The sequence below is a fragment of the Ictalurus furcatus genome, chromosome 25, assembly GCF_023375685.1.
Source record: "Ictalurus furcatus strain D&B chromosome 25, Billie_1.0, whole genome shotgun sequence".
NCBI classification, from domain to species: domain Eukaryota; kingdom Metazoa; phylum Chordata; class Actinopteri; order Siluriformes; family Ictaluridae; genus Ictalurus; species Ictalurus furcatus.
Genome location: NC_071279.1, coordinates 18,536,697 through 18,608,785, shown reverse-complemented (window position 1 = coordinate 18,608,785; position 72,089 = coordinate 18,536,697). Strand labels below are relative to the sequence as shown.

Sequence of the window (72,089 nt, the reverse complement as noted above, 5' to 3'; positions counted from 1 at the left end):
CTGTGGTTTTAATTACCTTTCCCATCACGGGAATTTAATATCAGCACTACAGCACTTCGATGTGACCTTAATATCGTTAATGAGTGTGTGTGTGGTGTCGGAGTGGGGGGGGGGGGGGTACAGTATGTCTCTGTGTGTGTGACTTTGGATTCTTGTCTTACTTTTACTTAAATGTTACCGCGTCCTTGACAATACGCCGAAAATGAACTCTGTCGTAGTAATTAAAAAGGCAACAGAGCCCAATCTCACGCATGTCTTTATATCAGACGGTGCACGTCAGACCACTTCATCAAGTCTTTGATGGTACACTGGTTGAATATGATGTAAATTCCGGATTAAAATCTGGAGATGCTTTATCACTGGGTGATCTAGCGGATGGTGTGACGCGGTATAACCCACCCTGAGTGTTTTCACTACATAACTAAACAGACAGGATTGAAAATACAGGCTGTTTAGACGGACACGTTACTTCCTGGTTTACTGCAAGGTTTGACGGAACGCACTGCACTGAGGTGTCTCACAAGGTCCTGCTCAAGGCAGTGTGTAGTTATTGATTTGTGTGCAGCCTTATGGACAGCTTCAAGTTTTCGGAACACTCTAAAGCTCTGTGTTATCCTATCGTGTCCATACGCCTTGCAGAATCCGCAAAATGTTAAATGCATTTGGTTTTGTTTATTTAGTCCCGCCCCGAACAAGCTCTTTCACATCACCACAAGACGCGATGATAACTGAATTGACACAAATGAACCGGTTCAAAAGTTTACACACCCTTGATTGTTAATCCCGTGTGTCGTGACCTGGATGATCACCGGCATGATGTTTTTATGTTTTGTGAGAGTTCGTCACGAGTCCCTTGTTCGTCCTGAGCAGTTAAACTGCCCGCTGTTCTTCAGAAAAATCCTCCAGGTCCTGCACGTTCTTCACTTTTCCAGCATCTTCTGCATATTTCGCCCATTTCCATCAGCGACTATATGATGTCGAGATCCATCTTTTCACACCGAGGACGACTGAGGGGACTCGTCCATATGAAGTCATATGAGAAAAATAGATTTGAAGTGTATTCCCATTGATATTACAAATTTTTTTAGTACACCTGGGTGACTAGAAACAGAAAATTGTTTAACCATGACTTCCTGTTTCACAGGGGTATAAATATGAGGTAACACACAGGTCAAATTCCCTTAGTCATTCATAACAATGGGTAAGAGCGAGGAATAGAGCCGTGAAGTGTGGGAAAAAGGTTGTTGAGCTTCACGCAATGGGGCGTGGCTGTAAGAAAACAGCACAAGCATTGAAAATGCCAATGATCTTTTCTATATAAAAAGAAGAATGAAAAAGTGCTATATAAAGTTCAGATTTATTACTCGTGCACCTTCAGGACACTTCTGTGCAATCACAGGTAACGTTTCTTCACCTCAGTCTTCACCAAACTCTAGGAATGACTGTTATTTAACCCCCCCCCACCACCACCCGTTGGTTCCTATGACAACCTGAACTCCAATGGCTACAGTTTGGATAAGTGGTGCCGTGTTACCCTGCCGCCCATCTGTCTGCACATGCTGAAATTTGTTTTGTCACCCCAAGAGATAGAAAACGCTTTGGCAGTGCACCAGACCGATCCTCTGCCTGTTCCTCTAAATTATGCATGTCTTTGATGCATCGTTCATGGCCTCTGAAATGCTGGAGAATAAAGGAATATTGTTTTCATGTCTGTGTAAGCAGGATGGTTATTCGGCAAGGGACATCACAGTGACCTGGAGTGTATACCATCTTCAACAACAGACTCTGGCTGCTGAACAGCACCCGGCTCATTCCGTGTCTAAACACGGAGACCTGCTGCTTGTCCTGAGAGGCTTGGCACAATGAATGTGAACAAATGGCATTGAGCAGGGGGTGAGATTTATCCATGGCAGTACTGTATCTCCCATGAACACACACACATGCTCGGTCACACGCTCACTAATGAAGGGGGAAAGTCCTGAGATCTTTTTTTTCTTTTTTGGGGGGGTTTGTTTGTTTTTAACAGCTGGTACACAGTGCGCAGCTCAGAAACTCCGACACGGTTAACGATCCGCCGATGTCTAGATTTCCGCGTCCGTTTAGAACCAAACATTCCTCAAATATATTTGATCAGATGAATCTCTACAATCCACTGTACAGAACATTTCAAACAGAGGAGGAATATTTTAACTAGAGAGCACATCTCTATCTGCATCGGGCTGATCCCAGCAAAACAATGGACAAGTTTGGAAATGGTGATGTGTGAAGGTTGGAAGAAGGTAGAAGAACTGGAGTGTCCTGCACGGAGCCCTGACCTCAACCCCACTGAACACCTCTGGGATGAACTGGAACTGGAGCCTCCTCACCATCACAACATCAGTACCCGACCTCAACCTCAGTAATGCTCTTGTAGCTGAATGAACACACATTCCCCACAGCCATGCCCCAAAAGCTAGATGGAAAGCCTTCCCAGAGGAGTGGAGCGCATTATAACAGGAATGGAGGAATAAATCTGGAACACCCACTTCTCGATTCTAGAACCTTATCTAGACTTCTAGATAGGGTCGGACTGGAAGAACTCGAGTGCCGTGCACAGAGCTCTGACCTCAACCCCACTGAACACCTTTGGGATGAACTGGAACTCCGACTGCACCCCAGACCTCCTCAGCCAACATCCAATCTCGTTAATGCTCTTGTAGCTGAATGGGCACAAATCACAAATGAGTTTGGGGTGACGAGAGAATGATGACATATTGCACACGATCTCACAAAGCCTACTGGAGATACATTACAGTGTAAAAGATGTATGCAGTACGAGGTCCCCCAAGGTTCTCTTTTAGGCCCCTTATAGTTCTTGGACAAGATTTAAAAAAAATGTCTTTCATTTGCCAGCCCTAAACTTTAGGAACATTAGGAGCGCTCTACAGCTCTAGAGGTGTTATGAAATCTAGATGAGCGACATAATTGTTTATCTCATATCATTGAGAGAATTTAAAACCATGAGTCCAGTGCCTGGATACGACCCTGGTTATCATAATGAGCATGTGTGATTGTGGACAGCAGTCTGTGGGACCTGGTGTTGGATTTGTACATGAGTGAATCTTATTCATTCTTTTTTTTTTAAGTTAACTAGATATGTGATGGGAAATAACGATTTGAGAGAAATGTCTAAAGCCTGGGTTTATGATCAGTCAGAAGTGCTTGAGAGAACAGCACAGAATATAATTATGAAATTCTGAACAGTAGGAGCTTCTTCGTTATTTGCAGACGCTCAGTCAAACAAGGTGGGTGGTAAGAGATTCGACTCAGACCATAACATGGTTCAAAGATATATTTTTCATTTGCATAGTATGTGAAGAGGGCGTTAGGCAGAAAAGCAACCGAGAGGACGAGGACAATTCTGAACAAGCGTTTCTGTTACCAAGTTCACTAAGTTTTATCCAATTACGTTTACATTTAATGTTGTGGAACCTCCACGAAACAATTTAGTTCCTGTTCTCACTCAAATAACAAACAGCTACAGTACAAAGCGTCGTTCCCTCGCCAAGCCTCTCTTTTTTTCCTCAGAATGCTGCTTGTCATGTCAGAGAGAAACCACAAAGAATAAACTTATCCATCCCTTTGGTTGTTCAGGCTGACCTAGAAGTGGTCTAGAAATGTCACTGCGCATCCAAAGTGCCTTTCTGATCTTCTGATCTTCCAAAAGCTTCCTAAACCTCAACCAGGCTATTTTTCCTGCACTGAAAAGAGTGAACCAAGCTTGTACAATGTTTAAAGTCTCCCAACATGAAAAACCACCAATTATCCTCAGGTCAGTCGAGGTGGGAGATTTGTTCAGGAGTCTCATACATCTGCTTCCTCTAATACGGTACATGAAGGCTCACCTTCATCCGCAATTCATCACCAGCTGCGCTCTGGAGTCACCACCTCACCTCACCTCACCTCACCTCACCATATCCAGAACGATATATAACATACATTTGAGTGTTTAAAGAGAAGAAGAAGCGACCATACAGACCCGGTGTCTGGCGCATACGAATGATCTACTTCAGCCTCATGAAGGAGTGGTAATGACCCACCATCTTAAAACCACACTCAGGCACTGGGATACTGACTCCATTACCCTGCTTTCACACTCGCAGGAGACAAGCTTCCCGTCCAGATTCTGCATTTCCCAGCTTCGGTGCTCAGATCAGTAACCAAAATGTACACCAATAAAATAACGCATTAATCAGTGTGAACATTTTTTGCTTGATTCACTCTACTAGTTACGTACACTCACCAGAGGCACCGACGATCTCTGCTACATCCTTCCAAGCTCTAGTTTTCTTTCTAAAGCCTCTATAAGATAAGATGAAATGATGGTTAGTTTTTACAGCTAGTCGCTTCTACTATTCCTCGTTTTACCAATTGATCTTAAAAATCCATTAAATTCCAGGAACAATGTTAAGAAGACATTTAAGTGGTAAGGCGAGTATTTAATATACATTATTTAACTTTTTGCTAGCTGCGGTAGTTAGCTAAAATGGTTTGTAAAATATTCACAGGTTTTAATTGTTGCCGGTATGCGAGATGTGAACCTGTGGTGAATATCGAATATACAATCATATTAAAGGCTGTAATAAGTCATTTTTCATAAACATTCCCACAATTTATGTTCTTATCATTTTGAGAAACTTTAATAAAAAGAGGATGTTTGGTGTCGGAGGGTGTAAACGGCCTTCTGCAAATTTAATACCTGCCCTTCAGCCGTATTAAATTATACACAAAATCTGTAATTACACCGTTTATATTCTATTTGCATTGACTCTGCCCTCAATTTGACACATTTAGTCTGAATCGCTGCCAAAATGCACGTTCATTAGAGCAAACGACAAACCGGGCATGATATTCTGCTTATGTAAAAGACACAATTAAGAATGATGGATCGCACTGTATGCGAGTTGGAAGAGGTTTTTTTATTTATTTATTTGAACAATGACTATATGGACTCTCTGTAGTGTTGCCCTTATTTATTTGCCTTTGAAATATTTTTGATGTGAATTAATCTGCTTAATAATTTAATTCGAGGAATTGTGTCTAATCCACTTCCGAATAAAATATGAGTTAATCTAAAAGAGAAATGTTTCGGACCAGCTGTGGAGAAAACGAGCTCAGTAAGGCAGACATGATGTTCCTGTGATTTCATTTTATTCCAATTACACAAATGTCATCCGAAGTGGGAAGCGTATAAAATAGGTGTATTTTCAGGTCGCATGGGGAACTGCAGATGATTGCAGGTGCAGGTTTGACAAATGGGTTTTGTGCGAGAGCTGTAATAATCAAAAGTGCACGCTGTGTTTTGCATGGGAGAAAGTTAGGGTGAAACGTGAAAAAAAAAACTTTGGCATTTCGACTATCGTGTTTCCGCTCAAGGCTGAGGCGTTTATCGCCAGGGAAAAACTCATTTGCATTTAATGTCAGAAATCGAGAAAATTAACATGACAACTGGATTCAGGTGAAATTTCAATATTACGGCGGCCAAGTTTAGAAGCAGGGGTTGTTCAGAGGGCCTGCCCTTGTGTCTGTAAGCTCCACGTGCACCCCCCCCCCCCTCATGCCTGCCAAGAATAAAGGTTAACTTTCAGTACTTACTACTGAACAATACGGAAAAACAGTAACCATGTGTCATACGACTGACATAACTATGTGGTAAATGTGTCATGGAAGATGTTCTCTGCTGCCATGATGACATACGACAGTTAATATTTAGTGCTAAAGTATTATGTTACCATTATGTTACATTGTTACAACAACTGGCATAATGTTTGATGTCATTACTGATTATGGCACATGTTCGCATTATAATTTCCCAGAAAATTCCAAACTAGCTTCAGTCTCTTATGTCCAGACTGTTTATTTAATCCCACATGGTGCATGTGCTGAACATGATGAGGCTTAGTGAGTAACGGGTAATGTAATGAAGGAGGTATGTTACGTATAACAGGCTATAAATTATCATTCCAGTTTAAATGCATTTTTTTAGCCTACAATTTTAAAGTAAATGAAAGTCAGTGTAATAAATGTGTGAAATGTTACATCTGTGTATTATATTAAAACACTTAAACATGGAGTACGTAACTCATGTGGGTGGGTGTGGGCAGTCAGATCTGAAGCTTGCGGGACAAAGAAAGTCCAAGTTTTGCAGCGGCAGTGGGTAAGATTAATCAGAGTTCCTTAGGGATTGGGTGGAATTGGTCAAAGGTCCTTCGGGAGCAGAGAGAATTGGTTCGAATTCCTTTGTGAGCAGGTAGCATTGGTTGGGATTCCTTTGGGAGTGGACAGAATTGGTTAGGATTCTTTTGGGAGCAGGTGGGATTGGTCAGAATTCCTCCAGGAGCAGGGAGATTTGACAATTTTATCAGGAGCGTGTGGGATTGGTTAGGATTCCTTCGGGAGCAGGTAGGATTGGTCAGAACTCCTTCGGGAGTGGGTAGGACTGGTCAGAATTCCTTTGGTTGCAAGCATGATCGGTCAAAATTCAAAAGAGAAGAAGAAAAAAATTCTTCATTTATTTGTCACATATACGTTAAAGTAAAGTGAAATTTGTTTCTTCACATGTACCAGCTTGTTAGGAAGTTGGGGTTAGAGTGCAAGGTTAGGCATGATACAGTACCCTAGAGTAAAAAGGGTTGAGGCTTTGCCTTGCAAGGGGTAGTTTGGGGGTGCTAGGGCTTGAACTCCCGACATTATGATCAGGAGCCTGAACCTTAACCACAGACCCATTCTGCCCTTTTGGAGTGGTGGGATTGGTCGTAAAACTGATCTGTATTGGCGACTGTATCTACAACTAGGTTAATAATTGTTTCACTTTTAATAACAAATTCAATGTGTGAAACAGAACAGAGCTTCAAGACAGTCACACAGTTAATACTGAGAAGTGTGAATATTCTGGATTTCACTTGGGTGCCATTATTTATAAAGCCTATTCGTGGCTTTTAAGTCAGATAACAAATGGTGATCTCTTGATCTGGCCTGGCCTCCCGCCCACTGGGTCACCCCTGACATCTCTGTTTGCGGTTTGTGCACAGATAATTGCCTCCTGTGCTGAGACGGCATGTAGTCGCCAACAGAACACCTGCTTCAGGGACCTGCTCGTCCTCGTCACTCGTCCCACTGGTACTACGGACAACTCTGTCACAACAAACGGACGACATGTTGGGGTGTAATGAGACGAAAATGAACGGCAGAGGTGGGGCTAATGTTTTCGCATGAGAAGTTTTTCGAGGTTGGCGTCATCGGGGACTTTTGGAAAGGACTAATGAGGAGGGATTTATTATTTTTTTTGGAGTGGGCTCGTGTTAGCTGGCGAGAAATCCATCATGTCCCGGGATCTAATTATGCATGTATAATTGCATTGTGCTCGCCACTTTATTCGGTTTAATGAGAGAAAATGGATGCACTTAAAGTGGTGCAAAGTACACAGAGGTTTTGGGTTGGAGAGCCAGCTCCTGTAGAAACAAGATCATTACCAGCACAGGGGGGTGTTCAGACAATCAGGATTGACAGTACAACGACTCTTTCTCATCTAACACCAATCATCAGGAAGACCTTATAGGAGCTACACAAATTAAACAATTAAAAGAAGGCCTTTAATGTTGTCCCATCCTGAACCTACTAAATGTTCCTCCACTTGAAAACAAATCACTTATCCACTTGTATACCTGCAGCCATCTTTGAGATACACGTTAGAGAAGAAAAAATATATATCTTTAAAACGTTGTGATGCTGAAACACTACAGATTATTGTGCTGACCCTGGACACGAGCATTGATCTGTATTCACCAGGTACAGTTCACGCTGAAACAATAATTCTATTTATTTCACCTTGTGTGCTGGGTTGGAAAACACTTTTCCCTTTGCAGTCCTCTAAGTTCTGGGTATTAGACGAGTAAGCACGAGGTGCAAAAATATTATTTCATTATTTTAGATGAAAAAAAAAAAATAGTAAGCATCATTCAATTTGAACTACAGTACACTGTATACTTGAGAAGTGATAAGTATTAGGAGAGTATTAAATAAAAAGCAAAACATTTCACTGTAATAGCACAAGTTTAAGCAGGAAGGTAATTCAGAGCACTGACTTACTCAGCCCAAAATGAGGACAAAGCCACTTTAATCTTCAGTACATTTATGATACAACTGACCTAAAACTACATAACCAGCTGTAAATGTTTATTGCGACATGCGTCCACTGTAACAAAGACTGCTTTGTCAGGTTTGATGTCAAGCTGATGTGACTTGGGCTCAGGTGGTAGAGAGGGTTGTCCACTAATCGTAGGGTTGGCAGTTCAATTCCAGGCCCACATGACTCCACGTAACTCCACATGACTCCATATGACTCCACATGACTCCATATGACTCCATATGACTCCACATGACTCCACATGCCGAAGTGTCCTTGGGCAAGACACTGAACCCCAAGGTGCTCCCAATGGCAAGTTAGTGCCTTGCGTGGCAGCTCTGCTACCATTGGTGTCTGTGTGTGTGTGTGTGTGTGTGTGTGTGTGTGAATGGGTGAATGAGAATCAGTGTAAAGAACCGCTTTGTAGAACCGCTAAGGTAAAAAAAAGTGCTATATAAGTGGAGACCATTTCCTTTTGGACCACACAACAGGTTTTCCCTAGCCTTTTGTACGATGGAGTAAGCCATTTGGGATAAATTATTAAAGTGAATAAACAGATGTAAACTCTGTATGTGTACTTTAATAATTTATCCCAATTGGCTTATATAGATAGTACTACGAACACTTCATTAAATAAAGTTGCTTTAAAAAATTAGATTTAGTCTTTATTTACTCGGTAACGTATGCATTTTACAAAAATGGCACTACGTTTGAAATTTGACCGACATTGACGGTAATTGTTGTTCTAAAGTTTTATATAGAGTTATATATCAAACTTTACACATACATATACATATACATATACATATACTTTACATACATACATATACATGTCATAATGCATTCAAACGGAAATATACAAGATCGTTATAGTTATGTATGAAAAGTCACTGCAGTTTATAATGCATTCAGAAACGGTTTAAAGAACGCATTAGGCATAAGTAGTGCTTATAACACATTATAACGCGTTGTATCTTCTAATATAGCACTATGAAAAGTTGGTCTTGTATGCCGATGTAACGTGTTTCATCATGCATGATGAAGAGATCTATAAAGTGTAATGCATACTTATACACAATTACAACAATGTGTATAATGCCTTATGGATGCATTATAATATAATATTAATATTAATATAAACGTGCTCATGGTTTATTATAGATTCGTCCTTCATGGAAAGTGTTACCTACACATTTGGAATGGTGACATGGATCTCATAGCGCTAAAGCTAAATCTGAGTTGTCATAGCAACTCAGTGTATTTATAGGTGCAACACTATGTTCCAATATGGCTGCAAAATATGCAAACATGTAGAGAATGTTCAAGCTTTCCCACAGCCAGTAAACCCTTTCTTCTGATGGTAGTTATAACAAGGAAATACATAATGAATTATCACACACAGCCCTTCACAAAGCCACTGACAGGTATGCAAAAGCGTTTTAGCACCCAATTAAACCCAAAAGCCTGGTAAATATGAGCTTGACTCCAAAAACTGGGTTGCGTTCAGCATTTTAATTATGAACCCCTCGCTGCAGAGCTGCACTGGCCTATATTTTCTAGCGCTTTCTGAGGGATGAAATAGCGGCGCGTTTGGGCTGTAGCTCGAGGCGGTGCTGTGTGAGTGAGGCCATGCTGTGTTGAAGAGGACACTCGTACCAGCACGGATATTACCATCATAATGGAATTCCACGCTGTCAGCAAGAGGCGTTTAACAAACTGGCAATCCAAAAGCTTCGCCTGACCTATTTGCTTTCACACTACATTTCTCTCGCCGTCGCGTTGTTCCTTCGCAGTTTGGTGATTCCTCTGACGAGTGTGTCAGGGCTCGCTGAAGGCGCCCAGAGGTACTGTAGAGTTTCAAAAAGCGGCTTGTTTATTTATTTTTCTCCCTAATATGACAGTCGACTTTCTTAAAGCTCTGAGAAAAGTTCTTCATGTCTCACTGCTGCTGTGTGCTTCATACAAACTTTCCTTAAAGCGGTTATAAAGCGACACAGAACCTACGTAAGCACTTCCTTACAACTGCAAAGAATATATATAATAGCTTGTTCCGATACTTACGAAAAGAAATGCTTATTTGATGTTTGACATCCCAGCACCATTATGTCAGTCTGACACAGCAGATGTGCATGAGCTACAAAATCAGTTGTTATGACGCTTTAACGAACGTGTCCTGACACGATTTATAAATAGTCGTGTTGGTATTTGTCAGGTGTCACATACGTAGAGCTTACATCACTTAATTTAAGTGCTATATCAACAGAAAGCAGTCTTTATTACAGCCGGTGCCTGTTGGAATAAGCCTTAATAAACACTTATCTATGTTCTTGTCTGGTGTCACATACGTAGAGCTTATGTCACTTGACTTAGGCGCTACGTCAAATTGGAATCAAACCTGATGAAAGTGGACTTTCTTACAGCAAATGCTTATTGGATGTGAACGTAAGTTTACTTCAGTTATCATAACAGGCTTGTGTCAACCTGACATTAACATGGACACGGTCTTTATAACAGTTAACACTGATTAGAACCAGCTTTATGCCTGAGCGTACAAGGAATTTGTTGCGGGTTTACGTGATGGACATAAAGAGTAATACAAAAAACCAAATGACAGCTACTGTACCACATGACAAACACAATCTTAATGACCACTCATGCAGAACAGTTAACACGGTAAAGTGATATTACAGTTTGTTAGAAAAATATATAAAGGTAAATCAATTTATTGTACATGAGTATGATATTGCGCAATAAAAGGGGTGCTGTAAATGTTCAAAATGAGGAATTGAGGTTTATGGGGGGTGTTTATAATCGTTGTAGCTGCCGGGGAAAAGCTATTCTAGTGCCTGGAAGTTCTTGTACAGATTAATCTGTGGCGCTTGGCAGAGAGTAGGAGTCTGAACAGGCTGTGTGTGGTGTGTGAGCAGTCTCCCGAATGATTCTCCCAGCTCGTTTCCTGACACAGGACGTGTACACGTCCTGGAGGGAGGCCAGGTTGATCCCAATGATGCGCTCGGCCGACCTTACCACCCTTTGAAGTCTTCGCTTGTCCAGTTGGGTGGCGGAGCCGAACCAGACGGTAACGGATGAGCGCAGTATGGACTCAATGGAATCCCTGTAGAAAATTCACAGGAGCTCCTCGGGCGAGTTGCTCTTCCTCGGCGTAATCCTTTAAATACTGTGTGTGCACTTGTCAGATGTCATAAACAGCTAATACCTTTTAGACTGAGCCTTTATAAATGTTATGTGCATTTCTGCCAGTTGGCATGAAGGGCTTCGGTCAACCTGACATCAAAATGGACTTTTTTAGTCTTTATGACAGCTAATGCATGCTGAAATATGCCTTTATAACTGTTCATGCAAGTTTATATCACTTGACACAGGTGCAATTGAAATAAAATAAAAACAAAGTCTTTATAAGAGTTAGAATACAGCTTTATAAATGTATAAATTTGTGTCATGAAGCGCTTAAGTAAACTCTTACGGTATGGATGTCACCTTTATGACTGCTTATGCATGCGTAGATAATATACATAGTCTTACTCTTAAGGTATGTTTATATCCCGTGACATAGTTTAACATGACATCAAAATTGTTCAAATAAGACTTTATAACAGCTAACACCTTTTAGAATAAGCCTTTATAAACCTTTATGTCAGATGTCGTAAAGGATTTATGTCAACCTGACATTAAAATTGACCCCCCCCCCAAAAAAATCACCAGTTAGCACCTATTAGAATAAGCGGTTGTATCTGTTTATGTAAGTTTAGACCAGTTTTCAAGGGCTTGTGTGCGTTGTAGCCCTGTGAAGCGCCCTTACGTAAAGCTTTACCAGTTTTTCCTTCTCACTAAGGGGGCGGGGGGCATCTTTCCCCTCCTTTCGCGAAACTTCAATTAGAGAATTCATGTAGGTTTAATTATGCATCACAGCAGCCTTTATTATCCTCTGACAGCAGAGCGAGACAAACCATCTGCAGAGAAAGTAGTGTCCTACCGAGGCATCATAAACTCTTCTGTTCCCACCTGCCAAGTGTGTATTTATAGCTGTGTTTTTCCCCCTGCATGGCCGTCTGCGGTGTAACGGGTGATGCTCTCTCTCTCTCTCTCTCTCTCTATCTCTCTCTCTCTATATATATATCTCTCTCTCTCTCTCTATCTCTCTGCAGTGTGTTGTGTGTCTGAGCACGCCTCATCACCGAGAGAGTGACAGGATGTAATTAAAAAGCCCTCAGAGAGCCACTCAGGAAGAACACTTGAGCGAGCTCATCCTGTCATCTGCCATGCAAACGAGAGCATTCCTCTCGGAACGCGCAGGTGGATCTGACCCTGGAATTGTGTTCGCTTTGACACGGAACAGTGGCTCACTGATGCCAAGCAACAGGACCAGCCATGTTTATACTCCACCATTTTGGATCTGATCGCTTCAGTTTCTGTTCAACTACAAATGAGGGTTTTTTTTCCAGCTGTTTATTTGTTTCGCTTGTTTGTTTGTTTGTTTGTTTGGTAACACTTTCTAAGAAGGTGATATGTATAACGACCTATGAATGCGTTCATTACTTGTTAAAATCCATTAATAAGGCATAATTCACATTGAACTAATTATTCATGAGAAGGCCCTACAGCTTATACCAATGTTTAGAATGCATTCATAAATTGTTATCATGAAGGCTTTATAAGCAGTGTTTATAACACATCACATTAATGCCGTATGTAATACAGTATATAATGAGCACGATTTATAATCCAGAATAGAACAGAAGAATAGACCAGGGTTAACTTTTTCGAAAGTGTCTGTGTTGTTGTATTTAATTTTATGGTGTAGTGTTTTTTTGTTTAATTAAAAAGTATATAATAAATGATAATTTATTCATTTGTTTCTATTCGGTAACTGCTTTATCCCGGTCGTGGTTGTCGTGGATCCGGATCCTATGCTAGGAACACTGGGCGTGAGGCGGAAGTACAGCGTGGATGGGACGCTGCGCACCATGCACATGCACATCGGCACACTTTTATTATTATTTTTATTGTTATTTTATTTAGTCTATTTTTAGCGTTTATATTTGTGTTTGATGTTTATATAAGTACGTAAGTTTTGTTTTAAATTTAGTGGGATTTACCACACATATTTGCATAATTAATGGTATATGTATAATTTAGTTTTCTCAGTGTAAGAGACTGATCTAGAAATGACAGTTGTTACACGTAATGATGACACGTAAATACATCACCAGTGTCACTGTAGTGCTTTATAAATCCTCAGAAGTTAATCTACTGGGTGGGGGTAGGGCCACTTTTCTATGTGCACTTCTCAGGAGTAAGCCCTACATATATATATATATATATATATATATATATATATATATATATATATATATATAGCAGGTTTGGTCCTCCATACTCCATAAGTAACAGTTATTGGCTGCTTTTTGAAGTGACCATGTTAAAAAAAAGTATTTTGGAAAAAAAAATGCCACACCTTTATGGGTTAAAGTAACGTTGTGCCAAACCGAGAGTCAGCGGCACATCGGAGCTTTGTGTCTAATCTCTCTGACGACGTTGTTTAGATTAGCTCAGTGTTTGTCAAGGCTTTTCAACAAGCTTTTTAAGCGTCAGAAAATCTTATCTCTCCGCCGTCGCTACATTAACATATAGATTAAATGTTTTGCTTCGCATTAAATATCGCAGCTTACAGAAGTCTGACACACATCAAATATTGTTGATGTTTTGCACGGCCTTGGTACAGGATCGCATGAACATATGCAGTCTTTCACAAAGTCAAAAAGGACCTGGAGCAGTCTGAGAGAAAGCGCTTCTCAAAAAAGAAAAAAAAAAGTTTTCATTGTCAAAAATGTAAATCACCAAAATCGAAATGGCATAAAGATGTACTGCAGTTGCCATGGAAACAAGTCATCGTCTTGGCTTGGAGCGACTGTGGCAAAAACGTGCAAAGACACTGAGCGTTGCTGTGCAATGAAACTAAATCACGTCGCTCCGTGATCCACGTTTATTTCCCCTCTGAAAGCACGCTAGGCTTGTTAGTCTCGCTTAGCGGATAGCAATAATAAGGATACAGTAAAGCACAGAATCTAATTAGCGGAGGAATCATACGTCTGATTTTTCACTCGTTATAGTAGTGAGAACAGATGAAGGCTTAACGTGACATCTGAAGTCCATCTGTCATCAACAAACAGCTTGATAATTATAGCTAAACTCTTAACTTAGCTATCATTCAAACTAGAAGCTCTCTGCCCTCTTTTCTCTTTTATCTAGGGAATGTTCTGCCATACGGATCCGTCATTCCAAATTCGTATATTTCCACGCCTAGAGTTTCCAGAAACACTTGGACATTATGTCATAAGACATAATGCGTCATGTGTCATAGGCTTGTCATGAACTTTTCATGGAAGCTAGCAGGAATTAGATATGACCGTTCATGTTCAGTTGAGCACTTTCTAGCTAACAGCTTCTTAAATTTGTTCTCATGAGTAAACCCTGCATCATAAGGCTGACGTAAGCTTGTCAGAAATGATCACAGAAGATGTCATAATCTGAACTTAGTCGTTATGAGAGTTCTGTTATATACATAGCAATTTTTACTGAACAGCTTGCTAAGAGTCTTCTATTAATCATATGTTGACAAAAGCTTATCATAAACATCTCATAGCAGATGTCAGTTTATTCCTTACAGTTTCCCCTTACGGTAATGACACATACTGCATTAAAACTGTCATAACACTTGACGCCATTTAACGTCCATCTTTCAGTAATTTACAGTGGGAAACACAAAGCACTGTGGATTTCTTCACTGATCCCCTTAATTCAGACGCGATGTGTTATAAACACCTCTTTATCCAACTATAATATCTTCAAATATCCATGAACATCTCCATAAGTATGATACTTAATACCCATACATAATTTCTGGACGCCTAGACTTGCGGGTAATACTTTACTTTAATACCGGACCCTGCGTCATAAGATCGACATAACCACATTATAAACATGTCGTGACTGTTCACGTTCAAGACAGTTATCTTGTTGTAACGCTCACTGGTATAAATGATCTTTGATCGCCATGGTATTTGATTCTGCAATAGCGCATATGAGCTGTGCATCATAATACTGACTTCATCTTCAATTAGCTGTTATGACGGTTCGTGTTCAAACCAGTTATGAACAATTTTTTTCTTTTATCCAGCTGTGATGTGTTATAAACACGTCTAATCCGTGATTATCTGTGTAGTGTTGATACTTACTGCCCAAACGGTATTGTAAAAGATTTTACTTGAACCTCGCGTCATAAGACTGACATAACCACGTCAGGAACTTCCATGGATGATGTCATAAGCTGCGATTCATTGTTATGGCAGGTTACGCTGAGTGGTATGGCACTGTCGAGTTACAATCATGATGTTTGATTATACAATGTTTGATGCCGCAATAACTCACACGAACGATGCATCATAAGCTTGTCATAAACATCTCATATCTGATGTCGGTGCAGTTTATTTCCAGTGATATGGTGCAAAAATGTGCATTAGCCATCACTGAAACGTTATCAAAATGGGTCACCTGGTAGCCGTAAATCTAAGTTGTCATAGCAACTCATTACAGCATATGACCATGCTATGACGCGTTTATAACATGGTTAGGTCAGTCTTGCGATGAAGGGTCGCCTAAAGAACTGGAGTGTGCAGGTTCAGCTTTCCAAACGCAGACAAACACTATCGACTAAATCCCTTGGAATAATTTCCTCTGCCTCATGTCTTCGGAACCGCGAAGTCTTCCCAAGCTCACTCCTTTAAAGGCGTGAAATTGAAACACCCGGGTAGAAAAAAAAAAACAAAAAACGGAAGAGCGAGCCTCAAACCTCCACCGTTTTATCATGAAGTGCTGAAAATGCAAAATCTTGACCTTCAAAGTGAGCTTAATGTTTCTCCTCTTTACAATCTCCTTTATTTTCCTTCCCTCTTTATATTCTTCTGCTCGGTGATTGACGGTGTCATCGGCTTCTCCGAGCAGATTATGGATCCGCCGTTTCCCTCAGTCGGACCGAAACGGTTCCTTTTAGCATTGTGTGGAGAAAGAAGGGCTCGTTTAAATGGAAAACGCGGCACATAAAAACGCACGGCCCTTTGTATTTGTACAGCTCAGGGTTTGGCTGTTTAAAGACGAGCTATTACACGGACCCAGTGGATGAAATACAGCTAATCAATGAAGCACAATGCGCTGGGTGTAAATTACTAACAGTAACGGCTGGAAAGTAAAACGAAAAGTATTATATGCCGTACGACGATATTACGGCTAGAGGGTTAGTTTTGGGGGGGGGGGTTTAGATGCGCTGAGGATATTTCTCGTTAAAGCATTGATAAAACGAAAGCTGTTAAGGCTCTGAAAAGACTTATACACCACCGCCGTGCTACATACCCGAGAATACGGCTGACCCGCCTGGAGTCACCTCCGGGGCCTGTGGAGTCCACCTCCAAAACAAGCTCAACGGCATAATCGATAAACCCGAATCGCTAATACGTCACATCCAGCAACGGATTAATTAACATGAAAATCATCATCAATTATACATTCATTAACGCTATATTGACATGAGCCTGGTTAAATTGAATCTGTAATGCCTTACCAGGTACTTTTAATACAGTAGAACACTTCACTGGAACCCTGCATCGCAACAGTGACATAAACGTGTCGTAATCGTGGAAAACGTCAAGATGTTATACGCTATCGTGGACATGTTTGTGACCAGTGTTTGTAACCGTGAGTATCGGAAACGCTTATGTGTAACGATCAGTGACGACGTTCATAGCATGTTATAATGTATTCCTAAGGCATTATATATGTACATCGCTATCATTTTGTCTCAGAAAAGGCATTACGGTTTATAGCGACGTCTATAACACATTTAGAAATTGTTAACGATGCGTTATAACCAGTGCTTATAATGCAGATTTTTATAATGCTGGTTTTATTCTAATTAGCATAATTAGATGATTCCTTATGAATTCCTTATGAATGCATCGCATCATTAATTTGGCACTGGAGATATAATGTGTTATGAACACTACGTACAATGTGTTAGAATGTGGGTTAAAAAAAAACATTTATAGCGCCTAACAAACACTAGTATAATGTGTGATATAGTTTTGTAAATAATTGTAATACTGTAATACTGATTCCTTTTGAATTCCTTATGAATGCATTATATCTTTTTACTTATATCACTACTTACATCACACGGTAAGTAGTAGTATTGTCCTATTTATAATGCATTATATGATGTTGAAGATTTATAATGCTTAAACGCTGCTATAATGTTTCATAACACCTTTTGTATAAAACGTTTATAACACCTTAGCGTGAATAATTATACGTGCGTTTATACGTCACTATCTGCTTCTCGGTGAAAGCGTTCATTTCTTCGTGTTTGACAATATGTCAGGTTATAAATTCTAGTCATAAGGCATTCTGTTATGTTAACACTTCATAAGCATTGTTATAATGCACTGTGTATTTTCATAAACGTTATGTGTATTGTGAATGTGTTCATAGCGCCTTAAATACCGTTTATACAGCATGGCCTTTATAGAAAGTGTTCATTTCTTTGACTTTGGCAACATATTGGGTTATAAACACTAGTTATAATGCATTATGCAAGCAGTTGATAATAAAGCAGTTCTGAGTAAGCGTTGTTATAAAGCATCATGTGCTTTCACGTGTATGGATGAATTATGAATGTGTTCATAGCTCATTGTAGATATCGAAAGTGTTACAGCATTCCTAATGATGTGTATTAATACGTACCTGGATGTTTGTTGTGTGGAAATGTAGATTTGACATTTCTGCAGATGTGACGTTGCGTCAGATGTCTTCAGCGCTTTATCAGATGAAGATATGAAGGCTTGGTCCTGTATTGACCGAGGCAGAACCTTACTGATACCCATTATTCCACAGAGTCCTCGCTCCTGTGCCGCTTCATGTGAAATGAGCGGCGCAGCACAAGGGCTAAGATGATTAAAGTAAACCAACAGGAACATGAACAGGAACATGGATCTGAGCCTGCAGGTCCTCTAATGGAGCTGAGGGATCTAAAGGGCAGGCGGTCGTGAAACCATGGCCCGGTTGCTCGCGTGGCCACTTTACACAATTTCCTCTCTCGTAGACGTGATATTAAATCAGTGTGTGACAGGTTTCGCTGATCACTGTGTTTAACTGTAGTGGGGGTTCACCTGAACAGCTGGAACCGTCCTTAACCGCGAGTGAACGCACTTCAAAGGAATTTTCAATTTCCAGCCATTTCTGTGACGACTGTGAAACACATTCATCCACAGGGATGTGTTTAATCTCCAGGTTCAACCAGAGACATGACGGATACCTGCCATGAGTTCTGAACAGATACAAATACGGATGTTTGTTGTTGTTTTTGTTTGTTTTGTCACATATGAAGCATGCGGGACAAACGTTGATTGGTTATCGTTGATTACGCGGACAGTCCTGCCGTTTCTACCTGGCTTTCGCAGTGGTAGACTTCATATATCATTAAAAAGCCTGACGACGCTACAGCCATCCACTGGCTGTGAGACGAGACAGCGAACTCGGCCGTGCTCTCTGGATGGGAGGGGCGTTCTCTCTCTCCACTGTCAATCACAGTGACACTAGCCAATCGTAGGCGTACTGTATGCGAGCTCATGTGGAAGAGGGCAGATAGCATGTTCCTGGGAGTGTGTTACGCTGATATATGATGCAGCAGTTTGAAAAGATGTGGTTGGTTGGCTTCTCGTGTCTTAGAGAAAGCACGTGCTAGTCTTCACCCTCACCGCATGATAGACGAGGGTGTGTTCTGGCCAAGACTAAATTAGGGAGAAAATCAGAAGGGGGAATAATAACAACAACAACAACAACAACAACAACAATTATTTCACTTGACACTTTATTCCAACGAGCGTATCTATCCAGAAACAAAATCTGCTTGGTTTAGGCCACACCCACTTCAGGTTGAAATTCAAATACAGGTACAGATGTGGATATTTAGAGCGTCATTGCCTTACACTCCTAACAGCATATTCTGTATGTATATATTTTGTTTTTACCCATCCATAATATTTATTTGGTACTATTTCCCAAAATACAAACAAACTAGCCACCTAGCTACTAAGAATGAATGAATGAATGAATGAATGAACAGCATAAATGCATGTCGCAGCATGTTACTGTTAACGAACGTGGTTTTGTTTGTCCCGTGAGCTTCATATCTCTCTCACACCTGCGTTAAAGTGAAAACCTTTATTACACTTTACCCATTATTGGTAATTAAACAAGGGGGGGTGAGATGAAACAAGGGTTCCATCAAATCCCTAAATCTATAATGTCAAGCACTGAAGAATCATCCACTCTCAGATACTAATGCACTTAAATACATATATATGTATATATATAAACCCATTTCTGTTAGGACCATGAAGAATGTTCATCCTCAGTGATGAGTTTAATCTGCTGCTCAACCTGAGACTCTGTAAAAAAAAATAAAAAAATATTGTTTTATTTATTTATTTATTTTTTTTTAAATGAAGTGTGGCTTAAAATCCCACATGCACTCACTAATCCTGTGGAATATGAGCACCTTTTTATGCAGGGTGAGTAGGAGGGAATCTGGCAGATGAGCCATAAAGTTGAGCTGTGGGCTGACAATGAGCGCCAGCCTGCTGACTTTCAAAGCCATGTGAAAGGATTTTCGTCTGTTAGAGACTGATACACACCATAAGGTGTTTTCCGACATGCTCAGAAACATCACATTTCCTCTAATGTTTACACGAACAACGCGTACGCTGGTGCGGTAATCACGTGTGCGTCATGTTAATTCAGATATTTACATTATTTATGCTGAATTCCGGACGGGGATCAGTCAGAAGGTGTCGATTATCAACTGGAGGCTACGGCCCGGAGATCGCAGAGGACGGTACCGCTTGAAGTACCATGGAAATGGTTTTGGACGTCAATTCCACATGGACGTTCTCGCTGTGGTTGCTGGGACGACGGTTGCTGCGATGGCCCTGGGACTGCGATTACCACATGCAGTTTTACACTCAGGTCTCCTTTAGTGAACAGTGGACTAGTTCAACACACAGACTACATATAAACACCATAATGAACTTTCTTTTACTTTCACACGCTCCGTCGTGACCCAGATGAGGACGGGTTCCCTTCTGAGTCCGGTTCCTCTCAAGGTTTCTTCCTCATATCATCTCAGGGAGTTTTTCCTCACCACCGTCACCACCGTCTCGCTCAATAGGGATAAATTCACACACTTAAAACCTCTATCCTGTGTTTATATGTTTCTGTAAAGCTCCTTTGAGACAGCGTCCATTGTTGAACGTATTATACAAATCAAACTGAATTGAATTCTCAGGTTTACACTTAATGCGCTTGTCCTCGTACGCGATCGTTTCCATAGTAACAGCTCATTCACAGGGACGTGTACGACTCGTACGTCCGCAAAAACGTTGACATGGTAAAGTTTTCTTCTTCTAAGGAGATGTTTATGTAACATGTATGGAAGGAGTCTCCAGTGTCAGCACTTTGTAACAGTCAGAGGTGAAGCTGTAACCGAGATCTTCCGGACTGATGACAAGCTGCGTTTTTGTTTTTTTTGTCTTATTATCTTTAATAAAGAGAGGCTGGTGAGGGAACGACCGTTTATAGCGGCTACAACGTCACTGAGGATGAGAACTAAGTGTAATTGTTGAATTGAATTGAATTGAATTGAATTGAATTGAATGCCTTTTATTGTCACTATACACATGTACAATGAAATTAAGAGCCACTCCTTTTTGTTTCGTGCCAACATGTACATAAAATAAACAAGAAGAATAAACAAGATAAATAAGATAAATAAACAAGATAAATAAACAGATAAATAAACAAGATAAATAAACAAGATAAACAAACAGATAAATAAACAAGATGAATAAACAAGATAAACAAGATATTGGGGCGGAGGGGGGAGGTACTATGAAATGCACAGTTTTTGAGACACTATATACATATACTGTGAAATACTGGAAAATTGCTGTGGTGTAAGAGGGGGAAAAAAACACTTTAAGACGTGCGGTTATAGGAAAATAATCAGCGTCAGGCTGGAACAGGGACTCCGCTTCATCACACCACTCTGCGGATGATTATTTTCCTACAACAGCACAACACGGAGTGTGTTATTCCTCTTATACCAACCATGGCTTAATTTTACTCACTGATGGTATAAACATTAGGTAATTTACATGCTGAGTAATGGGTTTATTATTTGAGAAAAAATTTGAAAAAAAAAAACTAAATTAGAAAAAGATAAATGTTTTAAAAGATTTGATCCTCTTCACTTATTGTTATTATTATTATTATTATTATTATTCATTAAATGTGTATTAAACATCTGATTTCTCTAATGTTTGGAATTTCTCTTGTTTTATCAAAAAAAATGTCTAAAGTCCCTAACCGGCTTTCACCTCGACTGAACTCAGGGTGTTTTTTAAGAGCGTCTCTGCGACTCTTCTCTTCTTCACGTCCTCGGTCGGTTGCTGTAATTGTCGGGCCACATGAGTGTTCGTGTCTATCTAACAAGTGCAATTAGGAGCAAGAACTTACCCCCATCTCCAGATAATCAAGAAGGATCGCCTGGTGCACCGACCGAGTCATTATCCATGCAAAAAAAAAAAAAGAGAGAGTAAAAAAGTGTGGAATTAATTGCGACAGCCACACATTTATGTATATCCCTAAAGGGAAGGATTTAATTGCACTTCTGAATTTCTGAAGAGCTGATGAGAAGCTTCTTTCTGGCACTTTCAGTGGAGAAATGAAGGGTTGTGAAGTGTGTACGAGATAGTCATAGTGACAGCTTGAGGAACATGCATTAAATGTGACTGGTCATGAATGAATCATGGTCCCTCGTCGGCAGTTAGATTAGTTACACGTGTCTCATGTCACACGTTTTCTTGTTAACTTCAGTAGTCTGGAATGTTTTTGATTATAGATAAGACTGTAACGCTTTTAAACAATAATTTAGCGTCCATGTGGGGAAAAAAAAAAGATTAGGAAAGTTGAATTTGAGACGGAACGTTCCGGTGGGTTTTGCCATATGCTGCTGGCTCTGGTCCGGTTTTCCATCAACGCTCCGTTGAAAAACAAGAAACACCCAGTTTCCCGTCTTCCACTTTCCATTATAACGTAAACACAGCCTTAGTTTCACTTTTAAAGTATTGGGGGTTTTTTATTTTTTGAAAATTCAGAATTTTAGATGGACTTTGAAACCTTGCTCTTCTGTATAAATGACTAAATGAAATAAAAATATATAAAGTAATATGAAAGGTCTGCTGATGGACTTGTCCAGTCTAAACCCTTCCACTTTCCCCCTGATGAAGTCCTGTGTTGAGGTGGAAGTGTGTTTTGGATCGTCGTCTTGCTGCATGATGAAGTTCCTCCTGATCCATTCGGATGCGTTTCTCTGTAAATCTGCAGATAAAATGTTCCTGTAAACTTCTGAATTCATTCTGCTGCTCCATCATGAGTTCATCATCAATAAAGATCAGTGAGAATGTTCCAGAAGCAGCCATGCAAGCCCAAGCCGTGACACTACCTCCACCATGTTCCACAGATCAGCTTGTATGTTCTGGATCATGAGCAGATCCTTTCTTTCTCCACACTTTGGACTTTCCATCACTTTGGTAGAGGTTCATCTTGGTTCCAGAACTTTTGTGGATCGTCTCTGTATTTCTTTGTGAATTCCAATCTGATCTTTCTGATTCTTACTGCTGATGAGTGGTTTCCATCTTGTGGTACGGCCTCTAAATTTCTGCTCTCGAAGTCTTCTTCGAACGGTGGATTGTGAGATCTTCACCCTGCCCTGTGGAGGTTGTTGGTGATGTCACTGACTGTTGTTTTGGGGTTTTCTTCACAGCTCTCACAATGTTTCTGTCATCACCTGTTGTTGTTTTCCTTATCCGACCCGTTCAGTGTCTGATCCTCAGTACACCAGTGTTTTCTTTCTTTTTCAGAACATTCCAAATTGTCGTATTGGTTACACCCGATGTTTCTGTAATGCCTCTGATTGACTTTCCCACTTTTCTCAGCTTCAAAATGGTTTGCTTTTCTCCCATAGACAGCTCAATGATCTTCATGTTGGCTTATCCTTTTTTAACAACGAATGCAGTCTTCACATGCGAAGGCCATGGCTCACACCAAGTTTAGATGCCCAGAGCTATTTATCGATTAAACAATCAATCTCAAAACAAACACCGGTCAATCACATGCCTTGCCGCTCCAATAGTTTCAGAAGGGAGTGTTCAAAACATGTCATAAGTGAGCACAGGCTTTTTTTCAGGCTCATGTGAAAGAAGAAAATAATCAGATTCCTCAAATCACAAACATGCTACAGGAACATTTATAACATACAATGGAACAGTGCAGAGCTGATAAGCGAGCCTCTGTGTGGTGTTTTTTACCTGCAGGCGACTCGGCGGTAAATTCCACCTCATCATCCTGACTCGTGTGTCATGACGTCCAGCAATTTATGAAGCAATAGAAATACGGCCTTTGGCTAACACATTGCTGAACGATCCGAGAGGATTTTTTTTTTATTATTCTGCTAAGATGTAATGATGTCAAACAGGAGCAGCATCTTCCTGTGCACTTTTTAGTGAAATAATACAACTCGATGCTTTCAGAAGACTGAGGAGTGATGAAGGAGTGTTTCCGTTCTCTTTACCAAGGTATTTCGGGGGTTTTTTATGAAGCCAAAATCACGACCCTGGACACAACCTCAATTTCCGTCAGACATTTCTCTGAGCCTCCAAGGCTTTGGATTTTTTCTTACAGCTCATCTCCAGCTGATAAAAACACCAGCTGTGTTTTATAAAGACATTATTGCATTAAAATCATTTAAGATTTCAATAGCGATTACAAAAAAAAAAACAATAACGAAATGACTGTTTAATAATAAATTAATTAGAGATTTAAGAATTTTCAGCAATTGATTGATGACAGTTGTGTCCAGTTTAAATCTTTATACGTTTCATTTTATCCCTGATCACTGATGGCACCCCTGATAAATGACACAAAAACTTCACATGGGAATAATGACGTGTTTATTTTAGACACTTCACAAAATCCTTACACACAATTAATTTATTTTCAGATGTGATTCTTACACGTGATTCATTTATTTTCACAAGTGATTCTTACACATGATTCATTTACTTTCAGATGTGATTCTTACACATGATTCATTTTTCACAAGTGATTCTTACATGATTTATTCACTTTCATAAGTTATTCTAACTCGTGATTCATTTATGTTCACAAGTGATTCTTACACGTGATTCATTTACTTTCAGATGTGATTCTTACACGTGATTAATTTATTTTCAGATGTGATTCTTACACGTAATTAATTTATTTTCACAAGTGATTCTTACATGTGATTCATTTACTTTCACAAGTTATTCTAACTCGTGATTCATTTATGTTCACAAGTGATTCTTACACGTGATTCATTTACTTTCAGCTGTGATTCTTACACGTGATTCATTTATTTTCAGATGTGATTCTTACACGTGATTCATTTATTTTCTCAAACGATTCTTACACAGGATTCATTTATTTTCACAAATAATACTTACCAATAACTCTTTCTTTTTACGTGATTTTTTGCACATGATTCATTTACTTCCAAAAGTGATTCTCACACACAATTTGTTTATTTTCTCAAGAGATTCTGAAACATGATCCGTTTCTTTTCAAAAGTGATTCTTGCACACTATTCATTTATTTTCACAAGTTATTCTTACACGTGATTCATTTATTTTCAGATGTGATTCTTACATGTGATTCATTTACTTTCAGATGTGACTCTTACACGTGATTCATTTATTTTCAGATGTGATTCTTACACACGATTCATTTATTTTCACAAACGATTCTTACACATGATTCATTTATTTTCACAAATAATACAAATACCTCTTTCTTTATACGTGATTTTTTTTTACCTATGATTCATTTACATCCAAAAGTGATTCTCACACACAATTTGTTTATTTTCTCAAGAGATTCTGAAACATGATTCGTTTCTTTTCAAAAGTGATTCTCACACACTATTCACTTATTTTCCCAAATGATTCTTACAAGTGATTCCAATGTCCAATAAAGATACAAAACCTGCATTGTTACAGTAACTGAGATCTAGTCCATACTGACACACGATGACCTTTGAAAACACATTTTGTTTGTTAGTTTAATCATTTTTACATTTCCATTCCCATTAAAATGGCGTTTTGGCCACTGAATGCAGATCTTCTCGAATCTATTTTCCATTTCCCTGATGTTGGACCTTTATTGTGAGCTTTCTGTATTAGGTATTTTAATTCCATGCATTTTCCCTGCATCCATCTAATTTCAGATTATTAAAAACACCTGCAAAAAAAAATCACCTGGAATAAAAAATCAGGGCCAGGAGAAACAGTTTCCAGAGGACCACAGAGGTGAAGATATCTTGATAAATGCATCAGAATACACCCTTTATAAGGAACGTAACAGAAGTAGCACAGTATTATACTAAAGAACCGTCAAATCCAATCATCTGGATTTCAGCGCAGTTTGAAATCCAACCCATGGCCATCATGGCGCTTTCTCTCTTTTCTTTTCTTTTTTTCACCCCAACCCCCTCCACTTTTGTGTGTATGGCAGGCTTGAAATGAAAATCTCTCATGGAAAAAAAAATAAATAAAAAAAGTAGATGAGCACTCGGCTGGTGCATGTGGTCGTCATGGTTACGGGGTGGATGTGGCGAGAGCATGCGGGATTCCTCACAGTCCGGTTGCTGTGTGGGTTGAGGAGACATCGCTTCCTCCGAGGCACAACGAGGTGGAAAATCAGCGTCGAGCCTGTTTTGTTGTTCTTCGGCGAGGACGGACTAAAACCGTACCACAGGTCTCTGAAACTCCAACTCAAACAAAGTGGGAGGGGAAACTTTACATCACTTTGAATTTGCATAGGCAATCAGAGGAAGAGCTCTCATCCGAATAGATCAAAATGAGCTCTTGATGTGCAGTGTTTTAGCACACCTGAACAATCAAGTCCTTTATAAACCCGAACTTCACACCTTTTATTAAAATAATGCAATTTCCTGGGCTCGGGTTGCTAAGAAAATGGAAAACACAATTTATGCCAAATTGGGGTAAATCAGGAACAAGCCAGTGGAGAAAGCAAGTCCACGGGAAGCTTTTTTCTAATTTAATATTTAACAGTCCGTGCCTGCTGTGCTCTTTTTTTGTTTAAAAGCAAATGATCGGAGTGAAATCTAATTAAACATAAGCTATGGGCTACAAATAAAGGCAAAGTGGAAGTGCAGACAGAGTATGTATGATGTATGAAGCACAGGACCGTTTCTGTTGTAGCGGGAATTATACAGATATTACAGTGATCCACACAAAGGTTTGCTAGCTACATCATCAGAATGCATTTCTTACGATGTACCGTTCGATAAACGGTCGAAATACAGAAGACGGTGCGGACCGGTCGATGATCGAAAGCTGCATTTCAGATACAGCGAAGTAGAAATGCGTGCGCACCACGGTGAACTGGTTCAAATTAAAAAAGGAAATAAAAACCCAGCTATAGCTACTTGATCGTTAGTGTTGTATGAAACGAGACCGCTTTTACCTCCAGCTTACTCCGCCCAGTAGAGCAAACCATCCTTCAATACAAAATGAATGAAGGGTTCGACGCCCTAAGCCGGATTTATACACAAAAACCTGCGCAGCTGTCGGAAATGACGTCGCTTCCTCGTCGATGTTTGGCAGAACGTAAGACAGGTTATGATTAAACTACTGAGACGAATCAGGTCTCAACACGTTCACATGTTATACTGTAATCATGAGGCGTTATATGTGTTTTTAGAGTGTCATATGATGGCACATTACAATTTATAGCAGGCTCTGTTGTGCATTATGAACTCTTACACCTCAGCGCTGTTGAATTCCGGGTTGTGTTTGTGAAAATACGATGATGGAAACACACCTCAGGGGTTGAGGGTTTGATTCTCGCCTCTGCCCTGTGTGCGTGGAGTTTGCGTGTTCTCCCCGGGCTTTGAGGGTTTCCTCCGAGTACGCCGGTTTCCTCCGCCAGTCCAAGGACATGCATTTGTAGGTGAATTGGTATCTCTTAATTGTCCGTAGTGTGTGAGAGTGTGTCATTGTGCCCTACAGTGGGTTGGCACCCCGTACAGGGTGTCCCCCGCCTTGTGCCTAGGCTCCAGGTTCCCCGCGACCCTGTGTAGGATAAGCGGTACGGAAAATGGATGGATGGATGGATGGATGGATGGAAACGCACTGTTCGCTGTAATCACGGCTGATCGCAGAGTCTGTGCTAAATAATAAACAGCTTTTCCTTTGTGTTTGTTAGCACAGACGTCTGGTACACATCACACTTAGCCAAACGTTCACAGCAGGTTAGGTTCAGTTCATTGAATCGTGATCTCAATGCAATTATTTCGCTTGGAGGTCGAGACACTCACAGGCCGTCAGCGTCCAATTGTTTTGGCTCCCAGTCAAGCATGAGTGCTGAGTTCACACCTGCCAAACGAACCACACTGCGGGGATCAACGCGGCAGCACAAACCGACTGGAGGTTCAGCTATTTTCCCAGTGGGCTGCTCCATTTTCCTTTGTGTCAGCCAGCTGTTTTTATTTCTTTTTGGATTTTTCTGGGGTTTTATTTGATTCTCTTCTCTCTCATTTGGCTCTCTGACAGGTCACACTACTGCGACGCTAGAAACCACTCAGAGGCCGCACTTGTGATTGATTCACAAGGAATGATTCATAATTTAATACGATTCATTGATTATGTTTGTGGGCAGATGTAGATCGGGCAATGATGCAGAGAAAATAGAAAGGCGGTGAGGAGGAGAACAGAACCCTGGGAGATGGAGAAGAAGAATGAAAATCCATCCATCCGTATTCTATATTGCTTATCCTAGACAGGGTCGAGGGGAGCCTGGAGCCTATCCCAGGGAACTTAGGGCACAAGGTGGGGGACACCCTGGATGGAGTACCAACTCATCGCTGGGCACAATCACACACACACACACACACACTATGAATAATTTGGAAATGCCAGTCAGACTACAACACATGTCTTTGGACTGGGGGAGGACACCGGAGTACCCAGAGGAAACCCCAGAAGCACAGGGAGAACATGCAAACTCCGCACACACAGGGCGGAGGCGGGAATCTAAAAATGTGGACGCTCAAGGTGAGAAATTAGTTCTGGTGCTATAGTCTGTTGATACTTCAGCTAACAATCGAGCTTGATATTAGCAAGCTAGGCTACATTTGTAAAGCTTCACCTGCATGTTGGTGTACCAAACACTTTGGTGGTGCTTCTGAATTTTTGTTGTTGCTAGTATGTAAACTCGTCTGTCCTGAAGATGTCAGATGTCAGATGTCCATCAATGCTTAACAAACGTCTCTTTACAGAAAACGTCACAATATCAACGATTTTTTAAGTTACTATAGCAACAATATCGGAATTAATATCAACTTTTAAAATAACCAACAAGCTTCTGAAGCGATTAAGAATTCAACAGAGTTCAGGGGAATTTAAGAGAACAGCTGTCTCACTCTGCAAGATGAGACTGTCAGAAAATGAAAGCGATTTTATTTCGCCGCTATGTTTCCCATCGCTAATCTCGCATTCAGAGCTTTATATACTTGGCACAAAGTCATTGCCAGATCAGAGGTACAGGCTGGAGACAACATCAAGCCGCGGAGACGTGACAGTATCAGCTATGAGCTTTATTATCAGTCATGCACTCCCAGTGCAGAGATTCACCAGGAGAGAAAATTCGGAAATCTGTATTGAAGCAGCGAGATAGGAGAGAGAAGAGAGCGCTCAATTTGTCACTTGGATTCTTCGGCTCAGCTCGGTGCGATTTCATGACCCGAGTCTGAAAGACCCTGTCTGAAAGCGGCCTTTGAGCTGAGCCTCTGTACGGACAGGGGACGCATGGCTGCACTTCAATCACCAGCATGGAAAGTGGCAAAGCGGCGAGGGGGTGGTTAAAGTGCAGCGTGACGCCATGACGACGAGGAAAGACACACGAGAGAGACGAGATTAACGCCGCAAATGAATATTCATGAATATTCATCGACCTCTCTCGTGTTTCTCAGACACACCTGAGTGCTAATCCTACTTTACGCTAGCAGGAAGTGGTGTGGACCTCGAGCCTGCCGTGTCTCTGGTGCTGTCCTACAGGATAAATGTTAATAAAGTGTGTAATTTTATTAAGCGTCAGGGCATCATCAATTTGGAGCTGTGCAGCATGCTGGTGAGATTTTCACTGGTGCACGTTCACAGGATTGCACAGGGGTCGGGTGAGAACCAAATGAAATAAATCAAGGTGCACACGTTGGTTTTAGGACATACATTAGGTTCAACATATAATAATCAAAGTCCTATTCAGACAGGATAAGGCCCCGCCCACACATACAGTCAGGTCCATAAGTATTTGGACAGTGACACATTTTTCGTATTTTTGCCTCTGTACACCACCACAATGGATCTGAAATGAAGCAATCGAGATGTGATTGAAGTCTAGCCTTTCAGCTGTAGTTCAAGGGGTTTAACAAACATATCGGTTAGGAATTGCAGCCAATTTTTTTTTTACATAGTCCCTCCATTTCCACAGGCTTTAAATTAATTGCACAATTGACTGATAAGCAGTTTCATGGCCAGGTGTGGCCTGTTTCTTCATTATTTCATGACAAATTAAGGAGATAAAAGGTCTGGAGGTGATACCAAGTGTTGCATTTGCATTTGGTAGCTGTTCATGGGAACTCTCAACACGCGAACCAAAGAGGTGTTGATGCAAGTGAAGGAGGCCATCAAAAACAAAACAGACCTATCAGAGACACAGCAGAAACTTTAGAAGGTTCTAAAGTGTGCCAAATCAACAATTTGGTACATTCTTAAAAAGAAGGAACGCACCGGTGACCTCAGCAACATCAAGACGCCTGGAAGAGCACGGAACACAACTAAAGTGGATGATCGTAGAATTCTCTCCATTGTTGAAGGGAAAACCCCTTCGGAACATCTAGCCAAGTCAAGAACAGTCTGGAGGAGGTGGGCGTATCATTGTCAAAGTCTACAATCAAGAGACACCTTCATGAATGTAAATACAGACGCTTTACCTCAAGATGCAAACCTCTGGTAACACTTAAGAGCAGAAAGGCCAGATTAGACTTTGATTAAAAAAAAAACAACCTGACCAACGGATTAACTTGTAGCAGAACGATGGGAAGAGAAGATAATGGAGAATGAAAGGAAGAGCTCGTGATCCAAATTATACCACATTATCTCTCAACATGGTGGAGGAAGTGTTATGGCATGGGCGTGTACGGCTGCCAGTGGAACTGGGTCACTGGTGTTTACTGATGATGAGAGTGCTGATAGAAGGAGCAGGATGAATTCTGTAGTGTATCGAGCAATACGTTCTCCTCAGATTCAGTCGAATCCTGCAAAACTGAAACAGGACGGCGCTTCACAGTACAGATGGATAATAACCAAAAACTTTTTTCGTATCCTGTCAAGGTTTTTCCATTTAACCAATTTTCCCTTCTCTAGTGCTCAATACGAGGTTCTTAACGTTATCTGCAAGGCAACTGGCATAACCGTTTATGAACAGTAAGTCAAGTCAAATCAAGTGGGTTTTAGTTGTCATTCCTCTAAAAAACTAGAATACTGTACATCGGAATGAAATGCGGTTTCTCCAGGACCATGGCGCAACACAACAGTACAACAGAACAAGTTTATAAGTGTAGCAGCAACACTGGCAGCAATGTAGCAGTCTCATGACTAGAGAGTGTGTGATACAGCTTTGTGAAGTGCAGGTATGCGGTGGTATTAAATCATACTGGGTCAGGTGTTTGTCTAGCTGGATTTGGACAGGAATGAAATCCCAGAGATGCAAATTACATTACCCCAATATCAGTCCCTTTTTCCGACCAGTCTTTCCAGGTGTAAAAACAGCAGCGAGACAGAAAAAGAAGGTGAGAAACACAAAAGTGACACAAACTGCCCTCTCCTCAGGGCACGGCCTGAGAAAACACTACGACGAGTAACTCCATTACTATTAATGGTGTGTGTTTGCTCATGCTGTTGAGGAAATCAGTGCGGTTAATTCACCCCCAGCGCCTCTCAGCAGCCAGCAGGCTGTGTGTCACCGGGTCGGAGAAGGACATTATCTGATTTCACACAGTCTGCTACGCTCAATGACAGACAGATCCAATGCTCTTCCTGTGAAATCACAGGACAGGTATTCAGCGGGTCAGAGCAGGAGCGGCATTCTGGCGCCGTGCCACGTCAGTGAAAATGGAGAACCTGAGACCCTGATTTAAATGTTCTTATTAGCACTGTAGACTCTGGGGGGTTGTGATTTACAAGCTACACACGCAGCTTTTCAGAAGCAGAGATGATGGACAGCAGAACAGATCAGATGTTTCATCGACGCTTACTATGTTCCCTTACTGGGAATGACGTCACGGTTTCTGAAGCCTCTCAGCTCAGAAGAAATGGTGGACGAACTCTCAGCTAACTTTGTCTGCAAATGTAAGTAGTTCGTTATCGTTGTTGTAGCTCTCAAGTGACTACGTTTAGGACATTTGGTAGATGCTCTAATCCAGAGTGACTTACATTTATCTCATTTAAACATCTGAGCACTTGAGGGTTAAGGGCCTTGCTCAAGGGCCCAGCAGTGACATCTTAGTGGTGCTGGGATTTGAACTCACGACCTTCTGATCAGTAGACCAACTATTGAGCTACCACTGCCCCTGATTACTTACTGCCCCCTGAATACTTACTGCCCCTGATTACTTACTGCCCCTGATTACTTACTGCCCCCTGTATACTTACTGCCCCTGATTACTTACTGCCCCTGATTACTTACTGCCCCCTGTATACTTACTGCCCCTGATTACTTACTGCCCCCTGAATACTTACTGCCCCTGATTACTTACTGCCCCCTGTATACTTACTGCCCCTGATTACTTACTGCCCCCTGTATACTTACTGCCCCCTGATTACTTACTGCCCCTGTATACTTACTGCCCCTGATTACTTACTGCCCCCTGATTACTTACTGCCCCTGTATACTTACTGCCCCTGATTACTTACTGCCCCCTGATTACTTACTGCCCCTGATTACTTACTGCCCCCTGTATACTTACTGCCCCCTGTATACTTACTGCCCCCTGATTACTTACTGCCCCCTGTATACTTACTGCCCCTGATTACTTACTGCCCCCTGATTACTTACTGCCCCTGTATACTTACTGCCCCTGATTACTTACTGCCCCCTGATTACTTACTGCCCCTGTATACTTACTGCCCCTGTATACTCACTGCCCCCTGATTACTTACTGCCCCTGATTACTTACTGCCCCCTGTATACTTACTGCCCCTGATTACTTACTGCCCCCTGATTACTTACTGCCCCCTGTATACTTACTGCCCCCTGTATACTTACTGCCCCTGATTACTTACTGCCCCCTGATTACTTACTGCCCCCTGTATACTTACTGCCCCTGATTACTTACTGCCCCCTGATTACTTACTGCCCCCTGTATACTTACTGCCCCTGTATACTTACTGCCCCCTGTATACTCACTGCCCCCTGATTACTCACTGCCCCTGTATACTTACTGCCCCTGATTACTTACTGCCCCCTGTATACTTACTGCCCCTGATTACTTACTGCCCCTGATTGCTTACTGCCCCTGATTACTTACTGCCCCCTGTATACTTACTGCCCCTGTATACTTACTGCCCCCTGTATACTTACTGCCCCTGTATACTTACTGCCCCCTGATTACTTACTGCCCCCTGTATACTTACTGCCCCCTGTATATTTACTGTCCCTGGATACTTACTGCCCCGATTACTTACTGCCCCCTGTATACTTACTGTCCCTGATTACTTACTGCCCCTGATTACTTACTGCCCCTGATTACTTACTGCCCCCTGTATACTTACTGCCCCTGATTACTTACTGCCCATGTATACTTACTGCCCCTGATTACTTACTGCCCCCTGTATACTTACTGCCCCTGTATACTTACTGCCCCCTGTATACTTACTGCCCCTGTATACTTACTGCCCCCTGTATACTTACTGCCCCTGATTACTTACTGCCTCCTGTATACTTACTGCCCCTGATTACTTACTGCCCCTGATTACTTACTGCCCCCTGTATATTTACTGTCCCTGGATACTTACTGCCCCGATTACTTACTGCCCCCTGTATACTTACTGCCCCTGATTACTTACTGCCCCTGTATACTTACTGCCCCCTGTATACTTACTGCCCCCTGATTACTTACTGCCCCTGTATACTTACTGCCCCCTGTATACTTACTGCCCCTGATTACTTACTGCCTCCTGTATACTTACTGCCCCTGATTACTTACTGCCCCTGATTACTTACTGTCCCTGGATACTTACTGCCCCTGATTACTTACTGCCTCCTGTATACTTACTGCCCCTGATTACTTACTGCCCCTGATTACTTACTGTCCCTGTATACTTACTGCCCCTGATTACTTACTGCCTCCTGTATACTTACTGCCCCTGATTACTTACTGCCCCTGATTACTTACTGTCCCTGGATACTTACTGCCCCGATTACTTACTGCCCCCTGTATACTTACTGCCCCTGATTACTTACTGCCCCTGTATACTTACTGCCCCTGATTACTTACTGCCCCCTGTATACTTACTGCCCCTGATTACTTACTGCCCCTGTATACTTACTGCCCCCTGTATACTTACTGCCCCTGATTACTTACTGCCCCCTGTATATTTACTGTCCCTGGATACTTACTGCCCCGATTACTTACTGCCCCCTGTATACTTACTGCCCCTGATTACTTACTGCCCGTGATTACTTACTGCCCCCTGTATACTTACTGCCCCTGATTACTTACTGCCCCCTGTATACTTACTGCCCCTGATTACTTACTGCCCCCTGTATACTTACTGCCCCTGATTACTTACTGCCCCCTGTATACTTACTGCCCCTGATTACTTACTGCCCGCTGTATACTTACTGCCCCCTGTATACTTAATGCCCCCTGTATACTTACTGCCCCTGATTACTTACTGCCCGCTGTATACTTACTGCCCCTGATTACTTACTGCCCCCTGTATACTTACTGCCCCTGATTGCTTACTGCCCCCTGTATACTTACTGCCCCCTGTATACTTACTGCCCCTGATTACTTACTGCCCCCTGTATAATTACTGCCCCTGATTACTTACTACCCGCTGTATACTTACTGCCCCCTGTATACTTACTGCCCCCTGTATACTTACTGCCCCTGATTACTTACTGCCCCCTCTATACTTACTGCCCCTGATTACTTACTGCCCCCTGTATACTTACTGCCCCCTGTATACTTACTGCCCCTGATTACTTACTGCCCCCTGTATACTTACTGCCCCTGATTACTTACTGCCCGCTGTATACTTACTGCCCCTGATTACTTACTGCCCCCTGTATACTTACTGCCCCTGATTACTTACTGCCCCCTGTATACTTACTGCCCCCTGTATACTTACTGCCCCTGATTACTTACTGCCCCCTGTATACTTACTGCCCCCTGTATACTTACTGCCCCTGATTACTTACTGCCCCCTGTATACTTACTGCCCCCTGTATACTTACTGCCCCTGATTACTTACTGCTCCTGTATACTTACTGCCCCCTGTATACTTACTGCTCCTGTATACTTACTGCCCCTGATTACTTACTGCCCCCTGTATACTTACTGCCCCCTGTATACTTACTGCCCCTGATTACTTACTGCTCCTGTATACTTACTGCCCCCTGTATACTTACTGCTCCTGTATACTTACTGCCCCTGATTACTTACTGCCCCCTGTATACTTACTGCCCCTGATTACTTACTGCCCCTGATTACTTACTGCCCCCTGTATACTTACTGCCCCCTGTATACTTACTGCCCCTGTATACTTACATTAGCGATTTTTACATTTATTTGACATTCTGTATACAGTTTGTTTGAGTCTAATGACTTTTTAATGAGTGTTTAATGATTTTTAAAAATCCACTACAATCCTGCTTGAAGTACCATGACAGAAACGCGTGTGATTACGCTAACAAATTTATATGACATATAAAACTTCAATACTGTATAAGGTTTTTTTAAGGTTTTTACAGAGACTGATGAGGAAACTAGAAGGTTCATTCACCTGAAATAGCACTAGAGATTGCTGGAATTAGAGATTGCTGGAATTAGAGATTGCTGGAATTAGAGATTGCTGGAATTCGAGTCTTCAGTGTCCCAGTGTGTAGTGAGCCAGGATCCTTACCAGTGCCCCAACGCGTGTACACCATATACTGATTCACCACCTAGGAAGCCGATTGGGACACACCTTTGTCCCCTTTGGCCTTCCATACTCCGTATATACTCAGAGCTTCCTGTTCTCCTTCTTGGTGGATAATTAGTCCCACCTGTTCCTTGTTTTCTCATTAATCAGTCTGTCTATTTAAACCCTGTGCATTACTGCTTCATGCTGGTTTAGTCAAAGGTACAAACACTGGTAAGAAGAAACTCCAAGCAGCAGCAACAGACAAGGCAAAGCATTACAAAGAAATAATTGAGTTGTATAGGATGGCATGGGAAAGAAAAGAATGGAAAAGAAAAGTACAGATTTGTGACAAGAAAAGAATAATTGTACAGGCAATAACGGTATTTAATAAGAATAACAAGTAATTGATTAGCAAAGAAGAGAATTGATTCCCCAATAAAATGAATAAAAAATATAAATGCCAAGAACTTGAAATGCAAGGAAACGAATAGCAAGCAATTGTAGCGCAAAGAAAAGAACGGCATGGAACAGTAACTGCAAATAATTGATTAGTAAAGAAAAGAATTGAACTCCCAAGAGAAGAAGTGCAAGGAAAAGAATTGAATTTATCTTCATTGTGACTTATCAGTCTTCACCAGAACACTAATACACACCTCAGGGTGTTGTCACATCGGCATATCAAACCAGTAAATCCTGCATTAGAAACTTCTGTGCGTCACCGAGGCCGAAAGAATGACTGCTGTTTTAAAACATCATGAATGTGTGTGTTTTTTTTTTTTTAGTTATTATTGATTTCCAGAGCAGCACATAGCCATTAAACTGAACCGCTTTGTAATGTTCAACATGTTCAAGGACATTTTATCTGCCCAAACCCTTTTTGTCTTTAGCACGGAATGACATCAGATTAATATCGTTCCCTTTCTGTAATCAGTAGTGCTCCAGATCCAGTGGCTTGTGCAGGGGTTGTTTTCTCTCCTGTTGTTTTATGCTAATCAAAAACAACAAAACTAATCCCGCATCGGTGCGGAAAACACAAGATGATCCCAGTACCTTCAGCCTCTGAAAATACAGTGCCAATACTAATCTCACACTAAGGTGTACTGTAGAGAAAAATGGGAGAAGTCCAGGTGCATGTCCTTTTTTTATTTAAAAAAAAAATTGCATATGTTAAAAAAAAAAAAAAAAAAAAAAAAAAAGCACAAAATAAATGTCAAGTGTAAAAATCACAATCATTTGTACAAATAAATAAATAAATCACATGACACAATGACTCATTTGTGGAAAAACAATTCAAATGTGAAATAAAGCGTCTAAAAACAACCAAATAAATCAACGGTGAGAAATGTGAAACTGTATGATGTGTAAAAGAAACATTACACATGAAAATACTTCATCTGTTAAAAAAAAAAAACAAATAAAAAAATCGGGTGTGCAAACAAATTTATTGTGTGGAAAAAAAAATCCCGAAAAAGGAGTGTAAATGTCGTGTGATTATTCATGTGTGAGGTGTGTGTGACTTTTCTGTAAGTGTTGTATCGCTGAGACACTCGAATAAATAAAAGAAGCACCTGGAGTTTATAGTTTACAAAATAAACAAGTGTTTATCTCAAAGCTCTTCAGAACAGATCCACATCTAAATCTCCTCTGCAGAAATCCCCAAACCACACCCACACCTCTGCTCGTTAATCCCCAAACCACACCCACACCTCTGCTCGTCAATCCCCAAACCACACCCACAACTACACCCACACCTCTGCTCGTTAATCCCCAAACCACACCCACACCTCTGCTCGTCAATCCCCAAACCACACCCACACCTCTGCTCGTTAATCCCCAAACCACACCCACACCTCTGCTCGTCAATCCCCAAACCACACCCACACCTCTGCTCGTTAATCCCCAAACCACACCCACACCTCTGCTCGTCAATCCCCAAACCACACCCACACCTCTGCTCGTTAATCCCCAAACCACACCCACACCTCTGCTCGTTAATCCCCAAACCACACCCACACCTGCTCGTTAATCCCCAAACCACACCCACAACTACACCCACACCTCTGCTCAGAAATGATTTATTGAGCTAGAATAACTAAGTTGGAGCTCTAATCTTTAATTATTTAACTAATATGTAAGTATTTAATCAGAATCCAGGATTCAGTAGCACTGTGGTATAAATATATAAAAAGTGACATTGGCTGTGACATTGATGATACAGATGATGATACGTTCTGTGTGGACAGTAATGGAGGTGCAGATGTGTGTGTGTGTGTGTGTGTGTGTGTGTCTCTCTCTCTCTCTCTCTCAGCTCTATTTTTAAGCATTAATATTTGATTTAAATCGTACTGGCTTGCTCTAGCTCCTCAGTTCCCTGTGGGGCAAACCACAAATGGCTTCTTTTAGCACTAATCATGGGAAGATTGCATCCAGGAGCCGCATTGTGTCCAATTCCGTCTCTGCCGTCTCTCTTCTAAATTAATTGATTCGGAAAATCTATTTTTTTCATCACAGCGAACGGCTCAGGACCAAATTATTTCTACCGCAAATTATTTTTACAGCAAAAGCAAAGTAATTGCTTGTTGTTTTCAGCTGGCAAACAGTGATGAATAGTCCCAACCCAATTTATTTCGTCAGCACCTGACCCTCCAACACACACACACACACACACACACACACACACACACACACACAATTACATGCGTATATTTGCCCATTTACGTCTTATATTTTTTAATTAGCGGTATAATTAAACTACTGTTGTCTGTTTGTTCAGTGGTTATATCTTTTATAATGAGACACGCATCCGACTGTGTGTTTTGTGAGGAATAACACACTTAGCGTCATGCTGCTCTCTAAAAATAATCCATGCTGAGGTAGTGTAATGAATGCTACAATGCCAAAGTCAATTATTTTTCTCTAACAGCGCATCCTGAAGTGTTTTACTCCACTTCTACCACAACAATGACACATTTTTATCCATTTCAGGCGATATGTGACGCTTTTTATCTGCTTATAGTTACGTTTAATGTTACAGAGCGTCACGTCCCATCCACTCATTTCACACTCGCTGTGAAATATACAATCCTTACACGTTCAGTTCGCGTTTAAGACGGCTGGCCTTCTCAAAGAAAAAGTTTCAGCTGTGAGTTTGTGTTTTGCTCCCGTGTCACGGTTATAGACTATTCTCCATCTGCTCGTTAACACGCCGCTCGTCCTGAGGGAAAACAATTTGAATATCCACGTTGAATAATAAATTAAATGTTCTAAAAAGGGAAAAAAAAAAAAAAAAGCAAGCGAACATGCAAAGTACAGCTAATTAGTTTTCATTAAGATTAATGTTTCTTAATTCTCTCATTAAGGCGGTGTGATTAGAGTCAATACTCCGACTGACTGGATTATAAATCGTTATTTATTCAACGGTAGTACGCCGTCGCAAAGCCGTTGGTGGGAGTTACAGCTCCGAGACGTCTACGCTGAGACGTAATTAGCTTCATAGCAGCGTCTGGGTCCGGTGCCGGTCCGTTCCTTTTACCAGATCGTCTTTGAATCCCCGTGGTTACGAGGAGCTCGCTGTTGGACTCTCAAATTCACCTTTCCAGCGGGATTAAAGTCAGGAAACGTAGGGCCTCCTTGAGTTATCGTGGCTGTAAGTTTGGGATCGTTGTCTTGTCGAGACGTCCATCTTCTGCCCAGATTCTCCTCTAGTATGTCCCGATACATTGCTTTCCTTCGCTGACGTGTAATGCCTCAGTACCGTTTATAGACAAGCCTCCCACCATATCGTGATGCTCCCACCACCGTGCTTCACTGCGTATACGGTGCTGTTTCTCCAGCCATAACGCACTGTATTACTCTTCTATTCCGGTTTGATTTGACCGGAACGTATTTCTCCGAAAAGAGTCCTGATTTATGGAAACGCTCTTCGACGTGCGTCTCTGTGCTTCTCTTCTGTAGCGGCGGAGTTTAGCGTGAGGTGCGGGAACTGACACCGCTGTGGTGCACTTCACCGCTTATTGTTCTCAGGACGTCCTGCGAGTCTTTTCACACGACCGCTGGCTTCTCTCTTACCTCCTCTTTCCTTATCATTATTCTGAGAGCGTGTTGTGAAATCATGCATGGATCACCTGTCTGGAGATGATTAACTGCGGTTTCTTGAACTTTCCACCTGCATATTATCGAACTAATTGTACCTACAGCGACGTTTAAAGGTCTTTTGCAACGGTCTGTTGCGTTTTTTTTTTTTGTTGTTTTTTTTTTTCCTTTCCATTTTGAATGATGTTATCCTGAGAACTTTAGGAAGCTCCTACAGCTTCACCGTGATTACTACATGTTGTGACTTCACAACCGATCGTCGCGACGTCTTTTATAATGCCGGCAGGTGCGATTCGCATGAAACTTGCTTTTGCACGTTATATCTAGCACTTGATTTTCTACGTATCCCTTATGATCTACTGTATATAACCTTAACATAACACTGATCCACCCACATCAACTCGCATCCTGAAAACACCATGAAAATGGCAACGAAGTACAAACACACACACACACACACACACACAAAAAGGTATGTGCAGTCGTCATATATATCGAGCAACACACCAGTGTTACGCCACCGTTATGAAGCTGTAAGGTCTGTAATCCCATGTCTGCTACAAAATGTGCACAAGTCCTAAATCTTTCAGTCTGACCCGGTGCTAATACTTTCACAAGCTCGTATGTTCCGTCCTCCTCCTCTTCCGAAACATTCTTTTAAAATGTCATGTAAATTACATTAGAGATTATGCCATTTAAATGATGGTCTTTCGACACGTCTTTGCTGTAATAATACTTTTATTTACACATAATTCTCGTTAGCCGTGCTGGAGCAGCTCTAATTTCTCGCTCATACCGAGGCGTTTACATTCACCGGGGGAGCGCACGTCTTCTCCTTCACTGAGCTTTAATGAAAATAAATGAAGAGGTGACACAAACACGGGCCACACGGTGAGATGAATGAAATGGGCTGCTAATGTAGCTGAAAAGATTAGCTCACTTCCTCCACACCGTTTCTGTCATTTCTGCTCAGCGGGGACGGGACGCAAGGCTCCACCCGCCTCGGCCTTCCGCGGAGAAACCGCAGAGGTTTGACGCTTTGAGTTTGAAAGGACCTGAACCCACGAGGTGTTTTTGAACTGAATTTATTATATATATATAACATTTCATACCAGAGTCATCTGTTTACCTTAATTTTATTATTTTACTTTTATTCAACTATTTGTATGGACCCACATTTATTAAAATATACCGTATAAGCAAGTTACTTTTTTTTTTTTTTTTTTTTTTTTTGCTCAGAAATCAAATCCAATTGGTATTTATGCTGTGTAAATACGGTGTATAATATACAGTGTATATATAATCGTCGTGGAAAGGATCTGAAATCAGTTATCAGGGCTTTCACAATAGCGGTAACTTTCTGCGTGAATTAAAGTCATTTGAATTCTGTGATGTGAGAAAACTGCTCGACATTTTTGGAGTTCGCGCGGACCTAAAGCCGAACCCTGAGGAATTCTGACTCGGGAATCTGTTGTGTCGCTATCCCACACTCGCAGGGGTCTCACTCGGCGTCAGTGAGTGTACAGTCATTCTGTTCTGTCGTCCGTGAGGACGTTACATTCTGGCTATCGATCTGGTCGTGATTGAGTGGAGGGTGAAGGACGGACATTGTGCCGCTGAATGGGTTCGGGGCGTCGTGGTGTTCCTGTATGGATTTATCCCTTCCCGCTCGACGGGAGTCATGTAGACATCATTTGTCATGGTTATTGATTCCGAAATGATTTGGAGCAAGGTTCACCGTGTTCCCCGCCGAGTCCTGAACACTTCATGGATGCGGAATTCACACACACACAACTCATATGGGCGCATGGTGGATTAGCGGTTAGCACGTTCGCCTCGCAACGATTCCCACCGCTGCCCCGTGTGTGTGGAGGTCATGTTCTCCCCGTGCTGCGAGGGTTTCCTCCGGGTTCTCCGGTTTCCTCCCCCAGTCCAAAGACGTTGGCATGTCCGAAGTGTCCGTAGTGTATGAATGGGTGTGTGAGTGTGTATGTGATTGTTCCCTGCGATGGATTGAATCCCTGTCCAGGGTGTATCCCGCCTTGTGCCCCATGCCTCCTGGAATAGGCTCCAGGTTCCCCGTGACCCTGTAGGATAAGCGCTATAGAAGATAGATGGATGGATGGATGGATGGATGGATATCTCATATATATGAAGCTCAGTACTAACATCCATTAATGACAATATGGAGGATTCATTAGATTCTAATAACCTAGAACATGTCAGAACAATCTGCACTGCAGCTCGTTCGGTTTTCTCCCAGCTGCAATCGCTCCCAAGACAGCGCGGCGCAGATAAAGCCCGTCCTGTCTTCGTTATTTCAAGTCCTCTGCGATATTGGCGTAAGAGACACCTCTCAGCTTTCAGCAGCAGGGGCTTCGCTCCAATCGATACGCCTACCATGGCAACGCAATATGTCCAAACCGTGAGATTATGACCGTGGGCTTTATCTGACGCACATGGTGCTGGAAAGGAAACAGGCACAGATAAAGCTTTAAATCTAGCCGGAGGACAGCTCTGGAGAGGACAGGGACGGATTCCACTTTGCACTTGTTTTTAAAGGCAGGTCTCAGGAGGAATAAACATTGCAAAGCATTAATATAAAAAAAAGGTGCTGCTTTGTAAGAATTTTAACCCAAGTGAGAAACAAATCGCTCGTATAACCAGTGATGTATACAGTTAGCATCATGAAGCACATCCTGAAGTGTTTTATTCCTCTTATAACGCTGCAATTTGTCACCAATTACACGTGTTATGTTTTGCTGTTGCAGGGCTGAAACGCGTGATCACTACACGCGATCAGCGATTAAGGCTCTGTTTCAGAAATCTGCCAAATCAGCTCTCAAAACTGGTCTAGCATGCTAAATGTTGGACAACTAGATCCAAATATTGGATTTTTAAAAATATAATATATATTTTAAGAATTTTTACAGCTAAATGGTTAAACTGATGCTGCCTTTATTGTTTTTGTGTGTGTGTGTTGCACAAAGCAGGGGGAAAATAGAGTTGAAATTTGGAACACGTTTTCTTTATGGTGTGTTGCACAAAAATGACTAAATAATACATGTGACTTCTCAGGGGCATTGTTTATATTTCAAAAAGAAAATGAGAATTTTTAAAAAATCTTTTTTTTTTTTAATCTAAATTTTTTAAAAAAAAAATTGACTAGGAACATATTTTCATTTATTTGTTTATTTTGTTTATAATGTGTGGAACAAATCAAAAAATACATTTGACTAGTTCTTTCTTTCTTTCTTTCTTTCTTTCTTTCTTCAAAAAGAACAAAAATAAAACTAATATGTAGTGGAAATTTGACTCGGGGAACAATATACTTGTGTACCATGTTTTATTTATTTGTTTTTGCATGTTTGTTTGTTTATCATTTATAATCATGTGTGTAATGATTTTGACGTGCGGTTTCCATGACGATAAGTGCTGGTCTTAAACGTTCTATTACATTTTGCTGCGAGTGGAAAAACAGGCCCTGCTTATCTATCTTTTCCGTGAGTGCTTGCTGTAAGTTGAAGAGACGCAGGGCTGCGAGGCCGAGTCTGATCTGCTCATGCACGTCGTCAGTGTGTGAAATCTCAGTCCTGTGTAATGGGATAAAGGGAGGATTTCGGCACTGCCTGCTTTATTGGTTTATTGAGCGTGTTCTGGTAATGACCTGCACGCCGCTCATCATCCTGCGCGCCTGACCCGCTATTAGCTCACGGGATTATCCAGGCTGAGGACTCGAGGCTGGGTTATTATTAATATTATTATTATTATATCCTATCAATTAGTGAGGTCACATTTGAACTGTTATTTAATTGTTAATCAGTAGCAGAACCAGTTCCTCCAGAACATCTAGTTAGGACAGGTGATAAAAACTGAGGCTTTGTTTCTTATCGCTTCTTCTAATCGCTCTGGAAGGACTCATGGGTATTTTACCATCACAAGTGATGTAGACAGAGGTGCCAAGAATTACGTTTGATCTGTACCACAAAAAAATATATATATTTCTTCCTTTTTTAGCTAAAACAGCACTCAGACCAAACAACAGTTCCCTCTATGGAAAAGCTGATTGACTGAAGGGGAAAGGACGCGGGACCCGTGTTCTGGCAGCGGTTACTTTCACACAACGCCAGCTTTATCCAGGTGAACGTTTGATCTTTGAGCCAATAGGAAACGAGAAGGCGGAACTGCGGTCTCTGTGGTCGGTAAATAAACAAGAAATAACCATCAGTCCTTCATGTCCGTCTTCAGACTCTGCAGTCCTATCACGACGGGCAAATCTGCAATAAAGAAAGCTAACAAACGTGGTTCTGTAGAAATCCGGGTTGCCAGATTGGGGAGTATTTTCAACCCACAGGTTAAATCCTCAAGTAGTCACTGACTACAAAATAACCCATTTAAAAATAAAAAAAATGCATGAATTTGTCTAAAATTAATTAAATGATCAAATTAACCAAACAACAAACCAACGGTATGAAGGATTTTTCAATTTGTGACACATTTTTCACACATTTCTGGCAACGCAAGCAGAAATACATTGCGTATACCCAACATTATTGAGTGAAAAAAAAAATAAAAATGCCTGGGGAAAATTAATATTAAATATTAATATGCTATGTTTAAGATTTATGGAAGGAGTCTCCAGTGTCAGCGCGTTGTAACAGAGACAAGCTGGTGACGGAACGAATGTTTATAGCTGCTACAGTGTGATGTAAGCGAGAACCTGTTTCATGGTCATTCCACAACATTTACCCGTAACCATAAACGGATAAAAATTACAATGTGCCTTTTGTTTTTAAATAAAAAATAATAGTTGTATAAGATGAGATTCATTTCCTATAACGGCATGACAGTGTTTTATTCAGCGTCACATGTCAGAGTATGAGTCACGTTGCTGTCACGTCATGTCACGTCACGTGTTTGTTTTTCAATCTAACAACAATTCAAAAGCAAAACAATAAAAAAGTGCATCAGTACAGAAAAGCAGTTTACTCAGGAGGTGAACTTGTCCGTATCTCGTATCTGTACATCAAGGACAAAAAGGATTCAGCCGTTTTGTTTTTGTTTTTTGTTTTTTTAATGTGGAATATAAACACAACAACACTGAATTGTTTTTTTTGTTGGTTTTTTTTTATGATGGACGCGTTTTAAAGCATCGGAGGCGTTTTATCAGCGAGTTAAAAGCAGGCAGAATGACGTGAACGGATTAACACTCGGAGATAAACATTGAAATCGCACTCGGCACATTCCCGCAGTCTTATCAGCTGCTTTAATGGAGCAAATAAATGTGGAAAGTTTTGATAAAGGAATAGAAAGTAAATGGCGAGAGGCTGAGGGATGGAAAGAGCGCAGCGTGAGCTGCAGCAGTGACCATGTGACCACGCAAATGCATTTTAGAAATGTTAGTTTCACGCCTCTTCGGTCACTTTTATACACCGGAGAGTTGGAGCAAGCTTTTAGGGACCTGTCTGATTCATTTCTCTTTTATTTTTAAATTGCTTTACATCATACTGCATCGTCAGCACCGCTCATCTGACACTCCTTATATGGACATCTTCCTTGTGGCAAGTGCGTCAAAACAACTAGACGCACAAAAAAGTTCCACATGAAAGACCAGGTGACTTTTTTTTTTTTTTTTTTTTTTTTTTTTTCCAATCTCCGTCTGATCAGTTTCAGCGAGTCTGTCCTCAGTGTAGCCGCAGATCCCTGGAACCTGATGTGACCTCCTGCTCTTGTACAGCATTATATGTTGCTCAAGATCTGAGATGCTTTTCTGCTCACCACGGTTGCACAGACTGGTCGTTGGAGTTTTCATATCCTCCCTGCGAAGTCTGGTCATCAAACAAAGCGTTTCCGTATACAGAACCGCCGCCCGCTGGATGTTTTTTTTGTTTTTGGCATCATTCTGCATAAACTCTAGGGGCTAAAAATCAGGAGATTTCTGAAATACTCACGGCAGCCCATCTGGCACCGGCAATCATGCCAGTGCTAAAGAGATCACGGAGATTATTTCCCCATTCTGATCTTCATCTGTATCCGCATGCTTTTATGCATTCTACTGCTGCCACGTGATTGGCTGATTAGAGGACTTCATGAATAATCAGATGTACGTTTGTTCCTAATAAAGTGGTCAGGGAATGTACGAGTATATTATACATAAAGAATATTTATGGTATTTCCCAGTTTGCACTCTGGCACATGTTACATTTACACTTTAGAAGGAGTTACTGCACTTTTATATTTACTGTTGTTTACGTTGCATATTCATGCGCCGTAAGATCTACAGTACTGAGTCACCGGAGTTACATTCCTTGCGTGTTCGGGCAAACTTGGACCAAAAAAAAAAAAAACCTTGAATATGATTCATTGACTGCGAGAGAGGGGGAAAAAAAAGCTATTTCCTATTACTTCAGTCCGTATTTTCTATCCCTGAATGTTTTGGGGTTTAAATGCGAGTTGTGTTCTGGAAGCTAGTGGGCAAACCCTGTCTCGGACACTTTGAATTAAGAAACATTTGGCAACCTTGGAGGTGCAAACTTCACGCAGGATTATATAATGGGAATGGCGCTTCCAGAAAACCAGCGCATAACCCGGTTCTGAATACGAGGAACTTTCCTCACGTAAATACAGCCCCGTTTTGTTTGTTTGTTTATTTGTGGACTCTTACTGGTACTTTTAGACGGCATCTTTGTGAACGAACTGCACTTCTAATGTAACACAAACACCCATCATCTCTCGCTCTCTCGCGCTCTCTCTCTCTCTCTCTCTCTCTACGGCACTCTCACACCCCCTCCTACTGTACGTCCCTGTAAATTCTCCCGGCGCTTTTGGCAACGGCCAGCCCTCGTGATTTCATCTGGGAAATAAATGACTTAGAGAAGATAAAGTGCTCCGGCTGTGACAGTAGAGAGCGGAGGAGGCTTTCCTCAGTGCCAAGATAATCGGAAGAAGAGGCCGAAACGTTTTATCTGCTCTAAGCACTCCGAGCTGAGAAAGAGGCCACCAATCCCCGCTCTGTCTGATCCACTCAGATAAGTGGTGCCGCCTCCCCGTTTTTTCATCCCCCTGAGATAGGGTGAGCATCTAAGAGGAGTTATTTATTTATTTTATTTTTGGGGGGAGGAGGAAAATGTCAGCATCAAAGAGTCTTTGTGTGTAAACCTGAAATATCTGGAAATTTAAAAAAAATAATAATGAAAAAGAAGATGCCTGATTGGAGTAAACCAAACCACATCGACCGTGCCAGCACTCCTGTCCAAGTTATCGGGAGTCGGTAAGGATTTTCTCCAAAAACATTATCGGCATGTGCTTCATCTGCGTACCTTTTTTGTACATCTGGAGGATTTAAAAACGACACTAGGTAAACAACCTTGTCGGGCAGGTTTCCATGACGACCTGCAGAATGGCGTAACGATTTCACGCCAGCTATCCTGCCGTAAGAGTCCAATACATTTACATTCAACTTGTATTATTTTATAGCTTAAAGAAATCAAACTAAATATCGCTGCATTCGCGGCCTGTCAGAGCGACTGTGACGATCACTAGATGAAAACGCGGACGTTCTACGCGGTGCCGTTCACGTCCTCGTCCTCGGAATTGTGCGTTTCTATACGCTAAAATGTATCCGTGTTGACGACTGAAGAATACATAATTACAACATCAAATCACGTTTTTATATTGTCGCTAAACATCAGGTACCAATAACATGTTTTAAATGTTTATCGGAAAATTCCGACTTTACAAGTCGTAATTACGAGCTCTGCGACGACGTGAACGCTTTGCACAAGTCGGAATCTCATGAGTACAGGAATTACGACATGCCATGGACTCGGTTTGCTGTAGGTCACAGACATGACCCGCTAACCCTGCTCACTTCCTGTTTATGCCGGATCATGCTTCTGATTGGCTCTCGATGGTGAAATATGTAAATCTGCACAATAGCATTATGATCTATGATCACTTTACACTGCTACTACTGCGTTAGGATCGACCTGACGTACTGTACAATCAAGCGTGCGTTCTGCTGGTCCAACTGGTCCCTGAACGTCTTCAACATGGCGGACGGGATGGAATTCACCACCCGTAACTCTCTTCTTTTCATCCGTTCTCCGTGTTAGCTTGAGAAAAGAAAACATTAATGAGAAGAGACGAACAACAGTGGCTCACAAATCTCTGTGCTGTGAACATTTATTGCGCGGTATTAATGAGAGAGAACAGCTGCGCTTCCTGAGCCATTATTAGACACGTTGTTTACAGTAGCAGCTGTTTAAGACACGTCCACTTTAATATTTAATGTCTGGGTCGGGTGTTCGGCGCGCTATTAATTATCACGATGACGAGAGAAGCATTAGTAAACATCCCTCAGGTTGAATCGTCCTGGAGAGGTGCATGATGGGCCGTCGTGTTGAACACGCACATGGATTAACGCTGTTTTTTAATTATGGCGCGTTGTTAGCGCTGGTTTCACGCCGTGTGAGCAGGAAGCGCCGTGCTAGTCGTCAAGTCCTGAGATAAACGTCACGTAGGAAACTAACAGGAAGAACGATGGATGACGATGGTGTAAATCCTCCGAGAGACTTGTGATGTGTGTGAAAACTTGCACCGTTGCATCATATAGACTTACCTTGTGTATGTGTGTGTGAGTGTGAGAGTATTATTTCAGTACATGACTTCAGGTGTTCTTGTACACTTTGTGTTTGATGCGATCCCGGCTGGCGTAATCTCGTCCTCTGCTTCCTCTTCCGAGCAGGAGAGCGGCCTCGGAGCGTTGACTGGTAGGGATAAACAAAAATCTCATGGCATAAAATACTGTCTACCCTCGTAACCTATTAAATCAAGGCTGTTTTTAGAAATGGATAAGATAATAAATCACCACTCCAATAATATATAGTCCACTATCATGATTTTTATGACTCGATTAGGTGTTGCTCCTGACACGCCCAATCCAGCACGGCTGACGTTGACGGGTTCAGCACACGGCCCGGAAAAAATGGAATTTATACACTTTATTTGTTGATATAAATAGAAAAAATATATATATGGAAAAGGACAGTTTAGCTCTGAAGTCACATGTTGCTATCCAAATTATTATTCTTTTTTAAAAATATATATATATTTATCTAGGATTTTTTTTTATAACAATTCATGTGAGTTAAACTACGTGCAGTAATTGCTATATTGTATTAAATTTATAAACATAAAACAATAATAAAATAATATCCTCGTAAAAATTGATATCCTCATGCAATTTCAGACCTAAACCACGTACAGTAATTACTGTACTATATTTATTAAAAACATCTAAATAATTGACACCAAATATATTTTAGCCATAAAATAAAGTTGTTTGTTTTTTTCAGCAGTAATAATCTGTTCCAATAATTGTGCTCACTTAACAGTTTGGTGGTCTGCCCCCAGACGTGCCGTGTTCTAAGCTGTAGAAGACGTCTAGATGTAAATATCAGGGAGTAAAAGATGTGAGATGTGAGCTGTACATCTACATGTGAGTATCAGAAAAATCATTAAGCACTCTGAATTCCCCGCTAAGCTAATCAAGACGTTTTCGCCTCGGGTTACAGCACGCTCGCCCTCGACTGCGATGCTAAATTCTGTGAACACCTTCTACTTTAGCAGCTCTGAAAAAAGTCTCGCCTCAGGCAGAAAAACTTCTGGAGCCAACTGGGAAAGAAGCTGAGGTGTGCAGCGTGTGCCTCGTCCATACTAAACCCCAGGAAGAGGAAAAGGGAAAAAAGCTTCGGTGTGTTCAGCGTCCATCTAAAGCGGAGCGCTGGAGCGAACGCTGAGAGATCCAACTGAGGAATAAAAAGTTTAGACGGTACGGAAGTTTCGTCGTTTTTGATCATTTCAGTCAACCGATAAAGGTCATGTCTGGTAGCTGGTGCTCTTTGGACCTTCCAGTGGTCATAACAATTACATTTAGGGTCATTTTATAATCTCTGTATAAATTGAAGCATTTACCAACAATTTTTCATGAATTCTAAATCAAATGTAAGAGTTTTGTCTTAATATGACATAAATATAAAATGTTTCATACTTTTTTAATAACACAGTTTATGTAGCACAATGTGGCTTTTTTCCTTTATTAAATTGTTGTTGTTGGTTGTTGTTGGTTGTTGTTGTTGTTAATAATAATAATAATAATAACAACAACAACAACAACAACAACAACCATAATAATAATAATAATAATAATATTTTATTAATATATTTTATTATTATTATTTATTATTATTATGGTTGTTATGGTTGTTGTTGTTGTTGTTGTTGTTGTTTGTTATTGTTATTAGTATTTATTATTATTATTATTATTATTATTATTATTTTGGATTTTACACATTTCTTTTCAGATAAAAGCCCGTACAAGTGGATTTTTTTAGTTTAGTCTTCTCCTTTCTTTCTCTCTGACTTCAACAGCCATCATCTTCTTGTCTGCCTAACATTCAACACTCTCTCTCTCTCTCTCTCTCTCTCTCTCTCTCTCTCTCTCTCTCTCTCTCTCTCTCTCTCTCTCTCTCTAATTGTGATTTATAGAGCATCTTATATTTATATATATATATGACACTACAGAGTGGACAGTAACTTAAAGGACGTGCAAAAATACCTTTGCTGTAAAGCAACTTAACACTTGATAATTCGTACCAAAGACATAACAATCCGTGTGCTCCATCTCGTAAACCGCAATTATCTAATTGTCGAATTATTTGTTGTTATTCCAAGCTTCTACGGCACGTGATCCCGTTCATTAAGACTTGTTAAATTACATGAATTTGTTTTCCACTGCTGGAAATAAGCTTCCTCAAACCCTTCAGTCATATTAATTCACTCTGTAGGTGCTTAATGAGTCTGTTAGCACTTTTTTTCATATACATATATATAATATATCAAAATGAGAAGAATTACTTTATTTTCTTCTGCCCATAAGAACAAATTGATGCTCTGTAGCGTTTCCTAGTAAAGCAGTGTGATGAGCGCGTTTGAATAAATGGTCAGAATATAAATAGAACGAGCAGCAGGAAGGCTTTACACAGAGACGTCTCAGCGCTGGCTGAATCAGAACAGTGTAAAGAAACATAACGTTACTTTAAGTGTAATGTTATGCTTTACGTGCAAAAACGATCAACAGTTCGTCAGACTTTTACAAAGAACTGAAACGAGCACCAGCTGCACTGCAGGAACGACCCACAGGAAGCAGAACGTGAAGGACGCGACTTTGTGTGGATATTCAGTCTCACTCCGCGTTAGGAAAACCGACTAATTATCTCTAATGAGGTCGGCTGGTCAGGAGCCCCGGAGACGGAGAGCGCAGTCGCTAGCTGCCAGTCAAAAAAAACTATTTTGATAACCTCTTGCTCGGCAACCATTACATTACAGCAGCATTCAGCAGACGCCCTCATCCAGAGCAACTTATTATCTCATTTATACAACTGAGCAGGAGAGGGGTAAGGGCCTTGCTCAGGGGCCCGGCAGCGGCAGCTTGGCAGTGCTGGGATTTGACCTCATGACCTTCTGGTCAGAAGTCCAACGTCTTATCCACTTCCCATACCGCTGAGCTAACACTAACCAAATGGGATTTTCACCAAAACGATATTATTTTATTCTTCAAATTGGATCAGGAAATGTTATTTTTAGACAACAACAAAAAAAAAACTTTAATAAGGCCCTGAAAAGTACGTTCTGCACTTTTCAGTTTCATTAGATGAAACTGAGTGCTCTAGGGTGCAGAGCGCTCTACATCATACTGCTTCCTTTATTTAGCTATTTATACACGACATTTACTGCACAGCGCACAGAAACCTTACGATAAGCCTTCGATTGTAACTTTATTACCTTGCCACGTTACTCGTTAGCTACTAGCACGTGACGAATCTTTCTGAAGGCTTGTTATTGAATTAATTTTTTTTTTTTTTTTGGACATTTTGCTTTCATATCCAGAACGTGAGGTCCGCAGTCATCTTTTGCACATAGAGACTTTTCCGGCGCGTTTTCAAAGGTCTTCCAGCGTCACGTCATTGACGAGGCAGCGGGTGCAAGTACGAGAAAACGTGAGAGAGAAAACGACTAAAGCGTGAACTAAGAACATAAACACTGGAGCACAAGTAAACCGGCAGACTAGAGCATGGCTGTGCTGTGGAACACACGAATACACAGTCACCTGACAATGAGTTGCTCAAACACTAGAACGTAAACAGTGGGTATTTAAAGTGTACTTTTTTCCTATTTGGAATTTTCACACCGCTCGCACTATTTATACGACAAAACGGCATAAATAGTCCGCGAGCACGCGAATTGAGACTCACTTCGTTTTTTGTTTTTTTAAATCCGTTACGCCGGTCCACTTGCTAAAACGTTTCTCGTTCGTTTGTTATAATATAAGATCAAATGCTTTCTCTCTGTAATTGCGGAAACGTTCATCACTTGTGCAAAGCTGCGACGATGTAGCGAGAGCTGTAAGATGGACGACGATGAGTCTAGAGTATGTTGCATGTCACATGACCAGGTCACATGCCTCACTAATCATGCTCACCTGTGTCTCATTATGTCTTGTTAGCACCACTGTTTCAGTTCCGGATTTATTGGTCAAGTTTGTGGTTTGTTGCGAGTCCTCCATGTTCTCGCTTATACGGTAGTGTGCATGTTTCTTACCTCATATCGGTAGTTACTGTTCTGTTCGTACTTTCCACGATGAACGACCTGCACTTGCGTCCGTCTCCAGCTACCGGTTCGTGCCGAGGTGATAAACGGAAGTGTGTCATTTGTTTAAGTCCACGCAGTAGGTTATATATTAATGGTGTAAAATTGTGAGGTGGACTGTCTGGCAAGATTTTCGCATTTCAGCCAGCGCCCGTACTGTGTAATTGCGAAGCGGCTGAGCCGAGCGTCTTGGTGCTTTAACGAGAACCTCAATGAAGAATGAGTCATCGTGCTCCAAAGGAAAAAAGGACAAAAATAACTAATCAGTGTGCAGTCTGCACCACACGCATCTCACGTTCTGTACGCAAGAAATGTACGAAAGTTTCACATCCTGCCGGATCCAGTCTTCCCACGATGAACTCCTATAACCCCGCTGAATGAAAGCTTAGTTACAACTACACAGCCAATCAGAGACGAGTATTGCCATTTGGCCGTGCTGTAGAATATCTTATGACAGCTTTATATCTACTTTAAACACACCAACTAGATTGAAATTGTATTTATAACGGCTATAAACATGCCACAGTGCATCAATGGAAACCGTACATAAGCTGACATGTATGCAAATCCACATCCTTCATGTTTGTTAATGCATTCAGCAAAAGTGTTGATGCTTGTTGTCATGGCTACAAAGTATCATGACTATGGTCGCACCGGCCAGCCAATCAGAAGCGAGCGTTTGCATTCGGCTGTGGTCTGGAATACCTTAGGATGGCTTTATAACTGCTGTAAAAGTGCTACATAGGGTAACGTTGGCAAAAAGATGATGTAAGATGTCGCGGCGTTATACGTTGTATGTTAACGTTACTATGACACTGTTGCGTCACTGGATGTAAACATATGAGGGTGTTGTTCATGACGTGGTTATAATGTGGTTAAGTCACTCTAATGATGCAGAGGTCGAGTAAAGTATAACTGTTTGTGTGTGTGTGTGTGTCTGATTATAATTAATAAATGTATTCTTAGCTTTACTGAATAAAATGTCCCCAACATACCAGAAATTAGCGGTAAATTAATAAATGTGGTGACGGCAAAGAAAGGACATTTTAAGAATGTAATTAATTCCAGTGAAGAAATATAATAATAATAATAATAATAAGATGCGCTTAAGACGCTTTATGGCATTATGTTGCTTACACCACAGCTTTTCTTACGTATTATTAAAATAGCAACGTGTTATCGTTATATTTAGCTAACGTTTCAATCCATATCAACCGGGATCATTATACTATACTGTAGCTGTTGCTATGGTTACATCTCAGAGCGCGTTACCTAACGTTTCTGTGCGTTATAGCTAAAAAAAAAAAAAAATTTTAAAAACTCGTGTCTTTCTTGTTATTTATTGTTGTCATTTTAGTGGCGTGATAACAAAACTGTCATTAATGCTCGTCGTCATGGTTACACAGCACTGATAATGTGCATTGATTTCGAACTGTCGGTGAAATATGGACCGGATCCATGAAGCGTCCCGACATGAGAAACTAGCACACCTTCCAGCCAATCGCAAACGAGTATTTTGACTTTGATGTGGCGTGAAATATTGTATGACGGCTTTTATAACCGCTATAAACGTGCTAACTAGAGTAACGTTATCGATAGGTTTGTGTACGTCGTGAGAGTTAATGAAACTGTTGTCATATGCATGGTGTGTTTATAAACGTGTAATAAACATGTTATTGTACTGTAGTTTATGTTTATGACAAGGTTATGTCACGCTAATGACGCAGATGTGTAACGGTCATGTCTTTCGTCATTATAACATCATGCGTGGGGGAGGAGGGGGAGGGCGGGGTTTGAATTATTAGCATGAATTTATAAATGTTTAACAATAAATGAGCCGTTAATAAACCCTGATTCGCAGAACACTGACAGTGTTGTGGCAGGTAGAGCATTTTGGATGCGCTCGCTAACATTTTAAGATGGAGAAACTTGTCTCGTCCCTGTATGACACCGGCGATGAAGGCGCTAGCTGAGAGAACATCTTGGTTATCAGAACAATTGCAAGTGATGTGTGGGTTCGTGATGGAAAAATGGTAGGAATGAATAAAGAGGATAATTGTTGTGTGGAAGGTTATAATCTCTGCCATGTGGAGAAAAAGAGCGAATACTTTTGTATTCGGCGCTCGGGTGTGTATAACGTGTAATTAGCCGTTCAGCTAGTGACGGACTGAAATTACGCCGTGTCAAATCATGTCACAGAGTTAAAAAGTAGGAGTGTGACGCATTGGCACGGTCCGTATCGGTATTGGATGGAACAGGGGGTGGGAACTGCGATGCAATGCAGCGGGGCACTTTCCAAAACAAAAACAAACAGAGCTCCTCCAAATCACATCTGTATTAAAACACGTACAATACCTGTTTATTCTGAATAACGTATTCGTATTTGGTTGCGCCCCTGTCGTCATGTCTTCAAAGTCGACTTAACGATACAAGAAGACGCGTTCGCTGTGCACCGAGTAGGATGTCCTTTTCACGCTGGTGTACCGCCCGTGCTCACACTCCTGTCTCAGTCATACAGCTGCACATCACCTCCTGAAGTTTTCCTCCCTGCTTTTCTCCAGCAGAATAAAAATGACCCTCGCGCACAACTCATCTATATGGTAATATTACTTTATACTACACACACAACCACGGGAACAATATCATACACGCCATACACTCTCTCGCCTGTAAACACGTCTCCACGTGCGCCATGAAATCCAGCACGTGTTTATTGTTTAGTGGCTTTTCTCCAATTGGGGGTGTGTTCGTTTTTTTGCATAAGCAAATAACAAAATGAGGAATGGGAAAATCGAATAGAGTCACAATTTGCATTAGAATGGGTTGTATTTCATTTCATACACCGCAAATGCAACAAATCTACGACGTCAAATGTAACGGTTTATAAATTCATCTCCCGCTGGGCTTCTGTTATGTACAGTCAAGAGTCGACTTCATGACATCCATATCTCAGCGCTGCTGGTCTCATTTTACTGCAGGATTCTGTTAAATTGCTTCTGCTGGAAATAAATATAGTGCAGACATTTTGCCAGCAGCTTTATACAAGCACAGGAAACACTGCTGCTTTATCCAGTGATGATGTGATATTTGGACCTATCAGAAACAGGGGGGTGGAGTCCGAACTACTGTAATGATGCAGTAATTAGGAGTTCTGTTTGGAAGCGACTGTGGATCAGGTGGTAGAGCGGGTTGTCCACTAACCGTAGTGTTGGCGGTTCGATTCCCGGCCCACGTGACTCCACATGCCGAAGCGTCCTTAGGTAAGATGCTGAACCCCGAGTTGCTCCCGATGGAAAGTTAGCGCCTTGCATGGCAGCTCTGCTACCATTAGTGTGTGTGAATGGGTGAATGAGAACCAGTGTAAAGCGCTTTGTAGAACCCCTAAGGTTAAAAAAGCACTACATAAGTGCAGACCATTTACCATCTTTTTTTCTTCAAGATATCTTTGCTTTTCTCTTTAAAGGTTTAATATGTGGATTGGATTATTTATTTATTTTATTTCTTACCAGTACAAAATTTTGACAAATATATTCAAGCAATGGCATCAGCATTATAGAAAATCAGGGTCAGCAGGTCTCCTGTCGGTCTTTTTATAAACACGCCCCCAACGCCCCCTTCAATCCACCCCTATTTCAGTCATTTGGAAAGGGAAAGATAGCAGTTCGGAATTTGTCAGGTTTCAGCTGATTATCACCTACAAGTGTTGGCTAGTTAGCACAGGATTAAGCTAGCAAAGCCAAGAAACCGCTCAAAGCCAAGAAACTTTATAAAACTAGAATAACACCATAGAATAGTAGCAATTTCCCACCATTGAGAAATGCATTATGGGTGAGATCAATTTAGAAGCATTTGTAAACACAATCTGTAGAAGGTGTTACTGTTTAAATGGCTGGCTTTGCATAACAAAAATATGCAAAGTAGATATGTTTTCATCACTTTTGAGAGCCACGTAAGGCAATACTCTGGATGAACCACCTTCATAGAAATGGCTCCCATGCTAGCTTAATCCTACACTAACTAGCCAATACTCATAGGTGGTGATCAGCTGAAAAACTCATGAGAGCTCATTACAAAGACATTGAGGACAGTGAAGGCCCTCTTAACTCTTCTCCCAAATGTAGTACAACAAATGATAGGTACTTTTATCATCTACAGCTATAACCGATTCAGGAAACAGGCTTAATCAATAAGCAGCGCTACCTTGTTGCTTGAAAGTGATGTCATGACAATCCTTGGTTATGCTAACTTGAACCGAACCCATCTGGTCACCGTGGATTATGGGGACTTGGCTTTGTGTACAAGGAGTAAAAAGAAATCATTCCAATGTTGTCGTTGTTGTTCTTCACCTACTTACCCACTAGAGTGCCAATCTTGACTAATCTAGACTAATCCACCTTTGAGTATACCACCGATATTGAAATTGCCACACCAAAAAAAAAAAATGAAAAATGCTTGGTGGAAATACTTGGTAGTGTAATATGTGTGGGGTAAAAAAACATACCAGTGCAGTTTATTTTTTAGTTCCTAGGACATTCGGTTTGTGCTTTCACCAAGTTTAAGGGCTGGTTCACTTCTTGTCACCGAGCCGATTTAAGAGCGTGTTGTTTTTCAGAAAAACTCACTTGGGTGTGACTCAGTTTTATGTCCTTAATGGAGCATATGGAGAAAAGGTCAGCCTTCCTTATTTCCCCTCCTGCTTTAGAGACGGAGTGTACGTTACCTTTCCTCCTCACTGAAGCTCAACACACTGTGGTGGTTAGGGATTTTATAGCTGAGGTAACTCGGCTCATTCATCATCTCAGTGCACTTTTTAATCATATAATTCTAATGATAATCCACACTGTATTTGTCACATCTGTCTGGAATAGTACACCTGGGAACCACACAGGAAATTGGCTGCATAGCATCTGGTTAATTTTCTTCACATATTAGTCATGAGAGAACGTTCCGGAATATGAAATCCAGCATCAGAACAATATCTGTTGGCTGATAAGGTCTCTTTAAATGCTGTAAGATACAAACCACATTCATATGATCAGACTAGCCTAAGGTTTTTGTTTGTTTGTTTGTTTGTTTGTTTGTTTTTGTTTGTTTCTACCTTTGTGACCATTCAGAACTAGTCAAGCTTTCTGTGGGAGTGTTCAAAGCTTCTTCAGCAGAAGGTGAGATTGGTCAAACGTTTGTGCTGATGGGTGGGATTGGTCAGAATTCCTTTGGGACTGTGTTTGCGTTGACTTGATCAGAATCCCTGCCAGAGTGGGTGGGATTGGTCAGAATCCCTGCCAGAGTGGGTGGGATTGATTCCGGCAGTAGGGTGCATGATTGGTCAAACTTTCTGCCGGACCAGGCAGAATTAGTCAAATTCTGCAGTGGTAGTGGATGGGATTGATCAAATTTTCTGTGGTAGCAAGTGGGACTGTACTCCTTTTGGAATGGGTGGGATTCCTGAAATTTTCTGTGGGAGGGATTGGTTAGAATTTCTTCAGGAGAAGACAGGATTGGTAAAACTATCTGTGGGAGTGGGTGGTCTTGATTAAAGTTTCTGCAGTAGCGAGCAGAATTAGTCAAACTTTCCGCTGTAGCAGATGGGATTGGTCAGAATTCCTTCAGAAACAGGTAGGATTGGTCAAACTTTCCGCAGGACTGGTATGATTTTATTTATTTATTTTTGTGGTGGGGGGTGATATTGTAGTGGGATTAGCATGTATAGCAGTCCAAGTTAGTTGAGATGTGCCAACATCTGATATTTACCTGGATGATATTTCCTCACCATCATGCTGGGAAAATCATTTGCAGGCGAAACACTACCCTGGCGTTTAAAATCCCTTCAGAAAAATATATTACAGGTAATATATAAGCACTGTGTGATCGTACAGACACATCTACTAAAGACTGACGGAAACAAAAAAGGCTTTCAAGTCTTTTAACTATTGGAATATTCAATAGACCGGGCAGCTCAGCCCCTGGGGGCCATGGCTTGTTTTTTACATGTTGAACATTCCTACTAATTTAGCATGCAGTGCATTGTGTCAGTGCGTGCCCGCTTCCTTTAGAAATCCGAGCTTTCTCAGATGAACAGGGGGGAGTGGAGTAGATCCTCCTCTAACATTTCAGTAAAGCTCTGGGAATTTTATCTTGCGTGTCCGAGATGATCCAGTGCCTGGCTCCTGGTAGAGCAGTTCATTAAGCCTGAGACTGTGGGAATGTCAGTACAGGATTCTCCTGCTGTGAGGAACAAGCTTACCTTCATCACATGATCAAAGGGACATGCGTGCACAGCGCTGGGGAAGACACCCTGAAGGGAGAGGAGAAGAAATACAGAAGTGTTAATGGTACACAGTACATCCATCTTTTATTTAATTAATGAGTAAAGACTTTTCCGCTGCAATTGACGTGGTCCTGGAGCAAAATGTTTTATTCTCGTGTGACTCAAAAACTCTCACTATTAAATGAACAGAATTCTAATTAGCCCACTGGCAGCAATGCTAATGACATCATCTACACAGATGACATCATTGCTTATTCAGTTGCAAACAAATAAATGAATTAAAAGAATAAATGAAGCCATCCCACTACTCACATCTCAGATAACCTCAGGCTGAGCATTAACAATGGAAACTATTTTTAGTTCCTGTTGCTGCAGGACCCTTTGTTGGGAAACAGCTATAAAACCGTTGCCTTGGTTACTTGCTTACAGAAAAATGGACATACAGTATAACACTGAGTTGCATAAGAAAATCATTTACTATAACCATTATGATAGAGTTCAATAATTATTATTGTAATTATTTAATACAGTATATGTCTATAATAGAGATCAATACATGAAAGGGTTCTGGAAAGGAAAAGTAAAGGAAATGTCTAGGTGTATATTTTTAGCCAATTTTCTTTTCTTTTTTTTTTTTAAACATGGACAAGCAAGTTGTTACTCATATTTATATGAAACAGTCAGAACTGGACTACTGCAGCACACTACTCCTGGGCCTCCCAGCCAGCTCCATCAATCCCCTTCAGATGATTCAGAATTCAGTAGCATGCCTTGTTTTCAACCAGCTCAGAAGGACCCATGTCACACCCGTCTTCATCTCCCTCCACTGGCTTCCTGTAGCCGCCTGTATCAAATTCAAGGCCTTGATGCTCACCTACTAGACCTTGTCTGGAACAGCACCCCTTTACCTCAGCACTCTCCTTCAGGATTATGTTCCCTCACGCAATCTGCGATTGGTTAACGACCGACATCGCTACTCAGCGTTGTACGAGGTCCCTTTCCAGAACCTTCAAACTGACTGTCCCTCAGGGGAGGAATGAAATTGCGACCTCAATCAATGGGGTAGTGGTGGCTTGACGGTTAAGGTTCTGCGTTACCGATCAGAAAGTCATCAGTTCAAGCCCTAGCACTACCAGGCTCTGGGTTACTGATTGAAAGGTCGGGGGTTCAAGCCCCAGCACTGCCAAGCTGCTTCTGTCGGGCCCTCTCTGCTCCAGCCGTATCATGACTCTGCGCTCTGACCCCCAACTTCATAACATGCTGGGATATGTAAAGAAAACAATAATTTCACTGTGCTGTAATGTATATGTGACCGTTAAAGTCTCATTAACATTATCCGGACAGCAGAATCCATTACCATCTTCAAAAAACAGCTAAAGATGTCTTTAAAAAAAAAAAATGCTCTTACACCTCCACTCTGTGCACTTTGCTTCTCTAGAACTTCATTAAAAAAATCTTGTATGATAGCATTTGTAAGTCGCTTTGGATAAAAGCATTTGCGAAGTGAATAAATGTAAATAAATGTAAATGTATTCCTGTGGTAATGAGTGGACTTTGTCAGAGTTCCTACAGGAATGGGTTGGATTGGTCAGATTTCCTTCTGGAGCGGATAGGATTGGTCAGAATCCCTTTGGCTAAATGACCTCAGTGTAGCTCGATGTAGGAATAAAGGGCTCTGATCCAATGTTTTGGTTTTTGTTCTGCCAATTTCTACTTTCTTTTTTTTGTAAGGAAGTATGGGTTTGTTTGGGGGTTTTTTCTGTGAGAATGAATGGTATTGGCCATTTTTTAAATTTTGCCTCCTGAATGTGATGTTACATGTACAGTAAGTGTTTAATTGGTGTTGCACTTTTTCCGTGGCTGCGTTTCAAATGCTGTTTTATTGGCCATGCAGTGCACTATATAGAGTCTACAATACCTTCATCTAATATCCCATGTAGTGAGAAAATGTAGTGACTCAGAAGCTGTTTGGAATTTAATAAATGTGTATATATATATTAAAAACTGGGATGGCAAGTTGTTACATTACAAGCTCATTACAACGGATAAATAAATAAATATATAGTTCATTATAATCAGAGTAATTATACTTTCTCATGATTCGTGTTACTTAAAAAGTGGCACAGTATTTAACTTCTGTGGTTCATGCATACAAAAATGCAGCGTCCATTAAATGCTAAAGTGGAATATTTTTGGACCTCCAATTCCACATGGACGTTCTCGCTGTGGTTGCTGGGACGACGGTTGCTGCGATGGCCTTGGGAATGCAATTACCACATACAGTTCTACACTCAGGTCTCCTTTAGTGAACAGTGGACTAGTTCAACAAACAGACTTCATATTAAACCATAATGAACTTTCTTTTACGTTCACACTATCCGTCGTGACCCAGATGAGGACGGGTTCCCTTCTGAGTCTGGTTCCTCTCAAGGTTTCTTCCTCGTATCATCTCAGGGAGTTTTTCCTCACCACCGTCTCGCTCAATAGGGATAAATTCACACACTTAAAATCTCTGTCCTGTGTTGATATGTTTCTGTAAAGATGCTTTGAGACAATGTCCGTCGTTAAAAGTGCTACACAAATCAAATTGAATTGAATTGAAGTATGGCAAGACATCAGGCAGCATGGAAATACACAAAGTAATCAATGGGCAACAAGGAAGAGGTGAAGATAATCAGGAAAAGAAACCAATGACAGGATGAGTGGTGGAAACCAAAAGAAACATGACTGCATGATGTTTGTCACCATGGTAACCACAATACAACTATTAGCATGCATTTACATTTGGCATTGTATTTTCATTTTTTCTACACCCATTTTTTTACACATGTATGCAGCAGGAGGAATGAGGCAAGAGGAGAGTTTTAAAACTTTTTGTGAAAGTGTCAAGAGGCATCAAGTTTTTTTGTTCCCCCCCCCTCCAGATTTTACCTCAAGGTCACAAGTGAGGGAAAAGTGAGAAAAACAAACATGAAGGATAAAGTGCTGGTGAAAAATGAGTCTTGTTATTGAGCAAATATGAGGAGATTTATGATGCTGATGCAGAAAATATTTCATCGACAGTCTTTATTTCATGCATTACTGACAATAATAAATCTAATCTAGAGAGCTAGGCTACTCACGATGCACGCTTCCCAGTGATCAGTTTTCGGGTGTCGCTGGGTTTATTATTCACATTTGAATTCCCCTTGTGGAGCTTTTCCTTTTCTTAATAAACATTCTGATGTTTTGCCCCCACTCTGCTTTCCGGTGACAAGCTCGATGGCATTTGCCAGCAGTAGCAGCTGCTGCTGTTTCTTATGCACAAGTGAGACACCTGTGAAATTAATCAAAACGTCAAAATGCGATATCGGTGCATCATACAGATTTCTCACCGAAGGCACGCTGTAATTAAGAATCTCAGGGTCACGCGGTCCGTAGGCGCTGTTGCTTTTACAGCATTTTTCAGTTGGCTTGACATTTTGACCGTTACAAAACACACGTTGCGTGTGTGGGGAATATGAGCAACTTCAGAAACACATTCAGAAGAAATGATGATCTTTGACCTGAGGGGAAAGTCAGAATTGATTTCTTTGGATAATCTCCACCATCCTTCCACTCCTGGTCAATACTGCAGCTGTAATCACCTCTGTGTCGCTCGGAGTGAGCTGTTTACTAACACTCTCTTCATTAGTTTGTTTTGTGCTGAAGATAAACCCAAAGAATTTAACACTTCAGGAATGCTTGCTATTTTGTCTGTAGCGCATCAATATTTATACAGAATGAATCCTTTTTAAACATAGCATTTAACTGAAGTAATATATATTTTTTAAATGCTTTATTTATTTGTTTTTGTTTATTTATAGTTTCATTATTATATCTTTGTAATATTAATTCTATATCTTTATCATTTAGGTCATTTATTTATTGACATTTTACATTTACTATATTTGTACATTTCTTTTACTATTTTATTTTAAGCATTTAACATTTTTATTATTCTTTATTTGTTTTTTTTCTGGCACATGATTCCTTTCACATGTGATTCCAGCACATGATTCATTTATTTTCGTATGTGATTCTTACATATGATTCATTTATTTGCACGTGATTCTGACACAATTCATTTAATTTCACACGTGATTTTTACACGATTATTTTACTTTCACGTGTGATTCATACTATATTTAAAATTTTACGTTATTTATTTATTCTGACATATGATTCATTTACTTTCACATGTGATTCTGACACATGATTCGTTTATTTTCATGCGATTCTTACACATGATTCATTTTTCCCATGTGATTCAAAAACATGATTCATTGATTTTCACGTGAATCTGACACGCCATTTGTTTCTTTTCACATGCGATTCTTACAAATGATGCATTTACTTTCACATGCGATTCATACAAATGATGCATTTACTTTCACATGCGATTCATACAAATGATGCATTTACTTTCACGTGATTCTTACACATGATTCATTTTTCCCATGTGATTCTTACACACGATTCATTGATTTCCACATGATTCTGACACGTGATTTGTTTCTTTTCACATGCGATTCTTACAAATGATTCATTTACTTTCACATGTGATTCTTACACGTTTTATTTTGTCCATGATTTTTTTTTTTTTTTTTACAAATGATTCATATGTTAATTGTTGACCTTTCACGTGGCTTTATTTATTCATTATTTTACGTAATCACGTGAAAAACAAGCTCGTATGTCACATGGATGTTCAGGGTTCAGCATCACTTCAGCTTGCACAGCCATTTTTTCCCCCGAAAGCTATTCTACAATAACAATGACAGAATAGTTATATGGTGTATTTTTATTTCCCACTCGGTCGTGGAAGGGAAAGTGTTCTGTGAGCAGTTCCAGAAAGTCAGCTTCCTGCAGTGCGGCTGGTCAGGATATGGTTATCTCAGCCCACACGCAGGCACTTGCTCACTGCTAGCAGGTGTCTGAGATCATTTGAATGTTTTTAAAACAGGGTGCAATTTTAGATTTTTCACATCATGCGTGATTTTGGGCTCCGGACCCGGCTGTCAGGATTTACATCAGTCACAGCTCTAATGTCCAATAAAAAAAACCCCCAGCACTGTTATTACGAGAGTATATCGAGAATGTCCCGCTCTTCAACTATAAACTGTTCCTAAAAATCAAAATTGGGGTTTTTTGTAAGAATGTTGTAGCTGTCCATTAGTGTTATTGACACCAAAAACGATGCATGACGCATACTCGTGACAATCTTTATGTTCGTCCGGCTAAATAAGCTCTAGAAAATTGTTTTGCTCTTCTCGCTATACAATAGCAGTCTGCTAGCTAACTAGCTGCAGTAGCAGTTCTGTATCCAGTTAGCAGTAGTATCAGTTTATCTTGTTCGCAGTTAATCGCAGAGAATCACAGTAGTATCAAGGTGAGCATACTTAACAAAATAAATCATGACAAAACAGGAAGTCGATGGTTGACTGATTTCCACAGCAGCCAATAGCGTTCAAGATGGCATTATCAGTTAAAGAAGCTTTCATTAAAACTTCACGTTCAGCTAGGTGACTAAGCTACTGTCAGGTTTGTTTCGACTGGGCGGACGTGTGGCGTATTTCCAACGCTTTTGGTTGACGTGGAAATTAGTCAACATGACGTCGCGATGACTTCCTGTTTCATAAGGAAATAAACAAATCAGCCATTTCGTGAGCGCTTTACTGTGATTTGTTTTCACCGCAATGCTAATTCTTAAGCGAGCGAATACATTTGCATCAAATAAATCTCACGATCTGTCACGACCCTTGCTTCCTCGTTTGTTTATTATTTTTTTTAGAGAGAGATGAATGACAGGAGGAAGAAATAACACGTCGTTATTATTTTTATTCCTCCGATGAGACCTTGCGATGCAGTGCGTTGCTCAACGCTAATAGTTTCTCTGTCAAGCTGTTGATTGGTATTAGATTTGAGCCTCCGATCTAACGTCTCCACCCGCCTGAGTCTGCAGACCAAAGAGACAAAATCTTTCGAGGAGCCATTTTATCCCCGTAACTGCGGAAACGTTTTTATTTTCTGTTTACCGGCCTTGCAATCACGAGTCAATGATATGAAATAAATAACTCCGGTGGACGGACGGAGAGAATGAAAACACTTTTAGTTTAGTCTCCTTTCCTCGGCTCGTGTAGGAAAGGGAAATGTGTTTACTCCGGTTATTGTGATTGATCGTCGAACGCGGATCGTTTCCTCTCAGTGGCACGTCTCGCTTTCACGCCGTTTTAAAGACAGACTGGTTCTGCCTTTTTAAAATATGTGACTGTGCGCGAAAAAGCATGACCCAACCTGACTTTCAGAGCGCACCGGAGAGTAATAAACATGAGTGACGGCGGTGTCACGGGGTTCCGCGGTGTGGAAAGTTCTATCAGAATCTTAAAAACAGACCAACCAAACATCATGAAGGAGCTCGTCAGGACAGCGCACCACATCGTGTGCTGAAGGGTACGATTAAAACTTAATGACGAGTCAAATATCTACAGTTTCTTGCTCAATCACTTTTAGAGCAAGAAAGAATCGCTTTTATAAGCGTCCGTTATCGTGATTTTCTTGTCAGTTATTCTTCAGTTACTGTTACAAACCCAAAGTCGATTATTTTCCGAACTGACTAAACCCAAATCATCCGAATTTGTCACTTTTGCCATGTTAGTTACCTAATTTAGTCACGTAAAATGCAGCTTCTTTTCACACCACAAGAGGGCGATGATAAGAATAAATAATAAGAATTAAGCATAAATGATAGTGTGCTCTGTTTTGCGCCCCCTGGTGACCGTTTATGCCACTTACAAGAAAAAAACAACTCCTGACTGACATATTAATCTATCTATATATTTTCCTAATTGTCAGGTGACGTCACGTATCGGACTTTAGGACTTACACATTAACTTAGGACTTAACGCCACTTTCCCGAGACTCCAGTAATGATATTCAGAGAGAAAGGTCGATGTTAACAGGAGGGTTGGACTAATTAACCGAGAGGAAATTAATCCACAAACGGATTAGTCCAAGTGCAGCAGTCAGACACCCGTCTTGCCCCCGGACCTCGTTCTCTTATCAACGTCTTGACATTTCCCCCTCAGCCGGCCCAGGCCACTTCTACCTGACATTTCACCGTCCGATCCTCAGAGCTCCTCATTAACGACCTGTGACTCCTGCAGTCACTAACCTTTCCTGCTTCATTGTTACTGCGCATTTCTTAATGACCGCCACCGCCGCGGGCAGGTTTTAGAGCCGTGGATTTATGCTCATTACTGTTAAAAGTCTTGTTTTGGTAGAATTTTCAAACATTTCTAACTCCGTTCTTTTTTTTTTCCCCAGTTATTATTAGAACTCGTAGCAAAGGTGACGAAAATAGAGTACACTTCAGTACCTTATAAGTGCATTAAGAATCCGGTTGATGAATTTTGCAGAACTGCAGCTCTGACAGTAGTGCAGGTTTCTATAGTCGAAACAGATTCCTGCATCCTATCGCGGTTCCCATGACAGCAAGCACTCACGTTTGTTTTCATTCCTATCATGACCGTCCTTGCTAATAGCAACCCTAGTTAGCATTAGGGGTGGGTGATATGACAAAAACAATACACAATTATTTGTAATTTATTAAAAACATTTTTTAAAAGAATTTTTCAAGATATCATACCAACAATATCTCAGAAAAGTGTATCGTGACTTAATTTACCACGATATTGAGGTTATATTGTCATATCCTATCGCCCAATCCTAGCTAAGCATGCTAAGGACCCAAACGTACCCTGAACACATACACCTCACTACGCGAAGATTTCGCACGTCACACGTGTGTTGGAGTAAAATTAATAACGCAGAACAAGCTGCATTATGAAGGGGGCGCTATAGTCAGGTAAGAGCAGAAGCAGGTTTCTCCACTGTCAATTGTCTTGGAGAAAGTTTCCAAAACTCATGTGCTGTCACTCTTCCCAGAGGTCCTGGCACATCTGGTCACGTCTGTCGTGACCTCACAAACAGTGGAAGAACCAAGCTTATAGCTAGCAGACGGAACTCTGTGGCTAGTCCCCATCACCAGGTAACATGCTAACCATTAAGAGTTCCTGTGGGCACATGGGAGCACAGTGGGATTCCTCCTGTCTGATATATATCTTCTGGAAAACAAACCCTAATAAATACCATCACACAAATTCTAATGGCTTCCATTACAAATACCAGTACAAACCATTGCTAACCATTACCATTATTGGTCCTTACTCATGTCCACTAGACATAACATGCCACCAGAAGGCAACAAATTATCAGTAGAGCCCCACAGGGATCATTACAGTTTATATTAAAACCAATACAATTCCCATTAAAACCATTACAAATCCTCTGAGGGTTTCTATTGTTTCTTTTTCGGCACGAACGGTTGAACGCGTTGAGGAAGCTTGTCATTTTTCCTAGCGCATACATGCAGACACGCTCACTTGTGCGTACACATTTTCATTTTATGTTCCTGTTATATCCAGTGCCTTTAATCAAGAGTTGTACTTGGCGTGTAATTATACAGACAGAAATCTGAACCTGTCACAGCTATGGAGAACAATTAGCACCAAAACCTCATTAACCTCGTTTTGTATGCAACGTAATTGTGCAATTAATTTTCCCTTAAATCACAAACGATCCTCCTCATTTGGAATCTCAGTATAGCAGAGCTTCGGTATTCTTCTGTCCAAAAATGGATTCCAAATCAGTATTACATTTTGTTCAACTTGTAACATGCATGAATCAACAGCTGTTTTTAATGTCCTGAAATTATGTCGCCACACTTCCTGATTTGTTTGTTTGTAAGTTTGTTTGTTTGTTTTCCTGGTGAGGACAGAATGCCAAACGTTCTCTGATTGCAATTACGCACTCATTGTCTCCTCAATCAGCGGGTTTGCGGAATTTGCATCTTTGTCCAACACTAAATGAAGCGTTAATCGTTAATGGGTGACTGTGGCTCAGGTGGTAGAGCGGGCTGTCCAATAATCGTAGTGTTGGGGGTTTGATTCCCGGCCCACATGACTCTACATGACCCCACATGACTCTACATGACCCCACATGACTCCACATGACTCCACATGACTCCACATGACTCCACATGCCAAAGTGTCCTTGTGTCCAAGACACTGAACCCCAAGTTGCCCCTGATGCTTGCTAGCTCTGCTACCATTGGTGTGTGTGTATGTGAGTGTGTGTGAATGGGTGAATGAGTCAGTGTAAATCGCTTTGTAGAACCACTAAGGTTAAAAAAAAACCCCACAATTTACCATTAATCCCGCTGCAGAAGTGGACGTTCTTACAGCAGGTTGAGGAACTCGAGGTAAAAAGCCACTCATCTAGGGTGACCATATTCTGCTTTTCCGAAAAGAGGACGCCTTTTAGGACACTTTAATCGCGTTCAAAACAGTGTTACTGTGAATGCAGACTTTAACGCACTGAAAGAGACATACTATTAGCATCACATAAATATATATATATAAATAGTTGTTTTCACTCTGCCCACTTTTGACGTTTTATCCTACATTCTTTTGAATGTCTGTGGAATCAAATAAAACATCAGATGCTGCGAGTGAACCTTCTATCATTATATACACATTTGAATGGCCGTGTAATACGAAGCTATGTGATAACATGGAATTATAAAAGACCTTATATGGTCATGGGCGTTGTTTCAACTCAGGACAGCTGTCATTCGCGGCTATTGTCAAGCAACTGTTTGACGTCGAACACAACAGCGCTTCAGCTTCGCACGTTCGCTGAGAGAAGGCTAGCGGTTAAGAGGCAGGAATTTGGCTAATATTTTCTGCAAACCTTTTATAATCGATCAGTTGGTGTTCGAGAAGGCAGGACTTCCAGAGAGGGGTTAAAGCGATGCAAACACGCGTACACGTGATCCAGTATTAGACCATAAGCACATCATAATGAAACTAAAGCTGAATCCTGGACATTTTCTCAAATGTAGAAATCCCGACCGGACGCTTTCTTAAGGTCTGAAAAAGAGGACGTGTCCGGGGGAAAAAAGAGGACGTATGGCTGAGATTTTTCTCAGCGCTTAGTCTACAGTAAATCGATGATAGATCTGAGAGTTCTGCCTGTGGTTTAACATCCATCACTTTCTCAATTAGCTACTGATTAAGCTGGGACCTATCGCCATTTCATTATAAAAAAAAAAAAAGCTTGTCTGGCTGAAGGACCGCTGTGCTACTGCTAATGCAGTCAATCACCATCGCTTAAGGGAAACAAAAACATAACCGACACCTTCTGACCAATCGGAATCCAGATTCAACCGTGCTGTCTGTAATTATAAAAAGTAGTACAATTTGCCGAGCTACAAGAGTTCTGATTCTGTTATATATCAACGTTACGTGTATTTTATACACAGCTCGCGTATGTGGTTAGAAAGTTAAACTCTCAGGAGGGAATGTACTTTTAATATTATAATATTTTACCTGGAAAACCGAGGAGTTACATCATCTAAATATAGACTGCCATTAAGCTGCAGCTGTGTGCGGTAATATTATGCAAATGACTTTCCAGAAATGAGTGCGGAAACGGGAAAAAGAGATTATATCATATTTAAGTACAATACAAACACACCGTTTTTATTTATTTATGTATTTATTTATTTAATTCATTCTTTTCAGGCATTTTTCACCTAGGTGTTCAGCACTAGCACTGTACATTCGCAGTTATGGATGCAATTTGGACTGACCTCGTTAAAATATCAAATCTCAGACTCACAAAAGTGTATAAGGAATAAATAAATATGATCAACGATAATAGACGAAATGAGTAAGTAGGATGTGTGCGCAGGTTTGACTTTGAATCTACGTATCGGGATCTACGACCTGTACACCTGCTAATTGATGCAGTTATTCAATCAGCCAATCATGTGGCAAAGCACTGCGCGTACATAAAATCATGCAGATACAGGTATAATAAAAGAAATGGTTTATATCATGAGTGAACAAAGAACAGACACGTTCCATCCCACATAGCCATCCCTGTCTACGACCGAGCTAATGTTCTACAAGATGTAATGGTGAAATAGCCAGAGGCGTAGCTGAAGCACAGGCGAGGCAGGCGATTGCTTGGGGCTCCAAGTTCTGAGATGGCCCCCTGAAGGCCAACATGAAGTCCAGGAAAATGTCAGATCTTAAAGTGCGGAACTCCCCAAAAACCTCAGAAGAGTAATGTACACGTCTACGGCAGGACACTACTACTATGTGTGAGAAAATGTGATGAGATGCCCTAATGGATGCCCTTCAAATAAACAAATGAGATAGTGCCCTTACGTGTGAGAAAATGTGATGAAGTGCCCTGTAGGGTGCCACTAAGCGTGAGAAAATGTGTTTTTATATTAAAAGGTATTATGTTTGTTTGTCAGAGCCATATCTCCCTGCAGTTCTTGCCTGGTGTCCCACTGAAGCTAAGCAGGGTTGAGCTTGGTCAGTACCTGGATGGGAGGCTAAAGTTTCCTGGGGCAAACTAAGGTTGCTGCTGGAAGTGGTATTGGTGAGATCAGCAGGGGGCGCTCACCCTGTGGTCTGTGTGGGTCTAATGCCCCAGTGTAGTGACAGGGACACTATACTGTAAAAACAGCAACGTCTTTCAGTTGAGACGTTAAACCGAGGTCCTGACTCTCTGTGGTCGTTAAAAATCCCAGGACACTTATGGTAAAGAGTAGGGGTGTAACCCTGGGGTCCTGCCCAAATCCCCCCATTGGCTCTTCTCCATCACCTCTATCTCTGAACTGGTTACATCACTCTCTCATCTCCACTAATATCTGGTGTGTGGTGGGAGTTCTGGAGCACTATGGCTGCCGTCACACTAGTGGTGTCAGTCACTTCTACTAAAAGAAAATTCTGGCAACCTTGGAGGTGTGAACCACACACAGGTCATGTGAATAATCTTTAACATAATAAAAAGCTTGCAGGTGCGTAACCCGACACTGAATACACATAACTTTCCAAAGGTGAGTATTGATGTAACTTTTGGACTTTAGTCAGCAGCTCTGAATACCGAGTTCACAGTAAACAGTATCTGTGAGAACAGTCTGAGCTTCAGCTGTGTGATTCCTCACACTGGGAGGAGGACACGTGGAGACGTGGAGAAGGAAACCGGTTTGATTAATGCACAGGGGAAAGACGATGACCTTTAGAAAGTCGATCACTCTGGAAATTACTGTGTAGATTTCCGGTTTTAATCTAACCGATACCTGGAAGTGAATCCGATTAAACTCTTTTTTTTGTTTTTTTTGTTTTCCAACTCTACATGCATTTATATGAGGACATTTACAGTATATACCACACCAAAGTTTAGACTGGAGCTGATTTCTCACAGTAAGAAACCACTTTAGTGAAATTGTTTGCATTCCAAGGCCAGCTCGGTGAATAAACAGCGCTTAAAGCCCCGAGTCTTTCCGTCCATCGAAAGTGAGATGATCATTCATCAATCCTAAATCCCGGCACCCTTTTGTTCACTGTGCTGCAGTTTCAGTACATTTACAGCATGTGTAATCAGACGAACTCTTAATGTAGGCGGAGAAACACTGTAGAGTGGAGCAGAATTTTCTGTGTGAGAAATTGGAGCGCCACCAAGTGGGCTGGTCTGTAATTGCACTTACAAGACCTTCAGAGGAAATCCAGAACGGCGTGGAGAAAATATTCCGCATTAAATATGATTACGTTTCTGAATAATTAGCACGTAGCAGAGAGAAATGAAAAGAAAATAAATAGTTTCACACAATAATGCACCATGTACTCGACGAGGTTCATGTCTTAAGTATAATAACTCTGTATAGTAAGTGTTTGAGTAATTATTACATTTCATTTTATATTTTAGAATATAAATATAACAAACGTAAAATAATATTCCTGGGATTATTATTATTTATTATTATTTCACCTAGATACACAGCACATTTGCAATGTATGTGTTCATTATATTTAAAAGTAAAGAACTACGTGTATTAATTATGTAATATGTATTAAATGATATTAAATGATAAAATATGAAGATAACATTTTGTAATATTAATTGTATATTTGAATGAAAATATCAATGTAAAATAACATTGCAGTTTAGGTTCTTTTTATATTTTTTCATATAGGATACAGGTGATGTATGTGTGTTTTATTCCATATGAATGTAAATATTTAACTGTTTAATATTAAATGTATTAAATTATATTCAACTGCAAAATATAATTACATTTAATATTGATAAATTTTATAAGATTTTATATATATATATATAAAATTGCTTATATATTGCTATATTACATTTTGTTTTTAGTATTAAGTATCTAAGTGTGTGTTTATATGTTGATTTAAATATTCATATTAAATGTATTCAATTTTAATAACACAATTTCATATTTTGAATCAAAAATTTCTTC

The 72,089-nt window shown here is 40.8% G+C and overlaps 2 long non-coding RNA genes across 4 annotated transcripts; one reads left to right on the top strand and one right to left on the bottom strand.

The window, feature by feature from the left end:
• Nucleotides 1-42,676: 42,676 nt before the first annotated feature.
• LOC128600942 (uncharacterized) lies at nt 42,677-49,774 on the top strand. 3 transcript variants are annotated; one of them, XR_008384630.1, is made up of 4 exons: nt 42,677-43,438; nt 43,711-43,833; nt 49,089-49,192; nt 49,324-49,774. It is a non-coding gene; the product is annotated as an uncharacterized LOC128600942 (long non-coding RNA). The 3 variants fall into 3 exon arrangements; XR_008384629.1 differs by having other exon boundaries at nt 49,321-49,774; XR_008384631.1 differs by lacking the exons at nt 49,089-49,192; nt 49,324-49,774 and adding an exon at nt 44,315-44,558.
• On the bottom strand, nt 47,747-48,641 carry LOC128600943 (uncharacterized). Its single transcript, XR_008384632.1, has 3 exons — nt 48,563-48,641; nt 48,314-48,461; nt 47,747-47,807 (listed from the first exon to the last, which is right to left on the bottom strand). It is a non-coding gene; the product is annotated as an uncharacterized LOC128600943 (long non-coding RNA).
• Nucleotides 49,775-72,089: the final 22,315 nt, after the last annotated feature.